General features: G+C 41.2%; 1 protein-coding gene across 4 annotated transcripts; it reads left to right on the plus strand.

Annotated features, from left to right (window-relative positions):
• The first annotated feature begins 11,664 nt into the window (after positions 1–11,664).
• On the plus strand, positions 11,665–60,661 carry DYNC1I2 (dynein cytoplasmic 1 intermediate chain 2). Of its 4 annotated transcripts, none has more exons than XM_084812782.1 (17): positions 11,665–11,831; positions 14,434–14,551; positions 24,302–24,416; positions 29,393–29,537; positions 37,453–37,512; positions 38,922–39,037; positions 46,366–46,455; positions 46,720–46,882; positions 46,974–47,073; positions 47,451–47,576; positions 48,253–48,399; positions 49,822–49,935; positions 50,566–50,699; positions 51,623–51,767; positions 52,912–53,052; positions 54,491–54,616; positions 56,973–60,661. In XM_084812782.1, exons 2-17 carry the CDS (start codon positions 14,444–14,446, stop codon positions 57,084–57,086), a joined length of 1,944 nt encoding a protein of 647 aa, XP_084668908.1. In that variant the 5' UTR covers positions 11,665–11,831; positions 14,434–14,443; the 3' UTR covers positions 57,087–60,661. The 4 variants fall into 4 exon arrangements, with proteins under 4 accessions (XP_084668908.1, XP_084668919.1, XP_084668928.1 ...); XM_084812793.1 differs by having other exon boundaries at positions 29,447–29,537; XM_084812802.1 differs by lacking the exon at positions 37,453–37,512.
• The last annotated feature ends 1,193 nt before the right edge of the window (positions 60,662–61,854 follow it).

Consider the following 61,854-nt stretch of genomic DNA (forward strand, 5'->3'; position numbering starts at 1 on the left):
TCATCACTTTCCAGTCCCTGTAAATAGATAGTTTAATTAAAGTGCAGTAAGAGCAGAATAACACACACATCACAAACAGATGAGTTTCCAAATATAGTTTCTGTGGTCGATGTCTTTCTTCACTGGTTGGCTTGGGTGTACATACTAAGCATGGCTTAAAATTTACATGTGTGTTCCAGATGCTCTGCATTCAGGCCATTTTATAAAGTCCAAGATGGCTCTGACCACATGGCTTCTAGGCCACCTGCAATGTGGAGCAGCTGTATCCAAGTCATGTGTCCCTTATGGAACAGGTATACTGATTACAAAAGAGATTGGTTCCTGTATTTTGAAAACTCATCAGTTTGTATGCTTTTATTCTACTTTTATTCGACTTGTTTTGAACCTCAAATTGTCCCCTTGGTAACAAGATAATACTTCCATGCCTCCAGGTCCTTGAGCAAATTACAGCTAAACTAGGCATGAATGACATCAGGTACTAGTGCTGGGTACCCACATCTCTGCCTGGTAACACAGTTTATTAGAATTTCAATTGAGAATTTCAGGAAAGGAAAGCTGAAATTATAGTTTCTGGATACTCTTCAAGGGCAGACCCATGTAGCACACATTACCGTAGCCCAATTTCTAAGGTTACAATTCTATACCCAATTAGTTGGAAGTAAGTCTCCTTGCACTCAGCAGGACTTACTTCTGAGTAGACATGTATAGGATTGTGCAGTTAGTAACACAGGCATTTGTAAGTATGGCTGCTTAGGATATGGGAAGTTTATACGGTGAACAGAGTTCCTCACTTTGCTCTAATCTTTGCAAGGTTACTTCTGAGTAAAGACGTGTGGAATAGGACTGGAAAGAAAGCAAGGAAGGAAAAAAAGAGAACATATATATTCTCTCTCTCAAACATACACACAAACACACCTCCAGATGTGTCTAACTACAACTCCCATCATCCCCAGCCAGCATGGATAATGAACAGCGTAATTTACGCATGCAGTGTCTTCTGTAACCAGAAAGCCTTGCACAAGAAGGACGTCTGTCTTTGTTGCCACTTGTGCTTTCATGTCATCATTTGAGCCCAAGTGATTTTTTCCTGTGAAAACCAATACAAGCCACTCTTCTGTTAAACATAAAGGCTACACATATTAAGACAGACTGACAGACAGGACAGATTGACTCCACAGGAAATTGAACACTAAGAGTCACTGTGACCTGCGGAGATGGCACCTGTGGTTAGAAGCATTTACTGGATAAAAATTTGCCAGCAAAAGAATACTAACTGTTCTGAACATGCTTACCAGCAACATCACCTTGCATGCAGGAAAATGGCACATTTCTCTCAGCCACTGAATACAGTCATGCTTATTATCTCTAACATTATCTGATGTGTGATTTTTCATGCTTCTGTAGTGAATCAGATCCTGGCTACACAGTTCACTCATCACATCAAAAGGAGCCACCTGTGGGCCAGGACCGGACTGTAGAGAATTGTGCAGGCTCCCCTGGGGATGGGACAGGCAGAGAGTACATGAAGAGATCTCAGAACTGCCGGCCACTTTTCTCCTTGTATTGCTTTGCTTATCTCTCCTTAGTATGTCACGTTCTGTCCTCCCCCTTCGCAATCAACACACTCCAGGAAACAAGGCTTCAGGCTACACTACTTTATTAGTTAATGATGAGCTTATTTACAAATGCAGATTCTAGGAAACTCTCAGACTGCAATGAAACAGCTAATCCACACATCTACGAATATCAATAGAAGAGGAGACAAAGGGAATTAGAGAAGTTGCCAGCAATCTGGGCAAGAACTTGGCCAGACTAGTTTCAAAGGGATGCCCCTCCATTAGGGTGGTTCCCCCCTACGTTGGCTTTCACGAGTGGCCAAACTGGCAGAGCATCTGAGCCTTGCCTCTAACTTTTCCTGCTTCGCTCTGCGACGGACCCTAGCAACCCTCAAGTCACGCCCCTTGCTCTCCTTCTCCTCCTCCGAAACCAGGGTTCTCATGGAGGAGGAAAGGGGGAGCCATTCTGGCTGGGCCATCTGTGTGTCAAGGTCTTGGAAAGAAAGTCTTGCCGTATCTGAGCTTACTAGGGAGGGTACCTCCCCCTGTTCTGGCTGTTCCCCTTCTGAATCTGAGTCTGAGCTGCCAGACATCTCACATGCCACGATTCATTCCTGACAAGTTAATTGTCTTCTAAAGCAGGGGCACAGAACTGCTTTTAGCCTGAGGGCCAAATTTCATTTTGGAGAAGCTCTCGGGGGCTGCATTCCAGTGGTGGGTGGGGCCAAAGGCAAAAGGGGCATGGCCAAAACAAAAATACCAGCCTATTGTAGCTTAAAGCTTTTTCTGCTGGTAACTCAGCCTTAGGAGACACAATTAGGCCTTTTAAAATGGGGAAAACACTGCACAAAAGCCAGGAAACCACCAAACGATGGTTAGTTGAGGGGAAGAGGTGTGGTTGTCTGGGAAACTCCGGAGGGCCAGATCAGGGGCCCTGCAGTGCTGGATTTGGCCCCCAGTCCTGGGGTTCTGCACCCTTGCTGTAAGGGGTGGGGAAGGAGCAAGGATTAATATGGTTTAGGGAAAAAATATAATCAAAACCTCTGTGATTAAAACCATTAGTTTAAATAGGCTGCAAAGCAAAAGAGAAGGCTTCATTAACTCTAGCTTTTCCATTCAGATTCCCAGTACTCTCTGTAACAGTACAAAGAGCCTGAAACAAGATTTCAACATCTTCTTCTGTTCATGTGAGAAGATATCACAAATTCTAATCTAAGTAGCTCATCCGTTACAAAATGTATCTTGATTTTCTTAATTCAGTTGAACAGGGACCACTGCATTATGTGGATCAAGCAGTAATGTATAGCTTCTTTTAATGTTTTATTTATTTATTTATATTTATGTATTTATTATCTTTTGAACAATCCAACATATTCTCCTGCTACCTCGCACCCTGTGATTGCAAACTAATGCGAAGGGCACAGAAGTAAGAGAACAGAATATACAGTAGTCCACAATAGATCTCAAAATGGCTCCTTTTCTACTGATCCTTTTTGTTGTTTTCGTTTTTGCTTTTAAAAACCATTGCAACAGCAGAGGTGTGTATGTGGAGGGGGGGCAGCTTTTAAGAAGCTTTCATTTTCTCTCCTCTTAACCACATAATAGGAAGAAAATTAGAGCACCGTACTTACTAGACCAAACCAAGGAAAGGGGAACTTGTCTTGTATTTTTGAACCCATAGGTCTATTTTCTATAATGTTCAGCAGTGAATCACTCCTAAGTGCTTGCCCATTCATAAGTGTATGTTTTTCGTGGCAAAGGTTACTAGATTGCAGGAGTACTCATCTCAGGAGGGACTCATAATTCACACTCACCTTATTTTGACACCAAAAAGGAAATGTGTATCAAGCAAAGGGAATAATAGGGAAAAATGTATTAACAGTGTAACAAATATAAAGGGAAAAAGCAGGAACTTGAACAATAATAACAATAATAGAAAAGTAAGACTTTTTAGCTAATAGGAGGAGGGCCTATCCGTTAATGCTCTTCAGTGGATCCCTGAAATATAGTGATGGCTTGGAGGGATGTACAGTGGTTCACCAAAAAGATGTGCAGAATTTATTGCTGCTTGAAAACATACACACCTAAAGAATGTTCCTACCAAAAGAGTATAGATTGGTCACAAACATTGCAAAAACAACTAAGGGTGCAATTCTATGCACGTTTAGACAGAACAAAAAGTCCTACAACTTGTAGGACTTTTTTCTGTCTAAACGTGCATAGGATTGCACCCTAAATATCAATTCTGCACTATCCAGATAGGTGGCAACAGATATGACCACATCTCATACCATTAGGCCTGCAATCCTACACACATTTACATGAAAGTAAGTTCCATTTAAATCAGTGGGCCTTAGTTCTGAATGTTTACTGCTAAGTGTTCCAATCCTAAGCACATTTACTCAGTTGTAAGGGCCACTGATTTAAATGTAGGTCAGACACTACTGGAATGAAAGTAGGAATGTGTTAGACCTGTATTTTATTCAAATTATTGTATTGCAGATGTCTGTATGAAAATGTGTTCCTAAAGAAGCAGCTCAGTGAAGCAGCCTTGCAAATAAGTCACAAAATTACTAGCCTTACCACACCTGTGTTAGTAATTTGAAAGAAAAGACGGGAAAAATGGCAAGTAAGTTATCATAGATTTGCTTAAGATGCTTCCAAATCTCTGATGTGATTATCCATGAAACCATGCAGGGCTACCATTGAGACTTGTGACCCAGACAAGATCCCATGATGATACCAGTTGTGGCCAGTTGCATGGATTGCTAGTGCTTCCATATGAGGGGTTGACGTGTGGCTGCCACGATTTGAGCAACTGCAGCAGCTCAGGGTAGGATCATTACGATCACACAATTGCCATGGCTGTTTGTTTATTCCTCACATGGTGGTTCATACAACTGGCACTACCATGTTGTAATTTCCACTGGCTCCTGTTAAGTTGCATGGGACAAAGTAAACAAGCTGAAGTTTATAGGGGAGGGGGCAAAAGCTGCAATTTCTGGCAGACTATGAGCTCACGGGTGGGGCAGGGAGGCCTAACCTTTGCCCCCGTAGTATCCAACAGCATCCCTTTACTTTCTCCCCCATTCCTTCCAAAGGAGATTAATAAATTATAGTGGTGGGACAAACCTGCCCTTCCCTCCCACCTGATGCTGGGTGGCCTGTTCCCACTGAGAAGGAACTTGTGGGAAGGCGGGTTCATTAACACCTCCTGCGCCCCTGTCATAGGATTCCCTTGCTCCCGAACTGTGGTGTGCACTCCCTCAAGTACTATGACTGGTTCCCACTCTCTTGGCTTTTAGAAGGTGTGAAGACACATCTTTTAAATATAGCATTTTAAATTATGCGATAGTTTTAATTTTTTTGAAAAACTGTTTTTAGTGTTCTTGTTGTTCTTGTGTTACAGTTTTATTGTTTTAAATGGTTGCACATTGGCTTAATAGCTCTTTATCGAATAAGGCAGTATATAACTGTTAATAATAAACAAATAAATAACATATACAGACACGCCCTCCCTATTATAACAGGATGGGATCATAATGGAATTATGGTCCAACACAACAGGAAGGTCTCGGAGGGTGGGGAAAAGGCTGATCTAGTTCAATTTACCTCATGGCCCCATGTTATTTCTCTAATTAGTTAATAAAATTTAGCTTGAATGCCCCAATACTGGGGGAGAGGGGAAATCCATGACACTGAACATCATGCTACAACTAAGTATGGGAAATGATGGATAATTGTATTCCATATATAAGCGCTGTCAGGAAAGCTACTCAAGCTGTCGGAGAGAGTGACAACTGTTAAGGAAATCTGTACAACTGACAGTGGGATTATGGTATTTGGTTGCACCACCCCAACCAGCAGAAGTATAAAATCACCCTGACATGCCTTTATAATATCTTCTGCTGTCAACTTGCTTTTAAGAAACATGGGGTGTCTCCTAACAGAATTTAGACAGAAAAAAAGTCCTACAACTCCCAGCATTCCGCAACCAGCCATTGCTGGATGGAGAATCCTGGGAGTTGTAAGATCTTTTTCTGTCTAAACACACATAGGATTGCACCCTTAGACAAGTTTCCCTGATGAGCACTGGCAATACAACGCAAGGAGGAGTTGCCCATATTGCGGACACAGATGCCTTCCCCCACACTTCTGTGGTGAGGGTCAAGAGATGTTTCTCAAAATCTGATTATTTCATTCTTGCCCAGACAAGGCTATAACGAATGCAGCGAAGCCACAAACACTCTAATTACCTGCTGACATGCTCAGCCTGACAAAATCTTAGCTAATAAAGTTTATAGCCAACATTAATTGAAGCAATTGTTCTCAAAGTGTGGCATGTACTAAACCCAGGGGAGATAAAAGTTGGTTCGGAATCCCAGCTTAAGGCATTAATCATATCATCACATTGAATGACTGTTTGGAAACTAAACAGGGCCACCCAAAAACAAGACAGTGATTTCTACATACTTAGGGGACTCCAGCAAAGGATATCGTTACCTTGTCGTGGTGTTGGAGCTTGAGCAACTCGGTGACGTCATGAGCTAAACCGTGAAGGGACAGCCAAGACAGGAAGGTCATGGCAGAGAGGTCACACTAAATACGATCCCTGGGGAAGGAAACGGCAACCCACCCCAGTATTCTTGCCATGAACACTAAATGGATCAGTACAACCAGAGATATGTCGGTATACCATCGGAAGATGGGACTCCCAGGTCGGAAGATGGTCAAAAGGCTACTGGGGAGGAACAGAGGATAAGTTCAACTAGCCCCAGATGTGATGACGCAGCTAGCTCAAAGCCGAAAGGACGGCTAGCAGCCGATGGTGCTGGTGAACGACGAATCCGATGTTCTAAAGATCAACACACCATAGGAACCTGGAATGTAAGATCTATGAGCCAGGGCAAATTGGATGTGGTTACTGGGGAGATGTCAAGATTAAATATAGACATTTTGGGTGTCAGTGAACTGAAATGGATTGGAATGGGCCACTTCACATCAAATGACCACCAGATCTACTACTGTGGACAAGAGGACCACAGAAGAAATGGAATAGCCTTCATAATTAATAATAAAGTGGCTAAAGCAGTGTTTGGATACAATCCAAAAAATGACAGAATGATCTCAATTCGAATTCAGGGTAAGCCATTTAACATCACAGTGATCCAAATATACGCCCCAACCACAGATGCTGAAGAAGCAGAAGTAGATCAGTTCTATGAGGATCTGCAGCACCTACTGGATAGTACGCAAAAAAAAGATGTTATTTTCATTACAGGAGACTGGAATGCTAAGGTGGGTAGTCAAACAACACCTGGAATTACAGGCAAGCATGGTCTGGGAGAACAAAATGAAGCAGGACATAGGCTGATAGAACTTTGCCAAGACAACTCAATGTGCATAACAAACACTCCCTTCCAACAACCTAAGAGATGAATTTATACATGGACTTCACCAGATGGTCGACACCGAAATCAGATTAACTACATCCTTTGTACCCAAAGGTGGCGGACATCTATGCAGTCGGTAAAAACAAGACCTGGAGCTGACTGTAGTTCAGATCACGAACTTCTTATTGAACAATTTAGAATCAGACTAAAGAGAATAGGGAAGACCCACAGATCAGTTAGATATGAGCTCACTAATATTCCTCATGAATATGCAGTGGAGGTGAAGAATAGATTTAAGGGACTAGATTGAGTAGACAGGGTCCCGGAAGAACTATGGACAGAAGTTCGCAACATTGTTCAAGAGGCGGCAACAAAAAACATCCCAAAGAAAAAGAAAACCAAGAAGGCAAGATGGCTGTCTGCTGAGACACTGGAAGCAGCCCAAGAAAGAAGGAAAGCAAAAGGCAACAGTGATAGGGGGAGATATGCCTAATTCAATGCAAAATTCCAGAGGTTAGCCAGAAGAGATAAGGAATTATTTTTAAACAAGCAATGCATGGAAGCGGAAGATGATAATAGAATAGGAAGAACAAGAGACCTCTTCCAGAAAATTAGAAACATCGGAGGTAAATTCCAGGCAAAAATGGGTATGATCAAAAACAAAGATGGCAAGGACCTTAAAGAAGCAGAAGAGATCAAGAAAAGGTGGCAAGAATATACGGAAGATCTGTATAGGAAGGATAATAATATTGGGGATAGATTTGACGGTGTGGTCAGTGGGCTAGAGCCAGACATCCTGAAGAGTGAGGTTGAATGGGCCTCAAGAAGCATTGCTAATAACAAGGCAGCAGGAGATGACGGTATCCCAGCTGAACTGTTTAAAATCTTGCAAGATGATGCTGTCAAGGTGATGCATGCCATATGCCAGCAAATTTGGAAAACACAAGAATGGCCAACAGACTGGAAAAAATCAACTTATATCCCCATACCAAAAAAGGAAGCACCAAAGAATGTTCAAACTATTGAACAGTGCCACTTATTTCACATGCCAGTAAGGTAATGCTCAAGATCTTGCAAGGTAGACTCCAGCAATTCATGGAACGAGAATTGCCAGATGTACAAGCTGGGTTTAGAAAAGGCAGAGGAACTAGAGACCAAATTGCCAATATCTGCTGGATACTGGAGAAAGCCAGGGAGTTTCAGAAAAACCTCTATTTCTGTTTTATTGACTCTTCTAAAGCCTTTGACTGTGTGGATCATAACAAATGGTGGCAAGTTCTTGGTGGTATGGGGATACCAAGTCATCTTGTCTGCCTCCTGAGGAATCTGTATAACGACCAAGGAGCAACGGTAAGAACAGACCACGGAACAATGGACTGGTTTAAGATTGGGAAAGGAGTACGGCAGGGTTGTATACTCTCACCCTACCTATTCAACCTGTACGCAGAACACATCATGCGACATGCTGGGCTTGATGAATCCAAGGCTGGAGTTAAAATCGCTGGAAGAAACATTAACAATCTCAGATATGCAAATGATACCACTTTGATGGCTGAAAGCGAGGAGGAGCTGAGGAACCTCATGACGAAGGTGAAAGAAGAAAGTGCAAAAGCTGGGTTGCAGTTAAACCAAAAAAACCAAGATTATGGCAACCAGCTTGATTGATAACTGGCAAATAGAGGGAGAAAACGTGGAGGCAGTGACAGACTTTGTCTTTCTAGGCGCAAAGATTACTGCAGACGCTGACTGCAGCCAGGAAATCAGAAGAATCAGAGTTTACTTCTTGGGAGGACAGCAATGACAAATCTTGATAAAATAGTGAAGAGCAGAGACGTCACACTGACAACAAAGGTCCACATAGTTCAAGCAATGGTATTCCCCGTAGTAACCTATGGCTGCGAGAGCTGGACCATAAGGAAGGCTGAGCGAAGGAAGATAGATGCTTTTGAACTGTGGTGCTGGAGGAAAATTCTGAGAGTGCCTTGGACTGCAAGAAGATCAAACCAGTCCATACTCCAGGAAATCAAGCCAGACTGCTCACTTGAGGGAATGATATTAAAGGCAAAACTGAAGTACTTTGGCCACATCATGAGAAGACAGGATACCCTGGAGAAGATGCTGGTGCTAGGGAAAGTGAAAGGCAAAAGGAAGAGGGGCCAACCAAGGGCAAGATGGATGGATGATATACTGGAGGTGACGGACTCGACCTTGGGGGAGCTGGGGGTGGCGACGGCCGACAGGAAGCTCTGGCGTGGGCTGGTCCATGAAGTCACGAATAGTCAGAAGCGACTGACCAAATAAACAACAACAAAAGGGGACTCCCTAGGTATGCAGAAGTATCTAAGTTTGTAGGTGGAAAATATTTTTGAGGGAAAAAAACATTCTTACAAAGACCTGTGAACCTCCCACATGTTCAGGGTATTGAGATGGTAGTTGTGGGGGTGGAGAAGCTATGGGAATGTGGGGAGGTAGAGAAGAGGGAATGGGACTGCTCAAGCCTGTGGTAACTTATACTAATGTTAACACGTGCTCTCTTTGGACATCTGTATGACCTTGCACAGGAGCTGAGATACACATGGGAAAAGGGACCTTTTAATGTTGGCAGTAGTGCATCTTAGGGTGCAATCTTATACATCTTTAGACAGAAAAAGCTCTAAAAACTCTAGAAACTTTTGGTAAAGTAGAAAAGCCCCCTGAACTGGAAGGAGCTGGAGGCTGGTAGCTCCAATTTCGGTCCCTTTAGTCCTGCATTTGCTATTACATGAGTATACACATGAGCTTGCATATACATGCAAATGAGGGCACATGGCAACACTTCTTATTCAGGAACAAGCCCCATTGAAAACAATGGGATATACTCCTGAGTAATTGTGCACTGAATTGTAGCCTCAGTCAAAAAGAACTCTGGCTGGAAAGGCTGGGAACAAATTATACTTTTTAAAAGATAATTGAAGGCAGTATGATAAGAAGCATTGTTGCCCATAGTGTGCATTATAATCTTTGTTCCCACTACAACCTTTGTTCACAGATTTTGCCCAATGTTATAGTGTAGGGTCAGGCAGATGATGCATCACAGTCCTCTAGACTACCAGTCTATTTCTGGTGATCTGCCTAATGTCTGTCGGTTACTGGGATTCATGCAAAGAATGCTGGGTTTGGTGGGCCTTGATCTAGTTCAGTGTGGTACTACTTCTTTTGTCCTTAAGGAAGTGTGCATAAACAGAACTACTTATGCCTTAACTTTGAAGACATCCTGAGTATGTTCTTTTACTTTGTAAATTTAAAACACATTGAGGATTCTAATTAAAAACAAAAACATCCAAAACATAGACCATACAATAGAGAAGTCACACCACCCCCGCTGTGGTTCGTCAGAAACCTGCAGACTTGACCATAGATGACAATGGGACAAAAGAAGTGAGAGTGTACACCAGGGGTGGGGAACCAGGGGTCAGATGTGGATTTCCATGCCTCTCAGTATGGTCCTCCGGACTCTCCCCAGGCCATGCCCCTCCCCAGCACCACACCAGGTTATTGATATATTTTCTCCATTTGGCAATTACAAAGCAGGTGGAAGGAATCTTCCATAAGCTGGGGAAAGGAGAATGCCTGAATGCAACCCCCTCCCCCGTTTTTGTTCCGAACCATGGTAAGAGTTGCACCTGTAAGTCCACTCACTTTTCGCTCCAGCCACTCTTACATTTGGATCTACCCACCTCCCCACTGCTGGAATGTGGACCCCAATAAATTTCAACCGAGGTAATGTGGACCTTGACTTGAAAAAGATTCCACAGCTTGCTGTACACTATGGGCAATGATGGTTCTATCTTGCGATCTTATAAAACCTTCCGCTAAAGACATAATGTACCATGTGGATATGCTGTTTTGGCCCTTATTGAGAATGGATGCCCAGAACTCTCTTTTTCTCAGACATATGTTGGGGTATGAGGAGGTTGCAGATGCAGCAACTATAACCAATACCCATCAGATCTCGGTACCAATTAGGCACTGTCAATACCAGCAAACAAAGTCCTGTATTTTTAATTTTTTTTTACTAGGGAGCAACAACCTTTTAAATTGGTGGGGTTAACTTTCGAATAAGCATGCACTGGATTGTGCAGTTGGTTTCAAACAAGACACGGTAGGACAAAAGAGCAAAAAATCCTATCAGGATCAACATTTGCTAGGAAAACTGCCTCTAACGGGCCCTGCAGATTAAGGATGTAAACTTTCTAACTGCTCTGTGCCCTGATAAACAGCGAGGACTCGCCTTCTTCCTCTATTGTGCAGTCGATGACAGTCTGCAATTCCCAATTTCGAGTGCTCGAGTCGGCCCGTATATGCCAGTTTCCAGCATGCACTGCTCTGCTCGCTTCGCCCGAGGCTGAAGGTTCTATTGACAGCCGGCAGAAAGCGCCTTGCTTGCCGCATTGCATGCTGGGAACTGTAGTCCTAACGAACTTTGTAGTTGGGAGATGTTAGTCGGTATAAGGGTCTGGCCCTGTCTCTTTTGTTTGGCCCGGTTTTTGTCTATTATAAAAAAATGAGAGGAAAAACTAGCTTCGCCCCGGTCCCGGGTGAACTTGTACGTATACGCCCGACGACAAACAATCCCCCCGCCCAGCCTCCCCGTGCGCATGCGCCTTTCTCCACGCTCCAGCCCCTCAGCGCGTAGGAAGGACTGGAGTGGGGAGTCACTTCCGCGCATGCGCGTTGCGTCAGGTGCTGCTGCGCCGTCTCTTGGGGGGCTGGTCGTTGGTCTCCGTCTCGTTGGAAGCGCTCGCTGCCTCCCCCTCCCCCTGCTTTTGTGGAGGAGCGACTCCGAGCAACGCGTCTGGGCTGAGGCGGCAACGGCTTGAACGGAGGAAGAAGCCCGTGACAGGTCAGCGCCGGAGGCAGGGCGAGCCCCACCCGCCTCCCCGGCCGAAGGGGCGGCTTCAGAGCTGCCTTGCTTGGCCTGTGTGGCATCAGGAGGGGTTGGGCACGGAGGGGGAGGGGTGACCGTTGAGGGAGGGCGCGCGCGCGCGCGGGAGGGGTGTCGCGTGGGCCGCGCCCGGGAGCCGAGCCGAGCCGAGCCTCCCTCGCGCGGGGGCGCGCGCGGCGGCTTCCTGCTCTTCTCAGAGCGGCCGAGGCCGCGGGCCCGGCCTTTGGGCGGCTTCTCCGCCCTCGTGATGGTCTCTGTACTCCCAGAGGGGTAACCGTGATTAGTCTGTTGCAGCAAATACCACAAAGAGTCTTGTAGCACAGTCAAGAGTGGCAAGCTGATTGGAGGGAAGCCTTGGGTACCTAGCACCAAACTCCCACTCGCTGAGGAGCAAAGAGTCTCACTCGGTTCAGATCTGGGAATCAGACCTTGCCACAGACGCAAATGCCAACTGTGCCCCTTAATCGACGGCAGCGGTGTAACTAGCGGCCGAGGTGGTGCAATCTGCCACATCTCGCCTGATCTCGGAAGCTAAGCAGGGTCAGCCCTGGTTAGTACTTAGATGGGAGACCGCTTGGGAATCAGGCTTCCTGCACTGAACAGGGGGATGGACTTGATGGGCTTGCAGGCCCCTTTGTGATCTATGACCTCTGGTAATTACCCCTCCCTGCATGTCAGCTAATTTTGTATACCTAATATTGTGTAGTAAGGACCATATACATGGCAGTATATATTGGACAAACGACTTTAAGACAAAGACTGGGCATAAACTGGATATCTAGACCAAAAATATTAGGAATCCTGTTGGTGAGCATTTTAATCTCCCTAGGCACAAATTCACAGACCCCCAGGTTAGTCATTCTGAAGAAAATTAATTGAGGGGGCTAAATTGAACATGAGATAGCAGAACAGGAGCTCATACTTAAGTTTGATAGTGTTCAAAGGCTCACTTTGAACAGAGATTACTGGTTTTATGCCTGGTAAAGGCACACATAATTTGTAGTTATCTTCCCATTTTTGCAGGTTGTACTTAATACCGCATATATATTATAGATCTTTACGTGAAAACGGAATGTTTGCTCTCTACGTGCATATAATTGACTATCCCACCTTGCTTCTATCTATTACTGCATCTGATGAACTAGGTTTTACCTACTTGTAAAGGTTGGGTAGAAAACCTAAATTAAACTATTAGTCTAAAAGATGGTACTTCATTCTTCTTTATAAGAGATTAACAACTCTCTCTCACTCTCCCTCAATTTACTATGGCATAAGCTTTTTGTGAACTAGAGACCACTTCATCAGATGCATGATGTTGCGTCTGATGAAATGGACTGTAACATCCCAGTCCCATGCAAGCTAAGCATACTTAACCCATTGATATTAATGTGTTTGGGTGGGTGTGTCTAACTTGGCATAGAATTGGCTTGCAAGGCTGCAGTCCTGGGCAGTCTTGATGTGGGAATTATCCCCTTCTTGACAGGAAGTGGGATTTGTTTCTGGGTAAACATGCATAGGAATGAGTCGCATTGATCCAGGTATGTGTGGCAGGTTGTTGTGGCTTCTTATGACAAGACTGTGAAAACTGAAAGAGTAGTGAAATCATCACTGTCTGCCATTAAAAACAACAAAAGAAGACTCACCTTTTCTGGGGATTAGCCTCAAAACTGCTTAAAGACTAGTGCTCATCAGAGTGCATTTCCCACTCCTAGTAAGGATCCCTGTATAAATGGCTAGGACTAAAAACAACCAATCTAATTCTAGGCAGGCTTGAACCCTGCACTTCTCATTTGAGAAGTTAAGTTTGAAAGGCAGTTATTTATGGGATATTAAGCTTATTGTCTACCATGTGTCCGTTTCACAAAGTATCCTTGTAGATGTGCAGCTTACTGGCATTTGCCCCATTCTCTCTGTTCCTTGTAATTCTCTGTAATCTTTCAAGAATCTTTTGGTGATAAATTCAACGGAGTGTGATTTAACATTTCATTTTTACTACCCTTCAAATTTAAATTCTAATTTTAATATATATTTGCACCTGGTTTTGATGGGGTGAATTTGCACCTTGTAACTTTGGGTACTTTGCAATAAGAGTTTGTGTGCTGAATAGGGACTACATCTCCCCTAGAATGATTCTTTGGAGATGTTCTGTCCAACAGGTATCAGCTATTCCTTGCCCTCAAACTGAACTGTACTTATATGATACAGTTGAAATTTAACTTTCATGTGCCATATTTAGATGTTTGGTGAGGTAGAAGTGTTCTTGGAGATGGGTTTGCATCTCTCTATTGAAAAAATACTATCTGAATAGAAACACATGTTGCATTTTAACACTCTTCATTTGGCTTTAGCAGAAAGTCTCTGGACTTGAAGGGCATGATCAGTAAACCACAGTAATGCAGAAACTGGGTACCTGATATTTTGGTGCAAAATGCATGGTTTTTAAGGTGTGTTCTGGTCTTTCATAGGATCGTAACTTATTTATGGTAAGGAGTTATATTTTGTGATATATTCACACATTTATGTATATATAAGTTTGCATGTAATCACTATTTTTTGGCAGGATTCTAATCATGTCTGACAAAAGTGAGCTGAAGGCAGAGTTGGAGCGTAAGAAACAACGATTGGCTCAAATCAGAGAAGAGAAGAAGAGAAAAGAGGAAGAAAGAAAGAAAAAGGAAGTAAGGACTTTTCAAAATTGCATCTGCCAAAAGATTATTTCCTTATTTGAATGATTACCATAAATATCACAAAATATGACAACTTTTGAATGTAATTAGACATCTTTTAAATAAAAGCAGATAAATAAATTAATATAATTTCAGAGAATTAGTTTGATGTAAAGCCTGGGGGGTGGGGGGAATCTCCCCCCCCCTTTTTTTTTGTTCCAGGCCATCACATCTCTAGATTTCATGTATTCATTGGCCACATTCAGACACAATGATAAGTCAGGGATCTGGAGAATCCTGGCTTATCATTTATGAGCAGTGTGCTTATGCATGTTGCCTGATTGCTTCCACTTCACTCATCCTGCAAGCAGGAGTGGCTAAACAAACTGTTGACACTCCATCCGTAGTTTGTTTATCGTGACATCTGAACTGGGAATACTGGCTTGTCTCTCCCCAAACAAGCCAGAGTCATAAGCCAACAGCAAACCATGGCTTAAGACAGTGACCAAGTTTGCATGATCACAGGCTGATTTCCATAATTTTTCAGGCTGGGCGCAGCTTCTCATGTCATCTGAACCCAGCAAGGGTGGCTTGTTGGGGTGGTTAACAAACTACCTAGGACAAGCCACCCTTGCCGGCTTTGGACAACACAAGAAGCCATGGTAGTGGGGGCGTGAACTGGCAATTTGGCACCCATGAGCACTGCAACCCACCATGGCTAATAAGGCACAGTGGGCTAAGGTGATCATGTGAACCAGGTCATTGAATTGGTTCACACGTCACAGTAAGCTACCGTGGGTTAATTGACTTGTGCTCCATGCAAATATTCTACTTGTGTACTGTTCACAGGATGCAGTAATGACAGCTTAGTTTGGTGGCCAAGTTAGGGAGCAGAACTCTTTCTTCAGCTCAGCTAAGACCTCTCTACGCCTCCTGTAGAAAAGAATTCCTTAGTGTGTCTCTTCTGCCTTCAAGGTAATTCTAGGGAGACATTGGCTAAAACAGCTGTTTTGTCATACACCTGTTCTGTGGATGTGGTAGGGCATATGTATTCTTACATATCAACACTGCCAAAAGAAAAGAGTGCTGAACTGCCGTTTATATGTTTGATATATCCTTTGTATGCCAACAGTGGAGGGTGGCAGGAGGTTGATCTCTTTGGTAATACAAATTTGTAATAATGGGCACTTGAAGAACATGTATATGTTGACAAGCAACTCTCATAAGTATATTTATATACTTATAGTGTTATATGTTTCCGAGCCTGATTCAAGGTGCTGGTTTTAAGCTATAAAGCTTTACCCTGCTCGGGACCTCAATACCTGATGGAGCACCTCTCCTGGCTCAAACATACTTATACACTATGCTCAACATCTAAGGTCCTCCTCCAGGGGCCTACTCCAAGGGAGGCTTGGAAGATAGCAACAAAGGAGAGGGCCTTCTCGATGGTGGCCCCCCAATTCTGGAATGATCTCCCCGATGAGGCGCACCTGGCGCCAACATTGTTATATTTTTGGTGCCAGGTCAAGACTTTTCTCAGGTATTTGGTAGCATGTGATGAGTTTTAATAGATCCTGGATTTGTTTTATGGTTTGGCTGATTACTCAAAGTTGTTTTCAGATGTATGTTGTCTTTGTGTATACTGTTTGTGTGTTTTTTGTATTGTAAATTTTGCATATTGTACATTTATTTATTAGCCGCACATCTGGCCAGCTACCTGGCCATTCTAGGCTGCGTACAATACAAATAACACAAAATACAACATAATCAATGGAACAAAAGAACATTGCTCTAAAAAAAAACCCTAATTCACCCCAAATGCCCATCTGAACAGCCAGGTTTTCAAAGCTCGGTGGAAGCTTATCAAAGATGGGGCATGGTGGAGGTCACTATAGAGGGAATTCCACAGAGTGGGGGCCACCACAGAAAAGGCCCTCTCCCCTGTCCTGGCTGATGGGACAGACAGAAGGCCTTCCAAGGCCAGTCTCGTTGAGCAGCATCCCTGGTGTTGCTGGAGGTGCACCCTAAGATAGACTGGGCCAGAACCATATAGGGTTTTAAAGGTCAATGCCAACACCTTGAATTGGGCCCGGAAAACAACTGGCAACCAGTGCAACTCTTTCAGCACTGGAATGATGCGATTTTGTCGACAGCTGCCTTTAATCAGGTGGGCCACTGCGGTCTGCACCAACTCCACATAGAGCGCATTACAGTAGTCTAGGTGAGAGGAGAGCAGGGCATGAATTACTGAGGGGAGCAGATAGTTAGGGAGGTAGGGGCGCAGCTGCTGTAACAGACGGAGTTAGTACAGCGCCGCTTGGCTCACACCTGAGTCTCCATGGACAGCTGGGACTCTAAAATGACCCCTGGGCTGTGGACCTGGTCCTTCGGGGCAGCCTCACCAGGTCAACCTCCCCTTTTCTCCCACCAAAAGTACTTTGGTTTTGTTGGGGTTCAGTTTCAGCTTATTCCTTCCCATCCAGCCACTCAGACACCAGACACTTGGACACGGTTTCTACAGCCATCCTTGGTGAGGATTTAAATGAGCAGTAGAGTTGTGTGTCATCTGCATATTGGTGACACTGCACTCCAGACCTCCTGATAATAGCCCCCAGCAGCTTCACATAGCTGTTAAATAACATCGGGGAGAGACTAGATTTTAATGTAAAAATTGTAAACTGCCTTTGGAAACTGCCCAGAGGGCTTTGGCTATGGGGCGGTATAGAAATGTAGTAGTAGTAGTAGTAGTAGTAATAATGGAGTGTTGCTGTACTAATTCAGCAAATCAGATAAAATTCAAAATATGTATTTACTGTCCTTTTAAACCAGGGCAATTGTCCAGTGTGATTTTTTAAAGTCTTTTTTGTGTTAGGAAAGTGCTGTAAGTAAAAATTGTACCTAAGATTTTACTTGACGAGTAGAATGAAAACAAGTGTGGAGTAAGTGGTTGGAGTGTTGGGCTATAATCAGGGAGGCCTAGCTTCAGATGCTGCTCAGCCATGAAGGTGGCTAACCTTGAGCCAGTCACTATCTTTCAGTCTTATTCTCACGGTATTCCTGAGTGGTAGGTTAGGAAGAGGAGAATGATGTATGCCATTTTGAGCTTTTTGGGAGAAAGGTGTGATATAAATGTAATAAATAAAAGGAGGCGGTGCTACTTTATCTGCTTTCTAATCTTTAGCTGGTTACTTTAGAGAGTGTTAATATACTGCAGCCGAAATTAGAAGTGTACAAAAGAAATCACAAACATTCCTTAAGTGCACAATTGGCAGGGATGATAATGTAGGCTTTTCACAAGCAGCTGGTATGAATCTTGGCCTCACTTCAGCAAAGCATTGAAGACATGATGATGGTAAGCTTTGACGGACCATGACTTTTGAATATGATGTCAGTGCACATGTACTGTACAATTGGCGGGTATCCCCACAGCATATGACTGGAAAACACTAAATACGGCAATGAGAAGCTAAGATCTCTCTCAATACAATTAATTATCTGTGATTACAGAAAAAGTAGTTGGCTGTTTGCTTTCTGATGGTCCAATTTGATCCAAATTGCTTTGATGTTGTTTGAGAAAACATGAGATGTCACGGATTTCTAAATTTTCATAAATTTATTTCAGAAGAAGGTTAATACTGAAATCCTGACAGTATTGACTAAACTTTAGTTCCATTGATGGAAAATCTATAACAGAGTAGGAGTAGGAGTGAGCCCATTTATATGGCCCTCCTTCCAACATTCAGAAATCACTGATGGGGAATTTTGAAAAATAGTCTCAAGTTATTTGTCTATTGCTGATCTTAGAATTGCTGATATTGGCATGCTGAAAAGGTTCAGAGGTAGACTGAAATGTAAAGTTGCTTAGTTGGAATTCTTTAACAAATTTGATACTGTATATACTTGGTTTGAATGTAAACAATGGGTAGCCATTTCAATATATAGAACAAACAGTCTTCCCATGCTGCTGTAATGCTGTAACTCCTATAGCTCATGCACACAGAACACTATTTTTAATGGGATAGGTATCCCTGGATCCCATTCACCTCAATGGGACTCCATGCTCATCTGTGCTGTCTAGCTTCAGTGAGAATTACGAAAGCCTTGCTGGGTCAGACCAAAGGCCTGCCTAGTCCAGCATCCTGTTTCCTCCAGTGGCCAACCAGGTACATATGGGAAGCCCAAAATGAGGATATGAGGGCAAGAAACCTCTCCTTTTGTTCTTCCCCAGTCATTGGTGTTGAGGCTGATTTTGGATGAATCATATAGTCATTATATGCTGCAGTCATTGCCACTGATAGCATCCTTCATGAATTTTTAGGACAGATAAAAGGAAGTACTTCTTTACACAGAACATAGTTACACTATGGAATTCGTTACCACAGGATGTAGTGATGGCCACCAGTTTGGATGGCTTTAAAAGGGGGTTAGACAAATTCCTGGAGGAAAAGGCTATCAGTGGCTGCCCGTCTTGATGGCTATGCACTACCTCTGGTACCAGAGGCAGTGAGCCTATGTATACCAGTTGCTGGGGAACATGGGTGGGAGAGTGCTGTTGTGCTCATGCCCTGCTTGTGGTTTCCTGGTTGACAGCTGGTTGGCCACTGTATGAACAGAGTGCTGAACTAGATGGACGCTTGGTCTGATCCAGCATGGTTCTTTTTATGTTCTTATCTAAGCTCTTTTTTAGGCCATTGAAATTGGTGGTCATCACCACATCTTCTAGCAATTAATTCCATAGTTTGACTATGCAGTATGTGAAGAAGTATTTCATTTTGTCTGTCCTGAATTTCCATTCAGATCTACTGGATGACTATGGGTTCTAGTTTTATATGAGAAGGAGGAAAACCTCTCTCTCTGCTTTCTCCACAACTTGCATAGTTTTATAAACTTGTATCATATCCTCCTTATTTACCTTCTTCTTTTTTCTTTTTTTTTCAAAAAATAAAAAGGTGGTAGCAGTTCCTCATAGGGAATTGCTCCAGCCCCTTGATAATTTTGATTGCCTTTTATGCACCTTTTCTAGCTCTAGAATATCCTTTTTGATATGTGATAACCAGAACTACACAGAATTCCAGGTGTCGTCACACCTTAGATTTGTTTCTACAAAGGCTTTATGATATTGGCAATTTTATGTTTGATTCCTTTCCTAATTATTCTTACCATGGAATTGGACTTTTTCACAGCTGCGCCACACTGCATTCGCATTTTCACTCTGACCCCAAGATCTTTCCTGCTCAGTTCTTGCTAGCTCAGACCCATCAGTGTGTATGTGAAGTTAGGGCTTTTTCTGTAATGTACATCACTTTACACTTATAATGAACTGCATTTGCCATTTTATTGTCCATTCATCCAGTTTGGAGAGAGCCACCAGTGTACCTGGAACAGACATTAAGCTAATTCGCCTGTAATTTTCCAGATTCCCCCCCCCCCCGATCCCTTTTTATAAAATTGGTGTTGCATTGGCTGCTTTCTAGTCCTCTGGTACAGAGGCTGATCTTAGCAAGAAGGTATATATTTTTGTTAGAAGCTCAGTAATTTCATATTTTAGTTATTTAAGAACATTTGAATTCTTAAGAATTCTTGGATGGATACCATCTGACCCTGATGATTGTTAATTTTTCATTTATCAAGAAGGCCAGAGCTTCATCTGTGGTCACTGTTTGCCTCGATTCTTCAGACTCCTTTTCTGAAAAAGTCAATTTAGGCACAGTTATCTTCCTTTCATCTTTTGCACAGAAGACAAATGCAAAGAATTCATTCAGCTTTTCTGCAATCTCAACCTCTAGCACAGCTTGAACTCCTTTATTCAATGGTCCAACTGCCCTCCTAGCTTGTTTCCTGCTTTGATGTATTTAAAGATTTTTAAATTGTTCGTCTTAATGTTTTTAGTGATATGCTCTTCAAGTTCTTTTTTTCTTTTTTTGCCTCCTTGCATTTCTTTTCCAGAGTTTGTATTGTATTCTTTTTGTTCTTCTCATTTGGGCAAGACTTCCATTTTCTGAAGGAAATCTTCTTGCCTTCAATCACTTCCTTGATTTTTCTTGTTAACCACACTGGCATCCTCTTGGACTTGGGGGGGGGGGGGGATATGTTTTCTGATCTGTAGTATATATTCTAGTTGAGCTTCAATTATTGTGGTATTGAATAACCCCCAAGCATTCTGGAGGTACTTGAGCCCCTTAACTTTTCCATTCAACTCCATTTTTACCAATCTCTTCATTCTTTAAAAGTTTCCTCTTTTGAATTCAAATATGATTGTGGTGGACTTCCTTGGCAACAGTCTACTTCTGTATAAGTTGAATTTGATAGCACTGTGGTCATGTTTTCAACTGGTTCAACAACACTTCCCTTAGTACTTCTTGCATCTGAAAAAGTAGCCCCTATCCTACAAGAGCCCATGCCACAGCAAATGTGAAGACAATCTTCTTTATGAAGAGTGATATCGAAAGAATGCTTATGAACCTGTTCACGTCATGATTGTCCAAAATTCACTTTGTAAAGTTAATCACAGGTACAAAGCTGTTCTGAGCCCTTTTTCAACGGAATAGCAAGGTATTAATGTCATTTATTATACCAAAGCAAAAAATGGGTACATTCTCCAGAATAGGTACCAACATGTTAACAAGTCCTGTTACATAATAAAAGTTTAACTGTAGTACAAGTGATCATTTTACAAAACCATTTGCGTATACACTTTTCTTCAATGACTTGCCTGAGAGAGTTCTCAGTATTTAAAAAACAAAGCAAAAAACAGTCCATTAGAATTTGCTCATAAAATTTTAGAGGTTTCCTACCCATAATCATCTCTTTTTGTAGCACATCAGTAGTTTGAAAGTGTGGGGATAAGCATTGGCTCTTAACAATTTCATATAAGCTATTATGCATGTTTGCCTAGAGGAGATTCATGTCTTCTATTTACAAGCTTGTTATTTTTTCTTTCTTTCCAGTGCATCAGCAAACTGCCAATTCCTTTATTTTTCTTACATGTTAATTAAGATGGTGAATTCTTTCAATTGTTAGATACACTAATTTACAGTACATTCTCGAATGAACAACTGAGCAGAATATTCTGGGCAGACATTGTTGCACAAAACCACTGGTGCAAATTGGATTCCTACACTTAGTACTGCTATAAGAATTTAAGCAAGTATATAGGGCTGAGAGGCCTGGGAGGAGCAAGAGCTGCATCCTCCTGTATTTGGTTGATCTTAGGATAGACCCTAAGACCATTCGTTGGTCTTACGCAAATTACTGTAGAAGAGGGGTGGGCAACCTGTGGCCGTCCACGTGCTTTGGCCTACAACTCCTATCATCTCTCACCATTGCCTATGCTGACTAGGGCTGATGGGAGTTGTGTAGGTGAAAACATTTGGAGGACCACAGGATATCCTCCCCTGATGTAGAAAGCAGTTACCCAAGTTCCTGCCCCCTTCAATACCCTTGCCCTGTAGTGAGACCAAGAAATAGCCAGAACAGGCAGAGTTCTTTCTGCCTGCTTTCTTCTCCCCACACCCGACTACCCTATGCAGGGCTGTTGCAAGGAAGCCTGTGCTATGCAGCTCACAATTCTGTTTTTTTATTTCATTTCTATACCGCCCAATAGCCGAAGCTCTCTGGGCGGTTCACAAAAATTAAAACCAAACAGTACTCAATAAAACAATTTAAAATATATAGAACATTAAAACCACAATATAATAATACAACCACAGTAAAACCGAGCAGCAGTGCAGGAGTTTAAAATACAGATTTAAAACAACAAAGCTAAAAGTTTAGAAAGCTAAAATGCTAAATTGCCTGGGAAAATTAAAAGGTCTTCACCTGGCGCTGAAAGGAATACAATGTAGGTGCCAGGCGAACCTCACTAGGGAGCTCATTCCAGAGCTGGGGTGCCACAGCAGAAAAAGCCCTCCTCCTAGTAGCCACCCGCCTCACTTCCTTTGGCAGGGGCTCACAGAGAAGGGCCGCTGAGGATGAACTTAAGGCCCAGGCAGGCACATATGGGAGGAGGCGATCCTTCAGATAACCTGGCCCCAAGCTGTTAAGGGCTTTAAATGTTAACACCAGCACTTTGAATCGGGCCCGGAAATGGACTGGCAGCCAGTGCAGCTGGAAAAGTACTGGCATAATATGAGCTCGCAGGCCAGTCCCTGTTAACAATCTTGCTGCCCTATTTTGGACCAGCTGAAGTTTCTGGACCGTTTTCAAAGGCAGCCCCACGTATAACACATTGCAGTAATCCAGACGAGAAGTTATCAGAGCATGGATAACTGTAGCTAGGCTATCTCTGTCCTGATAAGGGCATAGCTGGTATACCAGCCTAAGCTGATAAAAAGTGCTCCGTGCCAGTGAGTTCACCTGTGCCTCAAGTGACAGTTCTGGCTCCAAGAGCACCCCCAAACTACGAGCGTGATCCTTTAGGGGGAGTGCAACCTCCTCTAGAACAGGTTGAACATCACCTAGCCGGGCAGCCGAACCACCCACTAACAGTACCTCCGTCTTGTCTGGATGGAGTTTCAGTTTATTGGCCCTCATCCAGTCCATTACCGTGCCCAGGCCCTGATTCAGAACAGCCACTGCCTCACCTGGTTTTGATGAGAAAGAGAGGTAGAGCTGGGTGTCATCCGCATATTGATGGCACTTCAGCCCACACCTCCGGATAACCTTCCCCAGCGGTTTCATGTTGATGTTAAACAGCGAAGGGGATAAAATAGAGCCCTGTGGAACCCCATGGCACAATTGCAATAGCACAGAGCAATAATCCCCCAGCACCACCTTCTGGAATCGGCCATCCAAGTAGGAGCGGAACCACTGTAGTGCAGTGCCTCCAACTCCCAACCCAGACAACCTATCCAGAAGGATACCATGGTCGATGGTATCGAAAGCCGCTGAGAGGTCCGGGAGAATCAACAGGGTTGCACTCTCCCTGTCCCTCTCCCGGCAGAGGTCATCCCACAGAGCGACCTGGGCTTCGACAGGAGCACCAGCCATACCAGCAGGAAAATCCCCCGGAGCCCTCTGGAATCATCAGAATCCATTAGCGTCCGGGGGTGGACCATTTTAATAGGTCCCCCACCCTTGCAGAGGGGGAAGGCTGCCAGGAGTCTAAACCTCAGCAGGAAGTGATCTGGCCATGACAAAGGGACAGATGTTAATTCCTCCACTTTCAGATCACCCTCCTCCTGCCCAGTCGAGAAAACCAGATCAAGCATGTGTCCTTTTATATGCGTTGTGTTGGGCTGATGACATGTTGGGACAGCCCCATGGTTGTCATGGTGGCCATGAAGTCCTGAGCTGCCTTGGATACAGCGGCCTCAGCATGGAAGTTGAGATCCCCCAGGACCATCATCCTAGGGGTCCTCAACACCAAGTCCAAGACCACCTCCATCAGCTCAGGCAGGGAGTCTGATGGGCAGCGGGGTGAGCGGTATACCAACAGAATCCCTAATCTGTCCCGGGTACCCAACACAAGGTACAAACACTCAAGATCTGCACTCGAATGGGCAGGAAGCCTAGAGAGGGAGATTGAGTTCCTGTAGACCACGGCAACCCCCCCTCCCCAACCCTCGAGTTGGTGTTGGTGCTGCACTGAGTTCCCAGGAGGGCACAACTTGACAATGTAAGAAATATAGATGAATTTCTTATCTGTATTGCCACTTCTGTGAAATGAAGTAATCTTTTTTCTTTAAACTTTGGGACATTAATGCAAGTGGTGTGTGTGAAAGTCTACACTACCATAAATTTTTTCCTTTAAAAAATATTTAGACTGATCAGAAGAAAGAAGCTCTTCCTGTACAAGATGAGTCTGACCTTGAAAAGAAGAGGCGGGAAGCTGAAGCCTTGCTTCAAAGCATGGGTTTAACACCAGAAGCTCCTATGGGTAAGAATTGTGAAGAAAATGTATTGTGTAAATGTTCTTCCCACCAACAAATGTGGCACTAATATTAGCATGAAAGTTGAGTTGTTCACTCATGCATGTATTTGTTGTATGTTCATTATTGCCACAACTTATCTTGTGAAGTTACTGTAATGTCAGATCTTGAATATACCATACACAGATAGATATAGTTGATCTCTTACTGTTACTCTATAGGCATCATCAGCTCAGAGTTTTAAGACTGTTCCTTTATAAAACTGTGGGTCCAATCCTATGCATGTTTAGACATTATGGGAGTTGTAGGACTTTTTTCTGTCTAAATATGCATAGGGTTGCGCCCTAAATGTCTACAGTTGTCTCAGATATTAAAGTAATACGAAGGTATCCAAACTTAGATTTGCTTAATGAATAATCACAAATGAAAAGCAATGCTGGCAAATGTTGCCCTCCTTCTTTCTTTCTAAATAACTTGTTGGATCCAGAATGCTCCTTCTGTTCGCAGAAGGGACTGAAATCTATCAGAGGCTCCTGCTTGGAGGTATGGGGGAGGTGATTTTTGCTGATTCCCCTGCAGTTACTCACACCATCTCCTACACCAGCCTTCCCCAACTTGGTGCCCTCCACATGTTTTGGACTTCAGCTCCATTCTGCAGGGTTCCCCAGCCATCCAGATTAGCTTTTTAGGGGGCTGTAGGAGGGATTGATTAAATTACCTCTTCACCGCTTCCTCCAGTGGAAATGTCCTGTTGAGTGGAGTTCTGGTCACAGGAACTGTGGATTCAAGGCAACATCTCTGCTATTTCCTGAATACCTTTTAAGGTATTCAAGTAGACCCTAAACTATTTGGTGGCATAGCAAGTAGAAACAAGAGTATCTTCATTAACTGACAATATATTTGCAGTTGAAGCTCCAAACTTACACGGACAATATTTCCAAAACATCTCTAGTACTTTTCCTTTTAATGAATGGTTAAGTTCTAAAAATCCTCAGTAGTTTCTTGCAAAATATCTATTAACATATAAAAAGGATTGAGAATCCTGCCACAAGGGGGCATTGCAACATTGCAAGAAACTACCTAAAAGACTACCATCATACTACTTTTTTCTGTTCTCTTAAAATGGGCCAGTTTCTTCACTAGTAAAACCATGCATTTTTAGTTCAATAGTATAAATGTTGTAACTCTTTTCCTTATGTCTACTTTTAAGTAGTGTATTTCTAAATACCATTCAAGACTTGAAAATACCCATAAGACTGTTGAGAAGAATATTTTGGAAAGGAAAAGACATAGATAGAATTCAGTCATCACACTTTTAACCAAAAATAAAACTGCATTGCCTTTTTAGCATAAGAGCTGTGGACCTATTGATAAGGAGTGAATTCACTGACTGGAGAAAAATTTGCCTGAAGTAAATTGACTGCAGCTTCAGCTCTAAGTGTAACTAGGTTGTGGTATGCTCCAAGATACTGCTTTTCATTTCCCATTGAGTTTTCAGGTTAGGGAAATTGAGAAATACTTTGAAAAGAGTGAAAATTCTGGCCCCAGTGGAAAGAACCCTTTTAGGTAGGTAAGTTCTTTCTGACTACTGGGAGGCCTCTCCCCCCCCACCCCCATGGCAGCTGTTTGTGCTTTGTTGGAGACTGTTCCCGAGATTCCTGTATTCTAGAACTGGTTTTCAAGTGGTTCGGAAGGAACAGCCTCAACCTCCACAGGAGCACCAGAGCATATCATGTTTGGTACTCTGGATCATACCTAACAGCACTGTTCTATGCAACTTTACTCAGAAGTAAGCCCTACTTTGTTCAGTGGGGCTTACTTCCTAGTAATTGTGCATGGGATTGCACCCTGTGGGCAGTATCCAACGCTACCCGTATGCCAGCAGGACCCACCGCTGGCACACCTGGAAGCTAGCACTTCCTAAAGCTACCAGAAACAAGCCAAAATGCTAGTTTCTGGAATGGAACGTGTCAGTGGAACTAGCCGAAGGGAGGTCTGCTCACATGTCCCATTCCAGAAACAAGCATTTGGACTCATTTTGGGACTGCTCTAGGAAGTGCTAGCTTCCTGTTGCCCTGGTGGTGCATCCTTTTAGCACAACATACTCAGTGGATGTGCAGTGGCAGCATTAGATACTGCCCTAAATCTCAGAGCAAAACTTTAAAAAATGTTTTCTGTGAGAGACTGTGATTTTTGTTTAGCTGTCTGATCAAGTGGTCCTTGTACATGCAGGAGCTCCATCGAGCGCACACAGCTCCCATGTGCTCAAGTGTGTCCTCATTCACCAGTGTCAGGTGAAGTTCCATGCATCTGTCACATTGGTGATGTAGAGTTGCTGCTAATGAATGAATGAATGCCTGTGCACATGAGTGCTTAGTGTGTGCATGGAGCTCCTATGTACCTTAGGACCAGATCTAGTTTCATAGAAGAAAAGTTGATGTTATATTTATGTGATTAGAACTGTCAGTTGCACACAATGTCATTTGAACTAATTTTTTACCATTTAACGAAAGCTAACGAGTTTTTAGAAAAACTAGACACTGATCTTATTAATGAAATGCTAACTCAGCTAAGGCAGGATGAGTTCAGCGTTGCTTCATTAACAGCCCACTTCTAAATGTGTTTATGAAGAAGTAATAGATTTCTGAGGAGGTAGAATGGATTATACCACATTAGACCACAACTGGGTGGTCACATGTTTGAATACTTCCTATGCTTGATGACAAAATTTGTGCAAATGGAAAACTTCCACTCACGGGAGTGGGCTGAACAGCTTGGAGGTTTTTTGCATAAAAAGGTGTTCCCAACCAGTCGTGTCCGGCTCTAGGGTGCGGTGCTCGTCCCCGTTTCTAAGCCGAAGAGCCAGCGTTAGCATTATAATATATTCCTGACTTGCAGTGTGAACTGATATAGCTGTTCATGTGCCGCTTTGAGATTCCACCACTTCATTCTGCTGTGTACACCTTGGACTGTGTCCCACTGAATTGAAAGGGATTTACTTCCTATTAAGTATGTTTAGCATTGCAGCCTAAAACATATTTCCTCCAGCAAGAAGACTACTACAGTGTTTGAAGATTCTAATCCTTACTCTTAAACAACCAACAGGTGGCAGTAGTAACCAGTTAAAATCATAACAAAGAACTTTGTTCAGCATAAATCAAATGTCCCTTTTAAAATGATCAAATAATGAGTTGAGTTGGTATCCAGCACTGCTTGTCAGTGCTTATTTTTTCAGATTTCTTGTAACATGGAGTAACAGTACATAAATATCCACTTTTGACTTTTACCAGTTCCGTTAGTGTTGCAGTAGCATTAAGGTGTTTGTGTAAATATACTTTCCTGTAGCCTAAATGTATGTTTTAGTATTCTGAAAATACTGAACAGTGGTTCATGATGAGGCATGTCATTTTTTAAACATTGATATTTATCCAGAAGAGAGGGAAAGATTCAGTCTCTTTCTGGAAATATTACTCATATTTTGACATATTTTTGATTAAAATACTTGTAATTCCATTGTGTAGTTCAAATAACATCTGTAGATAATTTCAATTACATTTTATTCCTACATAATGACTGGGTTGTCACGGCACCACAACCCATACTTAAGCTTGAGTCTGGATTGTCGCTGAACCATTGTTGAACTGTTGGTTGTTGTGTTGCATGAACCAAGCCATGGTAACAAACCATGGTTTGTTAAACAGGAACAACCCATGAAGAGAGCCCATGGTTTGTTGTTGGGTTGCAAACTGTGGGTTCTTCATGGTTATCAAACCATGGTTTGTTAGCGCAGCTGGGTTCACACAACTCAACAACCCACAGTTCAGTGACAACCCGTACTCAACCTTGAGTCGTGTTGTGTGAACCCAGTCAATATTTAACCGTGGGCTAGATCCAGAGTGTCCCTTCTTTAAATAGAAGGGCTCCTTCTGTTCACAGAAGAGGCTGAGATCCAGCTGAGGCTCCTGCTGTAGGCAGGGAGAGGGTATTTTATGTCATTCCCACTTCCTCAACGCCACCTCCCATGCTGTTACATAGGGTTCTCCAACCTTGCAAGGCAGCTTTTGTGGGAGCTGCAGAGTGAAGGAGAAATCCCTTTCTCCCCCTGCCTCCAGAGAACAGCTCAGGAGTGGAATTCTGCACATGGGAACTCTGGATGTTACCCAATCCAGTCTTTAAAAATCCAAATGAAGAAAAAATTATTTACTGTAGAATGTTTTGCTATGAAAAATTCAGTGTTCTGTTAAAACAAAACAATGTAGAGACGTTAAAAGGTGTGCACCTTTAATTGGCTGTTGTGCAGTTGAGTAGGGGAAGGAAAAAAAAACATGTTTTGGATTGAATGCTCCCACTTCTCACTTTTCATTCAAGTTATGCTAAAAGTCTGTCACAAAATGTTGAAAACAAATCTCCCTTTAAGGAGAAGCTTAAATAATTAAATGTTAGACCTAGTAAATTGAGGTTTAGCTGAACAGAATAAACAAACTGTTTTCGGTGAAGAGTAACAATTTTTAAAAAGCTGTTGGGGGAAGAGTTTGCTTTATTACTTCCCCCCCCACCCCATCCCAACAATAATTGGCGTTATAAGATATAGCAAAATCAGGTTAATTGCATGAAAAATCACCTCTCCCGCCCCCTATTCCAACAGGAGCTTCTTGTGAGTGGACTTCTGCTAATGGAAAGTCTGGGTCTAGCCCATTGTATATTTTAATGACCTTTTTAAATGTCTGGGTAAATAGTTTGGTAGCATAGTATTAAGATGTTCTAGTGGAATCTTCTTTATTTTCCAGCATTTTGTGTAAATTATACTTTTATTTATATAACCCCAAAATGCATTAAATGCCAAAACTGCATGAATCTCCAGCATGATATGTTAACATTGTCTTTTCCCCTTTTTTCTATTGTTCATTTTCATCCATTTTTTTTTTTTGGTTTACCATCACTTTTTTAATGCTTCCATGTTAAATTAATTTGGAAACATCCTAAGCTGTGCAACCTCTACGACTAGTAACAGCGGATACCTGTCTGTTTCACTATTTAGTCCCCCCTCCTATGTCTCCATCGTCAAAATCTGTGAGCACACCAAGTGAGGCTGGGAGCCAGGATTCCGGTGATGGTGCTGTTGGTTCTAGGTATGCTTTCTGAAATATTTCGGTAATTATTATTTTGTGGTCTCAAGAATGCAATACAGTATTAAGACAAGTATTACGTTATTGAAAAACTATTGGCTTTTAAAAATTACGGCACAATCCCTCCTGACATGTAATAGAAACTAGTGGAGGCCCTCTCTCCTTAGTATGCTCTGGTCACTATCCAAAATGGGAGTCCAGTACGCTTTCTCTTTTCCCATCTAGCCTTCTTCAGTCCAGGGCTCCAGACAAGAATTTACTGTGGACATTACTAAGTTCCCAGTTGAAGCCTTGGGTTATAGAGGGAGGGCTGGATAGGGAAATGGGAAGTATTCAAGTGTCCAGTTCCAGGTAATGATTAGTGTGCATACACCAAAGAGGGTGTAATACCTTTTTATTCTGATGTACCTTGATGATTCACATAGTTTACTTATTGATGTTTGTCTCATGTTGTGTTTTGGATTGAAGCTAATTTGAACAATATGTTAATTTAGATTCCTGTCTTGGTTTCTAGAGGAAAAATGAGTAATGTATACTGCCATCAAATCTGCATCTTTTATACATATTGTATTATGTCTTAAAATATCCTTGCGCTTGGTTTCATATCAAGCAGATGTTGCTGTGCTTTTGTGATTGACAGATCTGTCAATCACATTGGGGGTGGGAGAGGGGGAAGGGGTGGGAGCTTTGGTGGTCTACTCAGTCAGCTTGGACACTGCCTATTGACTTCTGCACCAGCCTTCAGAACTGGTCATGCCCAACTTGCTGAAATTTTGGTTGGTCTTTTTCTCTTGTTTAACATTTCTTGTTTTGAATTCAACTACTTCTGTGTTCTCAGTCATATCTCTGAGGAATAGAGATGTGAAGCCTTGAAAAAACAGTTGGGGAGGGGGAATCCCTCCAAAATTTTCCAAAAGTCCCATAGTGGGTCGGGAGGAAGGTGTTTTTTAAAAATCTATTTATCTCCCCCTCTGCGCACTTCCCCCCCCCCAGTTTTTTTTTACAGGATTTCATATCTCTAGCGTTAAGATTAGGAATATTCTGGTGTTCATTCTTTTTACTTTGGGATTGCTATATCTCCATTTTTGTACATTGCCCTTTGAGTTTGACCCTATTGCAGGCAAATGTCATGTTCTCCAGTGGCATGTGGGATTGAACCAGCTTACATTTGGGTGCTAAATTATCCACCAAACAGCCTAGTCACTTCCTAAAAATGAGCATTGTGAATTTAGAGTTTATAGGATTAGTTTTCTTGGCTAAAGCCATGTACATGGAACATATAGACCTGGTTCACATGGAATGACAGCCTGTGGGTTGTTGTGCACAAGCGGGAGAGAGTGAGCACTCTGCCTCCCATACACCTGCCACTTCAGCTTTTTTCCCACAACCCACGACTGGCTCCTTTGTAGGTTGTTGAGAGTGATGTGTGAAGCTGGACTGATGGTTGTTTAGAGGCTAAAGAACTTAGCAGTTAACCCATGGTTTGTTGTTGGGTTAACTGCTGGGTTGTTTAACCCCTAAACAATCCATCAGTCTGAGTTTCCTATGAAGGAGTCGGTTGTTTAAAAGTGGGAGTAGCTGGTGCATTGCAGGCAGTGTGTCCACTCTCTCCTGCTTGTTCATGACTGCCCATTCATGGTTTTTAAGCCCATGGACTCTCATAACGTGCAAGCAGACTAATCCTCTTAAGCTGAAACCGAATAGTCAACACTAGATATTTTTCCCCCTGTGGTTCAGCAGTAAGAGAAAGGTCTATGTCAGTCAGTATCCAGGATTCATACGATCATAGGCAATCTTCATTTAACATGGGCATGTGGTTGGGTGCAGTCATGTGCCAATCTTCAGAAGGAAGACACTCCTGGTGTAGTACTTGACTTGTGACTTGTTTGTTTTAAAAAAAGATAAATTATTGTGTATCTGACTGAAGTTCACAAAACAGGTTAGAGATCTGTGTTTCACTGTAAAATAAGAAAAAATATACTTTTATAAGGGAGGCAACATATATACTGAACATTTGCAGTGAATGCCTAAGTCTGGAAACTCCCAGAAACCTGTCAGTGGGGGAACCACAAAAGCACAGTCCCAGCGGGGTAGCATGAGACATTCTGGATCATGTGGAAGATGTCCATTCTATGGCTCCTTTTGCAGTTCGTGAATTCTGGTGGTACAGGAAGGAGTAGTTGTCATACTGGTTTGGTTGGCACAATCAAAATAAACCACCATGACTTATTTAAGCTACAGTGGCTTATTTAAATTGTTGTGCATGCTTGGTGCAATGTCCATAATCACTGCCTGGACATAGCTTGTGTCGTCCAAACCCAGGTGGCATGGCTTACTGGAGGGGGAAACAGCCCTCTGATAACCCTACAACAGCCCAAGGGTTATTGGAGGGTTGTTTCCCCCTTCAACAAGACATGCTGCCTGGGTTTGAACAACACAACAAGCCATGTCCAGGTGGTGATTAATGATATTGCATGCACGCAATTTAAATAAGACATGGTGGTTTATTTTGATCCTGTGAGCTAAGTCACTGTGGCTCCCTGCTGTGGGGGTTGTGTGAGTAGCAATCTTCATTGTGGGCTTCATCCAATAAAAGGCATAGACTGTAGAGTAAGTTGTTTTTGTATTTACACCTCTGAAGATCATATCTCTTAACATTTTAACTTTTATGAATTTGAACAAACAGTTTAGAGAATGATTGTGTGTTTCCAACATATTTTATCTTTACTCAGTTTTACTGAGTAGTGCCCGATATCTGGGTAGAAATGTATTGGTTGCTGAACTTCATAGGAACAGTGACCTCGATCTTATTAAATTCAGCACATATGTGAGTGGAACCTTCTCTAGGAAGTTCACCATAATCCCACTGCTGAAACCAAATGAGACTTTCAATTTGAGGGAATTAGTTAACAGGATATTTAAGGGGGGAGGAAAGTCAGCTTCTTTCAAGAAGCCTTATGGTTATTTAAAACGACTATAATAAATGCTCAGGGTAAAATGTATATGAAGATTAGAAAGTGTACAGTCAAGTCTAAATGGATGCCAGCATGGCTAAGTTTTAAGAAAGCCATAAAAGGCAAGAAGACTTCCTTTTAATTGTAGACATTTTGCCCAATTAATACAAATTGAAAAGCACAATTTCTAAGTTTTAAGAAAGCCATAAAAGGCAAGAAGACTTCCTTTCAATTGTAGACATTTTGCCCAATTAATACAAATTTAAAAGCACAATTTTTGTCAAACATGTAAGTTGATAATGTAAGCTAATAAGGAATTTGAGGAACATATTGCTAAAGGCATAACAATAACTTAAGACACATTTGTTTAAATATCAGGAACAGGAAACCTCCCAGTAAGATGATAGCACCTTTAGGTGAGAAAGTAGTAGTGAAGGAAAAGAGATTACAGAGAAATTGTTTGCATTATCCTTAACTGTGGACAATGTTGGAGAGAACTCCAAAACAGTGGTTCAAGTATGAATGAGGGTATCTGAGAAGTTATGTCAGATAATGATAAAAAAATAGGTAATTGGCAAATCACAAATTGACAAATCACTAGAGCCCAATTGCATCTTCTCATTGTTTTTCTTTTTTAGGATGTGAAATTACTGGTCTTCTAACAAAATATGCAACTTATCAGTAAAATTGGCCTCCTTACCAGTGGCTTGGAAGGTAGCCAAAGTAGAACTAATTTTTCAAAAGGGATCTGTGAAGGATTTGGGAAATTATGCCTGCCAAAGAATACTAGGTTTGATAGTGGTTTCTACCCATTTACTTGATACAGAAGTTAGGCATGCTCCCTTCATCGAACATGTGTACATAGTGTTAGGCTTTTGGGACCTAAACTAGCTCTACACATGTGGCTGTTCATAAGCTTGATTAGATGTTTAGTACCAAATGTGACGATGGTGATCTGTGAGTCATCGAGCACACCTTCGTGATGGACAGATCTTGTTAGGGTGTAACTATTAGGAAATTGGGACCTATTCAATTTGCCTTCCCTCAGGCTGCTGGATTGAGTAGGATCCTAAGCTGTCCTTGAGGAGTTTTCAGCTGATTTATCAAGCTTTCCTATTACTGACCTGCTTGACTTCAGAATTCTGAACTGATCTGGGCAGTTGACATGATCGTTCCTAACAGGCTTCAACAAATACACTCGCCATGGTGAAGTGTCACTCTCAAGCAAGAGTGATAAATAACCTGCCTTCCTCCCAACTTTAAAGCTGCAGAGGTAAGCGGGATCAATCAAGTAGTTATGCAGTAACCCTTCACCTCCTCAGCTCCAAAATTGGAAGGGGAGCTGGGGATTGTTCAGAAGTAGCTATGTGGCTAAGCCTTAGCCACATAGGACTAAATGGGGAACCCTTTCCCCCAGCCTTTCGTGTTTTAGAGCAAGCAAAGCCAGTTTGGGGAGCATTGAGAGCACTGCTTCCCAAAGGCACACAGAGCACCTTGGGACAGCAGCAGCCAACAATGCCGCACTCCCCAACTAACCTTTCTCTTGGAAAAAGATGAATAGGAGAGAGAGTGTTGAATGTCGCTGTCCAAAGGTGCTCTGTGTCTTTGAGAAGTCGCCTTTGAGAAGAGCACACACTTCCCCCACCCCCCAGTCAGCCCAGCCTTTCCCTTAGGCAGCTTGACAGGTTGGATGGACTAACAATTATAATTTCAAGTTGGCCAGCAAAGCTGGCAAAAAAGTATAGACCCCTGGCTCCTAGGTACCCTCTTCCACTAAAGAGATCCAGATTAGCTTAATGGTTTACAGTGAAGGTAATGGAAATGAAGCAGTTATGGTAATGGCTAGGGTGTAGATCGGGTGGGTAATGTGTGACCATCCAGATGTTTTGGTCTACAACTCCCATCAGCCCTAGCCAGCATAGCCAGTGGTAAGGGCTGATGGGCGTTGTAAGTCAAATCATCTGGAGGGTGACAAGTTGCCCACCCTGATGTAGATGGTGAGCACTCTGGCCAAGTGTGATTGAGCAAATGACCATTTGAGAGGTTATTATGTGGCAGTGCCAATGGCAGAAATCTGGGGTTTTTTTTGCCACTGTTGCATCCACAGAATACAATCTTGGCAGGGTTATTGATTAGCCTCCTAGTAATTAATGCTTCCATTGTAACATCTGTAGTCTACTGTGACTTATTTGCAAGACTTTTTGAGGATAATGCTGTTTGTATCTGCTCTGGTAGATGCCATGGTGACTGAAGAATTGGTTCAGGAAGTTCCCCTGGTTACGGTATCTGTTTATATCTGTCTGTCTATCTATAACAGTTGCTTGGATGAATTTAAGTTGATTTCCCTAGACGATGCAGACAAGATATTTGGGGCTGTCAGGACCACAATGAGTTTTCCCAATCCAGCTTGGTCATAATAGTTGGGATGTTGGCCAGACAGGGAAGCATAGAGGTTAATATGTCTGTGTCAGAGGGGCTTTTTCTGGCCACCCTGAAGGGAGCCAGTTATGAGATCCATACTGAAGAAACTACATATGGGAAAATGTGTTCCTTAAAATATCTAGGTACCAGGCTGCTTAGAGCTTTTAAGGTCCAAGGACCGTTAGAGATTAATATTAGTCAGAAGTTGGTTTTCTAGGGGATACAAGGGGCCTGATTCAGGTTGCTTTCCAGGACGGAGGTAGAGGTAAATGCAGCATCGGTAGTCAGAGGTGCACCCATAGCAGATTTGCTTCTTGAAGCTTCTCTGTCCCCAACCAAACTGGAGAGAGAGAGAGAGAGAGAGAGACTTTTTCTGCCTACATATTCATGTATGCTTGAGTGAAAGTGTCTGTCTGTCCAACTCCAGTGTTAGCCTAATCCTAGGTTATTAAGAGCTTTAAAGGTTATTTCAAGAGCTGCCTTCTCCCATATGAACCTGCTTCAGCCCTTAAGATTGGCTTCAAATGTCCTGCTCCCCATCAATTTATTATATTATTGCATTTATATCCCGCCTTTTTTCCTCTTGCAAGGAACCCAGGGCGGCCTACATTATCATCCTCCTCTCCATTTTATCCTCACAACAACAACCCTGTGAGGTAGGTTGGGCTGAGAGTGTGTGACTGGCCCAAAGTCACCCAGTGAGCTTCCATGGCCGAGTGGGGACTAGAACCCGGATCTCCCAGCTCCCAGTCCGACACTCTTGCCACTACACCACAGTGGCTCTCTACTGGCAGTATAACTGGCAGGTTCAAGGAATAGGGCACTTTTGGTGGTAATGCCAAAGCTGTAGAATGTCTTCCCTGGGGAGATCCATTAGGCTTCTTTTCTTTCCACTTTTAGGCAGGTTTTGAAGACATGTTTATTCAGACAGGCTTTTAATACTAAGTGAACTGCTGTTTTTAATTTGTTTCAGCTAGATACTGCTACTTTGTTTTTAATATTATATCTGTTGCTGGTTGCTTGTTTTTTGTGTACTGTATTGTGTATTTTAGTGCAATCTGTTGTAGAAAAGAGGGAAATAAAAATAAATTAATAATAGCTGGAATAATAAGCTTCAAGCAAAATGTAGACCAATTGTTTTTATTATTCAGCAGTCTCTTTTAAATTATTTTCTAGTTACATAGATACAGCTTTACTTCTAGTATCAGCAGACAATAGGGCATATTTGTTTTCACCTAAAAGTGGTCCTGCACATCTTCCCATGCACATTCTGAAATACTTCTGCAGGAAGGTATCAGCTTCTTCAAATGTTGCAAATTATGATGATAAACTACTTTAAAACAGTCATTAAGATTTCTGGGATTATTTGTTTACATTTGCTTTGCTTTGTTTTCCTAGCATTGTCAATAGCGTGCAAGACTAAAATATAAAATGTGTTATGTATACAGGTTAAATCTAATATTTTGTTTGATATGTTGCACTACATATTTACTACTTGAAATCTTTTGTTAATTTAAGGTTGCTGTTCTAAGCATACTTACCAGGAAGTAAATCTCAAATTCAGCAGGATTTACTTCTGAGTAAGCATACTTAGAATCAGGCTGTTTAGCTTGTTGTTCCTATGACATTGACTGCCTAGAGTTGGCTTTAAATTAAATGACATAAGCCCAGGGCAGTGCTTAACCCATAATTATAGCAATGTCACATCTTGGAAACACTAGTAGTAGTAAATCCCAGTGGAAAAGCACTTTTTTTCGGTACCCAAAGGTTTTTGTGTTGACTCATTTCCTTTACCAATATGACAATTTCCTGAACATATTTAATGCTTGGGGCAAGATTACAATATGTTAACAAACTAGATCAGATGGCACTACTAAATCTGTGTAACTAATTTGTCAATGTGTTAAACTCTTCTCTGCTTGTTTTGTGAGACTACTTTATGTCCTGCAAATCCTCAAAACTTTTAGCTTTGAAACGAGTGAATGCATCTCTAACTGCTGAAGCTGTCACCTAATTAAAGAAATCTTAGTCAGTTAATTATATAACTTTTAATTTATTAAATCTACGTAAATTGTATCAGGCCCCATCTTCAAAGAGACATTCCCTCCTGTGTTGGAGAGAAAGCAGGGGGGGTCTTCTAATGGGGTGCCTGTCATCCACAGGTTTGTAAGTTTTTGCATTAACATTAAAAATAATTAAACTTCTTTTTAAAACCTTCTGCACAGTTCTTTAAAAGTGCCACCTTTAGCCCATTAAAAGGTGTTTAATTAATTGATCTAATTGATTGACTAAATTTTACAGCCCTGCTAATTGCTCTGAATTGTATGTTTGCTTTTTAACTGGTATATTTATTGCATATTTTGATGTAGCACTGAATGTCCAGTCAATTTTTACTAAGTGACATCTCTGGCATTGGTTTGTTTCTGAAGCCTTGATATGATTGTAACTTATAATAGCTTAACATTTCATAGAATGTATTTGCTTCACTAATCTCTGGCCTTTTTTGCTAATGCTGCATGGTTGTTCTTCAACCTTTGTATCAGGACGCTGCATTGGGATACTGATCCGTCAGTTCTACAGCTCCACTCTGATTCCGATCTGGGGTATAGCAGAGATTTTTTTCCCTTCCATTTTTGTATAATGAATGTTTTTATATAATCCAAATGAGTTTGCTACTTAAGATATAATATTAACATGTAAAACAATTTTAGCTGTGATTACTTAAGGCGGTATCCACGTTGTGTGGTCAGTTTGTTGATCAGCAATTTCCAAATTGAATCCCAAAACTATGTATTAAACTGGAAAGGAGTGTGTTTGGGGAGTGCTGATCAACGTATGACTGCTCAAATCTGGTACATGCACACTTCTGGACTGCCACCTCTGAGTTTATTTTCAGCGTGTTAATGCAACTAATTTTCTAAAGATTTCTGGTTTACTAACTTACTAAAGATTTCTTTTCGCATTTTTAAAGTAACTTACTGCTTTGTGAACATTCATGTCAAGAGGTTAGTCATGAATGGCTTGCCTAAGGCCACACCTCTGTAATGTAGGGATAATACTGGCCTACCTTTCAGGATTATTGAGATATGTATGTAAATTGCTTTGAGCACCTAGGAAAAAGTACTATATAAATATGAAGCATTATACCTGTGAAATACAGGAGAGAGCTGCTGGGTGATGAATTTTGCCTTCATTTCATTTTTTGGTAAGCCTCAAGTGCAGTGTGGCCAGAATCCATTATGCATATATCCAGACACTTAATGGAGAAAACATTATTCTGCATATATTTAAATCAAATAATTCCTTGGGAATCCAGCCAATTGCCGATTGCAAAAGTTACCACATAGTGGTTTATTTCAACATGGTAACACAAATTCTTGCAAGTTAAATTGCAGTCGTGTTGTGTTTACAGCGTTCACACACTGTACATTGGGTTGGATTCAGAGTTGACCCTCTGTGAGCAGGTTCATTTCATTGGCAGAGGGAACAGGATCCATTGGAGGCTCCCCACTGGAGGAAGAGGGCAAGGCAGTGATTTTTGCTGATTGCTGATTCTTCTTTCTTCCATAGCTCCCAGAGTCACCTTACACTGTTCTGGAGGGTGCCCCAACCCTTTGCAGCAAATATTTTGAGGGCATAGGGGTGTGCAGGGGAGGGGGAATCAGCAAAAATATTTTCCTCCCCTTATGCCCATCATCCAATTTGTTAAGTTCTGCTCTGTGCAACTCTGGATCCAGCCCATTGCCTTTATATATGATGGCAAATTGTTCAAACTCCAGTAGTGTTTCTGCCAATTAAAAGAGCAGGTTAAGAAGAAATTGATCAGATTTGGTTTAATTATTATTAGTTTTCTTACCTACCCCCCACTGATGCAATCTTCACCATTGTTAAGTTTAATACTTGGTACAGAGTGACATTGTCTGACATTGCACAGTTTCATTCTGTATAAGCTAAACAATTTGTGGTTGCATTTAAACACATCACTTAAAATGATTTCCTTCATTTTCTTTAGACGTGGACCCATTAAGCTTGCAATGTCCAAAATTACACAGGTTGACTTTCCTCCTCGAGAAATGGTCACATACACGAAGGAGACCCAAACACCAGTTATGACTCAGCCAAAGGAAGGTGAATATTAGTTTTGCTACTACTATTTCTTTACTTTAAAAATCTTACATGAACAGGGTGAGATGTGCTGCACTATGAAAAATAAGTTCAAGACTTCTGTTGTGAAAATACAGACACAGATGTTTGCAAGATGAGACATTACTATTTTTTGCAGGTGAATTTGGGGTTTGATGAAATGCTAGATTATTCTTTGGGTGGTCTGTACCTTAACTCTATCTATTTTGCTAGAGTTCCCTGTTTTATCAAACTTTCCTTCTAGAATAAAAAGATTTTGTAGAGTTTATTTAACATAAGGTCAACTGTGGAACTAATTATGACCACATTGCAAAGAAGCATGTGGCAGTGAGAGCCATGCACAATGACTCCAGCTTTCCTTGAGTTTTTGTTACAGCATCATTGGCAGCCTAACAAGCAAGCCACATGCTAAAATGATCAGTTGCTTTCTTTTTTTGGCAATGGAAGGTGTTGCAGTAACAATCTCAAAAAAAGCTTGCAGCCTCACAGATGGTTCTTGCTTACGTGTGCATAGAACTTTGGCTCAAGCCTTGTGCTGCTATAACCATGTGAAGAAAAGAAGAAAGTTCATTTGCTGGTCTCTACTTAGCTGTATAATTCAAAGCATATAACGTTCAGCTGTTATCTAATATATTTGATGCCCTGCCTTTAGGTTTAAAGAACTTCCAGGACAATTTAAAATAAAAGCAAGTTTATGGGAAGTTTGATTGGGATTCTAGCCTTAAAATGAGACACTGTGGTGAAACAGCATCTATACAAAATGTTGAGTAGTGAAAACACTTCTACAGTTCATTTTTTATGGCTACTGGAAGTAGAAGGCTATAGGTACTCTTAAGAATTTAGAAAACATAATGGCAGCATTGCAATTCCAGATGGAAAGCTCACAACCTTTAGAGGGTTTTAGATATTTTATTAATCATTTAGACTTTGACCGCTTGGAAGGAATAATACAAACTTTGAATAAATTTGTCCCATATAAGTTTAACCTAATAAAGTGAAAACACTGCATATTTAGTGCTAACATAACTGACTTGGGCAGTGTTGGGAAAATCAGCCGCTCTTCCCAGTGCTGGCAGGGTCTTCCTTTGTGTGCCTCTTGCCGACCTTGATGGGAATGATGAGAGGTGCGTAAAGGAAGCACCTGATTTGGCTGGTGCTGGGAGGAGCTGCTCTTCCCAGCGTGCTGAGAGAGGCATGTCCATCCTTAGTTCTGTATCCCATCTGTGGCCTCTGTCTATTTTGGACTTCTGCAGAAGCCGTAGAAAGCTGGCAGGCTTGAGCACAAGGGTGTACAGTACGTTTTACATGCTTAGTGCATGATGAACTTGAGAAACTGGCTACAAAAGTAAATAGTCGTTTCTTTCTGGGATCTGAAAACGATTAGAAAGCCATGGAAGATAGATTCATTAGTGATCATCTCATGCTCAGTGTTCCCAAGTCTGTGACTGTTGGATACCAGAAATGAACAACTGGAGAGAAATAGCTCCATAATTGCTCTCTTCCACAGATATCCTCAAGCATCCATTTCTGGACACTGTTGGAGACAGAATATTGGGCAGATGGGGTATTGGTCTAGCCCAGTATGACAATACTTATGTTCTTAACCACAGTTTGTCTATATAATTCTTTTTAGAATGCTGTCACAGAAAAATAACATTTCTGGACAGAATACTGTGTGTTAACAGAAGCTTGCGTATATTATTTCCAGTCTTGCACTCAAATAAGATGCAATGAGATAAGATTGTGAACAAACAATCCCAAAGCAATGAGAAAATAAAAGGTGGTGAAAATACTTGTTTTTCTCAAGATACAGAATAGCAGTATTCACTGTACTGATCTCATCCCAATCTTTCTGCTGTTTCCCTTGAACTGAAAAGTACACAGAGGAAAAGTATCCCGGTTAACGAAGTCACTAGAGGTTTGGATGTTGATGTGTATCTTTGGGAATTCAACGTGACTTCAGATTGCCCGCCAGTTATTCAGTGATATCAGTAACAGTCAGAGTCTATTGAATGAAAGCCTGTAGTTGTTATCTTGCAATGTTACTGATAGGTGTCACTGTCAGCTCTTTGATATATAGGACAGAAGAATGAGAGAGGAAAGAAAGGCAAATAATGCAGCTCTTTGCATCTACAGCAAACAAAAATTGGTCGGTGAATCTGATTTGTATTATCACTACCAGCACTGAGAGAATGCATTGATATTGTCATTTGTTTGTATCCTAATTTTAAGAATTCAAGATGTGAGTTCCCCAGATACTTCTGTAATAAAAAATAGTGTCTTGAATAGCACAACACTTCCTGTAGCAGTTTTGTTTTTAAGAAGTATTTTTGGCTGTGTACCTGCCTAAAATATAAAATGAAATACAGATAGTAAATGTGATCTGAAGGCACCTTCAGCTTAACAAAAGCCACCCATTTCACAGATGATTTAACTTTGATTAACCTACTCTGCAGCAACAGATTACACAGACAACTGGAACTTCACTCTCTAGTGTTATTGCTGTCTAATTTACAGCCCTGCTTTTCTTTCCATCTCGCCAAAATACATCACAATTTTGATGTTAACGCAAAGTAAAAATTCACTGGTTCATTAAACTTGAATTTACCATTCATTGACAAGGGATTTGGCATTTTAGAAGTAACTGCTACTTTTACACATTCTTTAATGCTTGCCTTATAACCTTAGATCCTCTGTCAAGGAAAAAACATAGAGTTAACCACTTAGCATATTGTAATGAATATTCATCAATAAAATGATTTGACATACAGCTCCACTTCTTATTGTTATGTTCTTGTGTGGCTATAAAAAAAATTTAGTGTTAGATTCAAATGTGTGAAATAAAGCATGTGTGCAACATTGGTATAAAACCTAGATACAGCATAATAAACAGGTTAAAGTAATGAAAGAGATGAGGCTGGAAATAAGAGCTTCTGTAAAGATGGTCTGGAACACTCCAAAACTGGTACAGCTGTCCTTGTCCTCATCTAGGATGTGGTGAATGTTCTATTCTATTTGTATATCTGATTTTAATTCATACATCATCTTGTACTACTGTGTTTGCAACATCTAGTACTTGAAATCACCAGAGACCTTGGAGTTTAAAGGGAGAGGGGTAAATGGAGATGGGTTGTTCTTTAAGAAATTGCCTTCCCAGATCATGTACGTTTTGGCGTGTTTCTATTGTTGAGAAGAAATAACCATGAGTGGCAATTTAGTTGTGAAGTTGTGGGTCCATTCACATCACTTATTTGCTGGATGGTTGTTTAAAGCACCATCAATCTGTATTGCGCTTTACAGAGTAACAAACAAAAATTCAGGCTCCTGTGCCTGAAGAGCTTACAATCTAAAATTCAACATAGGGAGAGACAGCATAGGAAGATGGAAGCAAGAAATGTAGGGTGAAGAACATCTGTTCTTTTCCTTTATATGTACACAGGCTTAATTCAGCAGGGCATTAGAGCTAAATGTCGACTCAAAGGCTTCACAGAAGAAGTATGTTTTGAGGGGAGATCTAAAGGAATGTTGACAGTTGATGTTACACAGATTTAGTAGTGTCATCTGTTTGGGGACATTGTTATAGGTAGAAGGGGCACCAAGACAGAGGGCAGACTCCTTTAAGTGAGTAGGTGACATTTGGATAGCTGAGGGTGGTGGGCCTGGAGAAGTGAAGGTTGTGGGCAGAGATGTATTGTGATATGAGGGCAGAGCAATAGGAGCGAGGCCATGGAGGGCTTTGAAAACAAGGTGAGTTTGTGTTGGATACTGGAGATGGTAGAAAACCAGTGTGGGGATTTAAGGATGTTTGTTCTGTTGTCTGAATAACAAAAGAGGTCAATGACTTTGATTGTGGACTCCTGGATAAAGTAGAGAGGGCTGAAGTAGAACACTGAAAAGCCAGGGAGGAGAAAATTGCCGTAGTCAAGGTAGCTGATAACCAGAACATAAACCAGGCTCTGTCAAGGAGGACAGAATTTTGAAGAAGGCTTATATTTCATGATGTTGTTCAGGCAAAGCAACTTGACTTGGCAATCAACTGAATACAGGGAGCAAAGAAGAGGGAAGCAGGGGTTTAAAATGCGCCTGCCATTGTGCCTGTGGTGAGTGCTTCTCCTAGTCTAGTGAGAGATGGACAGGGGCTCTTCTCTGACATCGCGTTGAGCTTCAGACGTGCTTGGAAAGCATCAAGTGCTGCTTCCAACTACCTCCGAGGCTTAGTGCAATGCTGGGGGAGAGACAGGATGTCATCCCCAAGGCAGGGGTACAGGTAGGGTTGCCGGCTACCAGAATTTTTTATTGGATGCCAGGGTCAGTCAAAACATGTGGATCCAGAGAAGGAAAAATCAAAGTCAAGGCTTAATGCCACAGTGGTGGACAGTTTCAGAATAAGTTGCATGTATATAGCATATTGAAGTGAGTTTATATATCTACTCCCAATTAACTTCATTTGATGTGTAAATAAAAACTAAGTTAAGGTAAGATATAGCATTTATTACTCTAGCATAACTGTCTTCTGGGTCCACACTTCGTTGTTGTGATTGCATTTCTAGTATGCTATTAAGTGATCTGATGTAACCATAATAGGGTTAAAGTTCCCTGTCATCTATATGGTGGCATATACATACATCTAAAAATAAGGTGTCTTAAACAGAGATGAGAAACTGCTCCAGTGCATCTAATGTATATTTAAGTAATTGCTGTTATAACATATCTAGTGCTCAGCCGCAGCAATAGTAATTCCTAAGGACTGACAGCAAATATGGAGTATAACATGAGAAGGAATTTGGATCTTGTTTGCATAATATGTGCCATCTGCATTGAAAATGTGAAAAGGGAGGGGCAACTGGCTAGAAGATCTCTTCTCTGTAATATATGTAAATGATGAGGTCACTTAGGCACTAAAGGGCTGACCATCTGCATTTGACAAGGATTTGACTTCTGTCACTGAAAATGGTACTTAGAATCAGAGTGGTGTGGCTGAACTGGGAGGCTGGAATTTAATTTTATGGCATCTGAGCTTGGAACAACTTATAAAGGATGAGGGGAATCCATGCTTTGAAGTCTCTGTGGCATTGTTTGCTGCAGCATGTCTGCATACAAAGAAAAAGTCCACACTTAATTCAACTAAATTCTTTAATCTAGTCATTGCCTTGTAATTTGCTATTCACAATGTCTCATCTATTAAATGAAAATTAAGCATTTATCAATTTTCCCTACCCCAGTGCTTGGGGGGAAATCCAGTCTCTTGTTTGGGGCACATGGCATAGAATTGCTCCGTTATCCAGTTTTCTGATTAATAGTCCATTGTATGTACAAATTCATCTAAAAAGGAGCAGTGTCTTTCTGTTTCTCTGTGTGATTATTTTGCCCAAAAAAGCTTTCATTTTTTTTAAGTAGCACAAAAGCTGTAATTGGCATGCTTTGTAAGGAAATGTCAATGTGCAAGAGAGTGGAGATCACTAAGAATTCTTTTACGCGTTCTTTCCCCTTTGCACCACCGCCTCCTCAGCAGGGTCACTGAGATCACTAGCTTTTCTTGAAATGGCCATTTTCACTGGCAGGTGCATTATACCCTGTATTTTCAGATTGTTTTTCCATTCTGAATGTTTGGCAGGTTGATTGCTCTGGCTGCATTGACGGAGAAAGGGCTGACAAATGCGGTTGGGCTGGCTGAAAAGACAGTGATTACTGTTTTCCTTTGTGGCTGATTGAGGCCCTTGAAAGGAAAGATTTTAACCTTCACCATTTGGTTTAGAAGTATGAGCATATATTGAAATCATTCATGCCATTTATCCTAGTTCTGTAAACTTGTCAGAACGTAAAAATCGCTCAATTTCATATAATGTAGGATTGGCATACGTCATTATCATTTTGATTAAGTTGGAGTTCGTATTATTGTGTGCATTATATAGTATCATTTAAAGCATTTGTTCTTCCAGGTACAGATTTATTTATTTATTTATTTATTTATTGACTAAACTAGAGTTAGAAAGATTTTTTTTCCAGATCTTGCTTCAACCTATCACTATGTGTGTGGTTTGGCAGCTGGTAGGGCCTACAAGCTGTATTTTTGTTTGCAGAGTAAAGGCTTGTCTGTAGACCTCCTGGAGAGCTAGTAATTGCACAGGCTTGCCATTGGAGAAAAAACATGATTGGAGGCAGTCAGGCAGAAAAATGCTGTGCCATCCCATTGCCACCTCAGAGCAGAGAAAGACAATCCCAGCAGTACCATCTGGTTGCTGCTGTCTAGTCAGCTGGCTTGGCTGCTGGGACCATAGCTTGGCAGCTGGTTCCCATCTCTTGACCACTCTTATATATTTTTTCCCATAGGTGACTTTGAACGTGGGTCAGAGGGATGGCTGTAACAAACAAGTCCCTGTTGAATCCAGACTCATTACTTGTGATGAGGAGTGCTACAGACTCCTGCTGCCATTCTCTTGTAGACAGATGACATAGCTGGTTAACTAATAAAAAATAGTCTTTTGAGAAACTTATTCTAGGAACCAGAAAGAGAAAAGGCAGGAAATGAGTGTTCTATACTGCTAAGTAATTTTTAACGTGTTTTTTGGGTTGCAAAATCCAGTGCAAAATATAGTAATGCAAAAAATACCGTAGACCTCAGTGTTCCAGAATATCAACACTTCATATTATTTATTGCAATTAAGGAAAACACATTCTACTTTTAAAATGCTCATTGGCACACATGGTAAGGATAATGAGGCTTGTATTCAGAATGACAGAAAAGAAAATGTAATCCCTTTCTGCTATTATCTTTAGCAAAATTTGCCTCTCCGACTAACATCCTGAAAACTAATGTAACCCATCTTTCCTGTATGAAAAAACATTAGACACTGATGGTTCCATATCACAAGGAAGCAGCAGCTCTGTGGGCTATTTAAAGACACTTGATTTTCTTTATTCAGCAGCATTAATATGTCAGCATGCTTCATAAAACTGTATGGTTGCATGTTCTGTCTGGAATGACAAATGCCGGGTAGAGGTTAGGAATTTAAAATGGAAATCTCTGAAAAGTTGCTTGGAGGTTTTGCTCTAAATTACATGGGCTTACATTTGGGAGTATGTTGTGAAAATTGTGATATGTCCGGATGACTATCACCCTATTTTTCTGGCTTACTGTCACTCTGTTTAATAAAGCAAGAATTCTAGCAGGAGAGCTGCTTTAGGTGGAATAAATAATATGTGCACTAATCTACTTAGCTCTGTCTTAAACTCTTGAAGTTGTTTTAATATGTTCTGCCTGATATATTGTCGCTCAATGGCCAGAATTTTGTTGACAACCTTCTTCTTTTCAGATGAGGAAGATGAGGATGATGTAGTGGTACAAAAACCACCAGTTGAACCTGAGGAAGAAAAAACATTGAAAAAAGAGGAGGAGGAGGAAGGTACAAATACACTATGCAAATTAAAGACTGTTCTTGTTATTAAGCTCTCAGTTGGCTTGGTTTGTCTCTCTTAAAATTACAGAATTATAAACAATAATGTTTAAATAATAAAGTATTACATAAAATGTTAAAGGGTTTAAAAACTTGCACAACTGTAATCACTGTCTAAAATCTAGGATTCTAAAATCACTGTAATCATTAAATAAGTACATTCTTTTTAGTCTGCCAGTTAAAAATAAAGCTCCAAATCTCTCTTACTCCCAGTTGCCCCTCATGAACTGACAGAAGAAGAAAAGCAACAAATTTTGCATTCTGAAGAATTTTTGAGCTTCTTTGACCATTCTACAAGGATTGTAGAAAGAGCTCTTTCTGAGCAAATTAACATTTTCTTTGACTACAGTGGACGAGACTTGGAAGACAAAGAAGGGTAATATGGGAGTCTCTAAATTGTGTTCCTGTGTTTGTATTAATCTTGCTGAAATTGATCCTAAGTCAACCCTCTTCAATTGTTCTTGCAGAGAAATTCAGGCAGGTGCTAAACTGTCCTTAAACAGACAGTTTTTTGATGAGCGCTGGTCAAAGCATCGTGTTGTTAGTTGCTTGGACTGGTCATCTCAGGTAACAACACTTCATTTAAAATCTCTCTGGCAAAAGCCCTTTAGCAGACACACTTCTCATTTACTTGCTGAAATAGATTGTAGTTTATATATTGAAAGCACAGCATCTAATTGTATGTGTACAAAAGAAAGAAGAATATGCAGAAGGCATCATAAAGAAGTACTATTCTAGAATAATGTGAATTGCTCATGTATCAAAGTGCATGTGTCAAAGTATAAAACAGAATCTTGCTATTATAGTTATAACTGTTTAATATTCCCTATAACTGTCTAATATTCCATCTTTCCTAGCTTCATTTTAATTTATCTGAGTGCCTAGTATTTGAGGCAACCCACAGATAATCTAACCTTTCATACTCAATTTCTTTTTGTATCTAGTACCCAGAGTTACTAGTAGCTTCCTATAACAACAATGAAGATGCCCCTCATGAGCCTGATGGGGTGGCCCTTGTGTGGAATATGAAATACAAAAAAACAACTCCAGAGTATGTATTTCACTGCCAGGTATGATGTGAGTTCCTGTCTTACCAGGCTAAGGATTTTATGTTGATGAATGTGGACAAGAACTTTCTTCTACTTGTCAATATAATGATTTCATTGGGCAGGCATGAACTTTAAACTGCATGTGTTTGCAAACACATGTTGACATCTGAGGAATCCATTCATCTTTTTAAAGGTTCATCTATACCAGGCTTTCTATATTATTTAAGCATGTTATAATCCTAAATTTCTTACTCTGATTATAGTAAAATGAAGTTTTGTGTGTGTTACGTACAAGGGTTTTTTAGGAGTTATGATTTAAAAATGTACATGCAGACCTTAGACCTCTGAATAAAAATGTACATAGCCTGAGGATTTAAAACGAGGTAAGCTGAAACACATGTTTCAGCCAAAACGTGATCAACTTATAAAATGGATTAGTGGAAAGTAAACATCTACAAGCCTGTTTAGTTTGCTCTCACATTTTTGCAGAATGTCATAATTCTGAAAGTTCACATAACTCTATTAAAATACATGTGATATTTTGATATTACATAAGTTAAAAGGTTTCAGTAACCATTCAAATAATATATGCATTTGCCTAAATTGGTTCACCCCTAAATGTAGCTTGGGAAACGTAACAGTCTTAGTGAGTAATTATATTGAAAATAATATTCTTATTCTGTTTCTCCCCATACAGTCAGCTGTGATGTCTGCTACATTTGCAAAATTTCATCCAAATTTGGTGGTTGGTGGCACATACTCAGGACAAATTGTGCTGTGGGATAACCGCAGCAATAAGCGAACCCCAGTTCAGAGAACTCCCCTTTCAGCTGCTGCTCACACGGTAGGGAATTGAATATGCTTATTAACAAATTAATTCATTAATATAGGATAGTGTTTGCCTAGGGTGAGTAGTGATAGGTAGTATCTCACTCTGTCCAAGTGCTAGTGGAACCCACCACTTGTGTAACAGGGATTTAGCACTTTGGACAGGAAACGGAAACAAGAGGAAATACTTGTTTCTGGAACTGGGCAAGTCAGCAGAGCTTGCATTACAGAGTTTCTCTGATCTGTCTCAATCCAGAAACTAGTGTTTCCGCTCGTTTTGGGGTTTGCTTTAGGAAGCCCAAATCCCTGTTGTGCAAGCAGTGGGTCCCACTTGTAAAAAGGAATCAGGAGCACAGCAACCCTGTTGGATGTCACCTATAATCTAGTACTATATTTGGAGTGCTGCAAGAAATGAATTTCTATGTAATTTTTTAATGGCAGGCTATCTTGTCAAACATATATTTTTGTCTAAATCAGGTGTCCTCAAGCTTATTTTTATTAAATATAAATAATATTTATATATCGTCAAATATACAGATGTAATAAATGTAATTCATATCCTATTTATATCTACCCTTTCTGCTCTGATGCTAGATCCACAACTTCATATTGCTTAGTCGTACAGTATTCATAGCCATCCACTTGTTCTCCTGCTTCCAAGTGCTTTGCATTATCCATGTTCATCAGGAGATCTTGGGCCATATCCAGTGCGACACTACTGCTAACATAAATTACCTTAAAATAACATAAAATGGCATGACAGGTATTCGCGAGAAACCTGTGGCACCAGAACATGCTATTGGGGTTATTCTAGAGGTCACTTACATTAGCACAACATCATTTACGTTACTGGCATGGTTGCATTGAATACTGCCCCATACCGCTAACTGTCTCACCCACATCGCTATTCAGATGCATACTTTTTTTGGCTGGAAAAACATCAAGTCCTAGAATGGAAGTATGGAAGTTAACTAATATATGTTTCAACAGACAACCTGTCCAGCGAAGCAATTTCCTCAGTGATGCTTAGGAGCCATTGATAAAGTATATTGTGCTTTTAAAGGGCTTCAGCACCTCCTTCCACTTCTCATCACATTTTGCCCATTTTAACTAATGCTCAGACTTTGCTTTATCACAATTTCTCTTCCTCATTCTTTTCCTACTTCCCACCATGTGTGACATAATTCAGGAATGATCCCTTACAGCAGATCCCTCTGCTTTTTCTAGTTTCAGCGAAATTTGTGACACTGCAGGAGGGTTAGGCAACTTGCTTCTAGATCTCAAATGCATGCTGGGGACCAAGTGCTTCACTGTGGAGAACACAAATATCTTGTTTCTCTCCTCGAATGGGAATTTAAGTACTAGATTTGCGCTTGCATGGTGTCTATACATTACTCTGATTAACATTGTTAATCTATATTATACCTTTTTGTTTTAGCATCCTGTGTACTGTGTGAATGTGGTGGGGACACAGAATGCCCATAACCTTATCAGCATCTCAACTGATGGAAAGATCTGTTCGTGGAGTCTGGATATGCTTTCACAGCCCCAGGTAACATATCAAATGCTTATTACAATATTAATGCTGTCTGTCAATTTTAACATATAAATGCTTGATTATTCAATTGCAAGAATAGTTTTGCAGTAGACTTGACAACTTGACTAAACTTTTTCTCAGGTAAGTGTACATTACTGCAGTGTAGAACATCTGGTATCCAAATCCGAGATATCTAGAAATCCTTCTCTGAATTCTGCGAGCCAGCACAATGTAATGGATAGCATTGGACTTGGAATAGGGACACTTGGGTTCAAATGCTTGGTCAGTCATGAAGCTCAATGAGTTGTTTGGGCAAGTCACTATAGCGCAATTGTGAGGATGAAATCCTTGGAAGAGTGGGGTACAAATGGAAAGAATGTATAACATTTATAAAGATCAGATGGTTAAGTATAGAATCTCTGTCCTATATCCTATAGGACATTTTGAGAAACCAAACCTATGTTGTCTTTATATAGTCCTTGCATTTTTACTGTATCAAATGCTTTAAACTTGAAGATGAGAATGCAAGAGTTTAGAATAAAAGTGTTTCTTTGGAAACTAGTGTCGGGAATTCTACTTGATTCTTGGCAAAACGTTGCTGGCAAGCTGAAAAAATGTATGTATGTATGATATCTTTCTCCACAGGATAGCATGGAGCTAGTTCATAAGCAATCCAAGGCGGTAGCTGTCACTTGTATGTCTTTCCCTGTTGGAGATGTCAACAACTTTGTCGTTGGAAGTGAGGAAGGCTCTGTGTACACAGCGTGTCGCCATGGCAGGTGAATAGACACTGAGATTCCATTTTAAAAGCAGGAAGTTGCCCATCAGCTTGTTCTGTAAGATAACAAAAGTTTGGGGTGGTTGTTCTCTAATTGATTGATGGTGGCTGTATGGGAAACCTAAAAGGAAATATATATACTATTAAGAGTATTCCTTCAATTTCCAGAAGTCTCTTATTGGCTTCACTATGTCCTTTTCTTCAGGGTAAGAATGGCTTTTGAATTTTGAAATGGATGACGATGATTAACCATCAATTCTGGTCATTTGAATTGTGGCCGCACATCCAAACTCTCGCTTTTGTAGATAATTGTACAGTAGCATCACGCACCAATCTTAAATTGGGCAGCATGTCTCCTGCTGTTCAATCTGTTTTGAAATTGTCTGGCTGTATCTTATCACTTGCTTTCTTAAATGAAATTGAGGCCCCGGTCTCGTCTCGCACATCAACCCTTGCTTTACAGCACTTTTGGGTTAAAACTACCCCAAATTCGGAGTTCTTCCATTTAATCAGTACTGATACTATTGGGGGTGCATTGTCCCTGTTTTCAGACTGAAAATTGCCTTAGAAGCAATGCATATCTTTGGAAGCTTCATGCTCATTGGAAGGCAACAACTTCTTAATCTTTGTTAATCTTAATCTTTTGATTTGGCCTTGAGACAATAATGCAATTAATCAGACGGTATGTCTGTGTGACTGATTTTGGTACATGAGTTTTTTGTAAAATGCTAAGACACAGTTTTATTCAAATCCACTGTGCATGGAGTTATGCAGAGACTTCTTATGGTGTATTTTATTTGAATGGGCAAATATCTGTTAGTAAGTTCTTAGCCCTATTTATTTTAAAAGCATGTATCCAGAATTCTGGATGAATAATTTTCTTTCAAAGCATATTCATTTCTTGTGTGTATACATTTAAAACAGCAAAGCTGGAATCAGTGAGATGTTTGAAGGTCATCAAGGACCAATCACAGGTATCCATTGCCATGCAGCGGTTGGACCTGTAGACTTTTCCCATCTCTTTGTCACTTCTTCTTTCGACTGGACTGTAAAGCTTTGGACAACCAAGGTATCTGGACTTCAAATGTCTAATTGTTTCCTAAATAGATCTTTACAGTGTAAACTAGAGTGAATTTGTTGGCCTGTCTAGAAAACTATCTTTTGTAAATAGTAATAAGAAACTACATTTAATACCTTTTCTGTCAGTAACCTTGGTAGGAGTATCTGTTTTCAGCATCAGTACTATAATACATGGTTGAAATAAAGCAGTGAAACTGACATCCATATGTAACTTAGAGACATCAGAAGTGTTTCACCCATTTTTCTTCATCATTTTCTTATTTAAATGAAAATGGATGTCCCCACAATTTCCTACAACCACCAGTTGATGTTCTCCATAGGTCTTTTGTATTTTGGCACACTGCTTTTCTAATAATAAAATACTGTATTAAATGTTTTAAAAAGTTTTGTTGTTGTTGCCACATATGAAAATGTGCTAAGCAAAGAAATACTAAATTGTCCTATCTTGTTTCATGAGCACAGTTGATTCATAATATGTGTTTCATCAGTACATTTTCTTTAGAAATAGCATTTGAGAATGAGTATCTCTTTAAGTTGGTAGCCGCTAGCTTCAAGAAAATCTGAGGTTGCTTAGAAATGGATCCCATCTGTTTCATCACTACTTAATGGTATTGCCAATATCACAATTAATATAACATCAAAGTGCTGAAAATCACGTATTAAGCAGTATTCTTACTTTTTCATGGCAAACTCTACAGGGATAATTTTTTAAATTTGATTTATGACTTTTGAATCATTTGGGCGCACACTTTCAAGATTTTCTTCACAACCGTGAGGACTACGTAGTTTTTTAAAATCGAGATTCTTTTCATTTTATTTGAAATGTTGGGTTGTATTCAATGTTAGGCCTACGTACAATAGATTCATTTAAATGAACGGGACTAACATTAAGTTAACGTTGGATACAACCCTTTGCCACCAGGATTTCTTGATGGGAAAAGTTGCTTCTCTGTTAGTATGACTATCACCAGCATAATGTGAGGAAGAAACATTTCTGTACTCAAAGGAAGTCCACTGCTTCAATGTTTCCTGGAAATGTGGATAGGGATTATGTGTTTTTAGTCTAGTTACCTTACAACTTCTTGCTCTGAGAATCATGAAATAGATCAATGTTGAGTGGGTTTTTCTTTCAGAACAACAAGCCTCTGTACTCATTTGAAGACAATTCAGACTATGTTTATGATGTGATGTGGTCACCCACTCATCCTGCTCTCTTTGCTTGTGTGGATGGAATGGGAAGGCTTGACCTATGGAATCTCAACAGTGATACTGAGGTAAGGCAGGATTATGTTCAAGATTCCAAAGCTGAAGGATAGTTTAGCTGCCTTTTAAAAAAGTATGTTCAAGGAGATATGCTACATTTACTAAAAGACTGCAAGTTTATTTCAAGTTCTTCAAGGAAATCTAAGAGCAGTGTATGCAGAGACCTTTCCTGTTGCACCAGCCTTGTAGTGCAGCTTGCCTATCAACTTATAGTGAGGTCAGAGGTAATTCTAAATGGCAAGAAAAGGAATGGCAGCATACACTATTTGCCCTTTAATTAATATTCCATCTCTTATTTATCCATATTTACTCTGGTGCTGGATAAGATCAGCTTCTTGCATTGATTCTTCTCTTGGGTATCTGCCTTCTGAGTGAAGGGAGGTTCATGCTTCACAAACACTGTTCATCATACCCCCCCTAAGAGACAGCTGAGACACTTTCTACTACTACGTCATGCATCTGAGTATTGGTTTGCTAGTGCTCTTCCTATAATAACATGTAGTACCAGCACTGTGCTTGGCACTGTATAAAACCTAAGCATGACACTATCACTGAGTGCTTTAAAAACACTACACATTGCTTATGTTTATTACTTTTGTGCAGAATATCAGCCAGTCTCTTACCGTGATGTATGATGTGTTCGTGTGTGGATTACCTATAATAAAGTAATTTTTGCCAATGTACTTCAAGTTCAACATACTCAGGCAAGGTTTTATACAAGGAAAGAAGAACACAGTAGGTTGGGACTGTTAGCTTTGAAGCCTTGGCACTCTAATTCCTATCATTACCAACATCCATCTTGTATCGGGTCTTGTGTGAGTGCATCACAGAAATTTGAGATCTTTGAAAGGTAGAATAGGTTCTTACATATTTTGTGTTAGCCAAGGGACAGCTGACAAACTTTAATGCCCATATTACTATCTAATATTTGTGATAAAATTAGGACACAATCCTATAGCTGCTAGACAGCGGCTAGATGGCCATAGGATTGTTCGGTTTCTGGCTACCAACCTCGTACCCCACGGTCCAAGGTTGGTACCCAGAAAACTGCCTCCCCTCCCCCGCCACCTTGTAGGTGGTGTGTATCAATCCCTGGGCTCTGGGCTTGGAAGAGCAGCATGGAGTGGGGCAAAAGGGGGTGTTCCGCACTCCCCACCTCCAGGAAGTGCAGGTACAACATTTCCTATGCGTCATCCGGCTTCCCCCTACCCCCCGCTCTGAAGTCCTGTGGTTAGACAGCCGAAATCAGCTGTCTAGCCATGAATGCAGGGTGGCCGGAGCATGGAGGAGATGATTCCCTCTGCGTCCCACCCGCCCTGCTTTGAATAGGTAGTCGCCTCCAAGTTCAGAGGCAGCTGCCTATCCCCATAGGATTGCTCCTTTAGTAAATTTCTGAAGATGGTATAAATCTTGATGAAGTTGTAACAAGGTGTTTTTAAATCGATGTAGGTGCCAACAGCGAGCATTACTGTGGAAGGTAATCCTGCCCTTAATCGTGTAAGATGGACAAATTCAGGACGAGAAATTGCTGTTGGAGATTCAGAAGGACAAATAGTAATTTATGATGTTGGCGAGGTAGGTATTTTTTTTTTTCAAGTCTTAATGAAATAAAAACTGCTCCAAGGGCACAATCCTGTGGTGCCTAGACATTGTCTGAGGGCCATAGGATCCTGGGGATTTTCACTTCTGAAGCGATAGAGCTATGACCTCAGAGGTGAAAATCTCCACTCACGTCTTCACCCCCACCCCCCTCTCAGCCGCTGCAGAAGGCTCCATGGTGGCTCCTCTTCTGATGTTGGTGTTGCAAACTCGAACAAGGATGGAGAAAGGAAAAGGGGGGTATGCCAGTGAGTGGGGAGGAGAGGCCAGGATACTGTATATCCCAGGTGCACCCCTGCCAGCCTGACCTCACTAAACAGGCTCAGATGCCGGTCTAGTGGAAAAATTTTTAAAGGAGGACAGCCTGCAGGGCATAGGAATCTCGGAAGCCTCCGAGATTGGAGGCTTCCATCTAGTGAATTATTTTAATTCATTCAAATAAGAAAAGACATTTACTTGGATCACATTTTCTTAATTCTCTCATTTTAGAGAGGTGTGTGTGTTTTTAAAATGTGGGTGTGGTTTGGGCATACAGAGATGCAGATTATTCTATGTACAGCACATTTAACATTCTAATATTCAAAGAAATGTTATTAAAGTGGATATGGTTTTATGTAGTTGCAAAAATCCTAGTTGGCATCTAGTTTTGCTTGGGGAGGGCACTTCAACAAAGGAGTGTGTCAGAGCACTTTGCCTACCCCCAGTGGCCTGCTGACAAGCCCTATTGTCAGGACTCTTGCTTATTCCCACTCGCCCTTCCTTCTGAGGGTGGGCAGTTTGTGGGAGCTGGATAGTAATAATTGGCAGGCCAGACTTGGCTCAGGGGCAGGTCCACCTGTAGCTAATCCTGTTAGGAAAGATTCCAAGGTAATAGTGGCCAAAGCCCATCATCCAGTGTTTTCCAGATACTAAAAATAGAATAAGCAGTTGTCCATATCCCATTCAGTTTTAAAACCACAGAGACATAGCAAGTAGGGCTTGCAGGGACCCCCTGATCCGGGGTTCCGAGGTGGGCCTGATCTGCTTCGGGCCAACTCGGGGGGCCCCTGACCTCCTTCAGCCTCCAGAGCCAAAGCAGGATTTGGATGGCCAACTCCCGCTTCGGGAGCCCCCCTGGATGCCCCCAAAGTGTGAGCCTCTAGCTTCTTGCCTGGGCCCTTGGGATGCGCACCGGCAGCTGTCTTCTTCCAGGTAGTTGCTGCTACCAGCTCCTTACCTGGGCCCTTGGGATGTGTGCCAGCAACTGTCTTTTTCTTCTGGGAGTCGGCATGGCGACTCCCTGTATCTCCAGAAATAGATCCTGTGCAAATGGTGGCCGTCAACTACACTACATTAATGTTGTGTGCTTGTCAGCTGCCATTTGCCCAGGATCTATTTCTGGAAATGCAGGGAGTCGCCATTTTAAAAAAGGCGTCTCCCTGGAACAAGACGATTGTTGCTGGTGTGCATCCCAAGGGCCCAGGTAAGGAGCTGGGGGCTGGGTGTCAGTGTTGGTGTCAGCAACTTGACCCGCTTTGTGCTGGTTCATGCCCACCCCCTCAACCTGCCTCGGAAGCGGCCCAAAGCACCCCGCCTCAGCTCGGAGTTCGGGCTTCGGGCCAAAGCAGTGCACAGCCCTAATAGCAAGATGTGCTACAAGTATGGGTTTCAGATATTGCACGACAAAGATTATATAAACTCTGTCTCTGACAGAGCTTTGATCAAATTGCAGAAGACCCTTGGTACTTGAATAAATTCCTGTAGCTTGTGTTCCCCTGTTAGTATTTTCTGTGACAAAATCCTTTTGTTTTGACTTCTGGGATTTTTCCCTGTGCTGTTGAAACTGATTCTTACCATCCAAGGAGTTCAGACTGCTATTTTAGCCTCTTTGGTTTATTGGTTTGGGCAAATTCCTGATGTTCATGGCTAGTGATTTTTATTCGGGATTTCCTCCATCCCGTCTCACCACACATGAGTGGAAGAGTGGCTGATCCAAAAGTGTCCTTCTGCTAGTGGAAAACTTCTAATCTAACAGAAGAAATGTGATTCCAAATTGAGGGAAGTTCTTCCATTTGCACAATCTCTTAGGAACTTTTATGGACCTCTAGAGTTTACAGTGCTTCAGCCTCTATCTGTCTCATTCACCACATTTCCTGCAAGGGTGTCTAACCCCTTTCAGCCTGAGGGTTGAATTAATTTTGGAGAAGCTCTGGGGCCTGCATTCCAGCCATGGATAGGGCTAAGGACAAAAGGGCATGGGTTCAAGCCAATGAGTTTAAAGTTATATGTACGTACGTATGTGTGTGTGTGTGTGTGTTCATTAATGTCTCTGATGTAACTGTTTTCTTCACAGCAAATTGCTGTTCCCCGAAATGATGAATGGACACGGTTTGGTCGGACGTTAGCAGAAATTAATGCAAACAGAGCTGATGCTGAAGAGGAAGCAGCAACCCGAATTCCTTCTTAAGTCTTTCAAATACCACTGATTTTAGGAATGGGTTAAAAGGGGCTTCAGAGTAGTGGCATGCATTAGTCTGCAACAGAACTTGAAAATGAAAATGTGGGGTAAACTGTGGATTTGAAAAGTCTACGAAGATCACTGCAACAAATCTTGCAAAGTTGCTCTTTAATAGCTAAATCACACACTCTTAATCTGAATGGTGTAACTTAATAATTACCCTGACTTGGCAAGGAGTATGTTCTACTGAAACACTAACCACATTGTATATTTAAAGTTCCTTAGGTTGGCCAACTTTCAGTGGCATATAACTATTTCTGAACAATTAAGTTATGTATGTTTCTAAATAAGAGCCTTCCCTAATTATACTGACAGGCTATGCTGTGAACATCAACTTCTGAGGGAAAGTGTTATGGACTTGCTTAACAGTTATGCATGCATCTGTTCACAGTAACCTTTATCCTAATTATTATATAATAGGCTCCAGGCTACCGTGGTTGGTCATGTATATTACAAATAATATGTAAAACTTTTTTTTTTAGTAACAGAAACTTTCTAAAACACTCAGTACTTTAGATTTTTTGTTAAATCTGTGCAGTATAGTAATTCTTTATAAATAAACAGTACATGACCTTTTTCTCACAAGCATCTGTTTATAGACTCATCTTTCAAGAAGTGGCATTGCCAATAGTTTATGCAAGGGGGACCTTAAGAAAAGAATTAAACTGACTTTTTAAAAAATGCAGTTTGTATTTTGTGCCTGTAATAAATATGTGTGAAGTGTGTGGGGTTGACTTTTGGATGTGGGATTTCTGCTGAAATTCCATTTACTTACTATACATAATTAATTGTTTTGCCTAATGTGAAAAAAATGTGTACATAAGGAAATGGTTTTTTGAAAGCCTGTGACATTGGAGTAATCTGACCAGATTTTTTTTATAGAGAGATAGCATTTCATTTAATTTGCATGAAAAACGTGCAATACAATTTCTGGTCTTGTTCAGGCTGCTGGTATATTTTCTGATTTCCTGCCACTTTGGATTACATGTAAAAGTAATAAAAACCAGGCTTTCCAAATTTATGCACCATGGCCAAAGCATCTTGGTACAATTATAACATTTCTTGGGCTGCCCAATAAGTGGAATACTAAAACAATAATGTGCCTTTATCATTCAAGGTTTTCCCTGTGCTCTAAGGTAACATGTGAAGACGATCCTCATTATTTCATATATATAAACCAGTCTTCTATGAGGCAATACTTCCTACATTTGTAATGTAATTGTTTCTGAAACATATAGAATAATAGAATAGTAGGGTTGGAAGGGGACTGTAAGACCATCGAGTCCAACCCTCTGCTCAATGCAGGACCCCCTGCTCAGTGCAGGAAAGGCTATAGGCTTTTACATACTGGGTTGGACCCAGATTTAATCACACCTAGAATAGACCCATTGAGATAAATGTGTCTTGAGTTAGTCATGACCTGAAGTCCCACTGATTTCAATAGGTCGTATCCAATGTTCATCTACTTAGAGTAGACCCATTCAAATGAATGGGACTTAAGTTAGTCTGACATTGAATACAACCCATTGGCCCTACTGTAGGTATGACTAAATGTTGATCTAACACATTATTGCTTAGGACATAAGTCCTTGTCCATTTGTAGTTTTTAAACTGATTCACCCAGATGCAAAAATGTCTGCTCTTTATACTAGTGAATATTACCCAGTAAATGTTGTGAGACTGTGTTCACCAGTTAAAAGATTTTTGTAAAAATCTTGGACACTGTACCAAAAATTAACTTTGTGACAGTGTTTAATGTAATGATTGCTACTTATCTCACATCTGAGATATTTGCTGAGTGATATTGTCACACACGTATCAAAATAGATGTGTTTGGCAGTTAAGTGCTTTGACTTTTTAAACAGGCATAGTTCCAGTACATCTCAATAACCTGCTTTTTACTTGTTCTTTCCATAATCTGATTTCTTTAACAGGATACAGCAGGGAGAACACCATAAAATGAATATAAGCACACACAGTTTTGATGTCCCCTTTCATATTTGGCATTTACTAGTCTTTTATAGTTTTGATTTTGGGATGTAAGCCAGACAACAGTTTCAGTTTTTTCTTCATCTTTAGACACATTACTTGCCTGCTCCTTTAAAACAAACAAACAAAAAAACATACATTTTTGTTGCTCTGTATTGAACAAATGCATGGTTTCTTCACTTGAAGTTTGTTTCCTTAAGCTACCTTTGCGCTATGTTTCTGCCTCTCTTGGATTATGAGAACAATTTTGCTTTGCTATATTCTTTATAGATATCATCTACCATTTTCTTTTACAATGTTTCCCGTTGATTTCCTTTACTATATATTTTATGACAGTATACGTCCAGATCTGTCCATTTTAGAAACGTTTACTTAAAATATTCATGTACAGCCGTTAATTATCAAATCACAGGGTGGTAGACAAAATGCATTAAAATAGTTCTTACCTGTTTTTAATTAATCCCCCATCTCCATGCTTCTTTGTCAGTCTTCATTTAATTATTAGTGCTTTGTAATTAAACTTAAAAATTTGAACCCTGCATGAAAGGGTTCTTTCCTTATTGCCTTTGATTCTTACATTGCCACTTTCTAGGAGGATACATAAACACCTTTTAATGTTTATTTTATACAAAACTTTCCCTGACAGTGTTTTAAAAGCCCTGAGAAAGTGACTGCATCGGACAGAATGAATGGGGCTCCACTGGGGCCCACCAGTACTGCTGGTGGTGGCACCCCATGTGCTTCACCCCATTCTGCCACCCTTGAAGGCTTTTATGGAATATTTGTGCAAATTTCAGGGCTTGGAAGTAAATTGAGGGGAAATTTACGCACCTGCAGTAACTGCTTCATTACTGCAGGTGCGTAAATTTCCCTTCCATTTACTTCCCGGCCCTTAAATTTGTGTACATTGCCATTCCATTCACTTCTCAGCCCTAAACTTGGTGCAAAGATTCCTGACAGTTAAAAAAAAGAAAAGAAAAAACCCTTAGAGGGTGGCAGAACAGGACAGAGCAAATGGGGCACCAGCACTACTTACACCCCAGTCCCCATTCATTTCATCTCAAGCAGCCACCTTCTTGGTTTCTTTTTTTAAACTGGCAGAACAGTAACTGCTCTGAAAAGGACTTGAGAAAAGCCACGGATCAGGGGAGTAATATCTCCCTTTTCTAGTAGCTGGCAAGTCAGGGAAGTGCTGAATGGGAGGACGACAGTGAGAAGTGTCAGTTTAGCACTTAAAAGCCAGAGGATCACTTTGCCAAGGGGGAGATATTGTCCCATCCCCCCTTTGATGCACTTACTCCTTTGGCTTTCCCCCCACCAATTTTCTGTGCTGCTGGTGCTGAGTCCCTCCTTTCCCTTACTACTATTTCTCCTCTGAAACTGTGTGCAAATTAGCCTATATGCACCTTTGTCTTCCCAATTTCCTTGTATGTTATCTACTCCACTGCTACCTTTGACAGCTGAAACATACAAGGACATTGACCAGGCAAGGCTACACATAGCTGACAGCTGTAAGTGAACCCTTGTGAAAGACCAAAAAAAAAAAAATTACAACCCCCAATCGTGCATTTTTGAGGCACCCCCTCCCCCCAAAAGGCCAGGGAACTAAAAGGGGCAGCGATCAGAGTGGGGAGGGGAAGACAAGACAGCTTTTGCCGCCGAGTCCCCTGGGATATGTGCCAGACCCATGTGGCAGACTGAGGGGGAGAAGAAGCTACAGCAAGCCCCAATTGTCCAAAAACCAAACCCATGGCTTATTTGCAGGGTGGCTTAGCATGATGTGCAAATGCGCCCATTGTTTTACTTATTTGCCACTGTAGTAGTATGCATTTTTGCAAATTTCTAACCAGCTCCTTGTTTTCTCTGTTGTGGCACCTAGCCCCTCTACATATATGGAGTAGTATGATTCTTCATGTCTTTGTCACCCACCTCCCAACCAGGTCTGTGCTGTTGCTACAGTATATTCCCTTTCCTCACCATAGCAGTGGAGGTGTGTAGTTTGTTAAACTGCTGTACAGTGGCCTGGTGCAGACAGGCTTGGTTTGAGCATATGTATCTTGGCTTATTAAACTGAGATGCACGAGCCTTGTGGTGGCCTACTGCGCATCCCTCCCCACTGCAGCAGTTGAAGACTTTGGATTAATTAGCCATATTTCTTGCTACATGCAAACCAGAATCTTAAACCAATCAATCTGGTTTCACGTCCCACTGCCATTGCAGTAGTCCAAGCTGGAATTTACTAAACCACGAGAAAACTATCACCAGGTTGACTCAAATGAGGAGACAGCTCAGCTAGTGGTGCCATGTGCCAAAGACATTAGAAACTTCATTTGTTCAAAATACAGCTGCTACATTACTAATGGGGAATAGGCAAAGTGACCATATCTTCCTAGCTCTTAAAACACCTACAGTGGTTGCTGGTCCATTTCAAGGGTCAAATCAAAGTGCTGAACCTTGCCTTTCAAATCCTATACAGCTTGGGAAATTGCTATCTAAAGGATTACTTCCTCCCACTTGAACTTGCCCTGTTCCAAGTTGTCCTGTTTTCTGAAATTATGGGTGTGGTGACCATAGAGGATTTTCTCAGTTGTGGCTCCCCACATGTGTCATGTTCTATGCACAGAAGATGGCCTTGTACCAAGTATGTCCTTTCAGCATCATGTGGTACCCTTTTCAGTATAATTTTTAGCTGTTCTTTGTTGTTTGTTAACCACCCTGGGAGTTTTGT

This window comes from Heloderma suspectum, chromosome 1 (genome assembly GCF_057233095.1).
Source record: "Heloderma suspectum isolate Gila_16-S chromosome 1, 16-S_ref, whole genome shotgun sequence".
Taxonomy (NCBI): Eukaryota; Metazoa; Chordata; class Lepidosauria; order Squamata; family Helodermatidae; genus Heloderma; species Heloderma suspectum.

What these genes read in the sequence shown, in the direction of transcription:
- DYNC1I2 (XM_084812782.1), top strand. Translation starts at nt 14,444, where the DNA reads ATGTCTGACAAAAGTGAGCTGAAGGCAGAGTTGGAGCGTAAGAAACAA. An exon ending in ATATGCTTTCACAGCCCCAG is followed by an intron (nt 49,936 to 50,565) that starts GTAACATATCAA and finishes CTTTCTCCACAG; the next exon opens with GATAGCATGGAGCTAGTTCA. An exon ending in ACAGCGTGTCGCCATGGCAG is followed by an intron (nt 50,700 to 51,622) that starts GTGAATAGACAC and finishes CATTTAAAACAG; the next exon opens with CAAAGCTGGAATCAGTGAGA.